The sequence below is a fragment of the Pinus tabuliformis genome, chromosome J, assembly GCF_031772625.1.
Source record: "Pinus tabuliformis cultivar Carrire ecotype Pingquan chromosome J, CPIR1, whole genome shotgun sequence".
Taxonomy (NCBI): Eukaryota; Viridiplantae; Streptophyta; class Pinopsida; order Pinales; family Pinaceae; genus Pinus; species Pinus tabuliformis.
In genome coordinates, this window is record NC_142295.1 from 1,088,356,049 (window position 1) to 1,088,428,137 (window position 72,089).

The 72,089-nt window shown below is 35.8% G+C and overlaps 3 protein-coding genes across 3 annotated transcripts; all 3 read left to right on the forward strand.

Moving 5' to 3' along the window:
• Window positions 1–23,971: 23,971 nt before the first annotated feature.
• Window positions 23,972–24,769, forward strand: LOC149230805 (uncharacterized). The gene has a single exon (XM_089381418.1). It carries the CDS (start codon window positions 23,972–23,974, stop codon window positions 24,767–24,769), a length of 798 nt encoding a protein of 265 aa, XP_089237544.1.
• A 1,660-nt stretch (window positions 24,770–26,429) lies between these two features.
• Window positions 26,430–27,545, forward strand: LOC149230806 (uncharacterized). Its single transcript, XM_089381419.1, has one exon. The coding sequence runs from the start codon at window positions 26,430–26,432 to the stop codon at window positions 27,543–27,545; it is 1,116 nt and encodes a 371-aa protein (XP_089237545.1).
• Window positions 27,546–53,535: 25,990 nt separating this feature from the next.
• LOC149230807 (LOB domain-containing protein 15-like) lies at window positions 53,536–56,794 on the forward strand. The gene is made up of 4 exons (XM_089381420.1): window positions 53,536–53,753; window positions 54,187–54,403; window positions 55,215–55,250; window positions 56,525–56,794. The coding sequence occupies exons 1-4, from the start codon at window positions 53,536–53,538 to the stop codon at window positions 56,792–56,794; spliced, it is 741 nt and encodes a 246-aa protein (XP_089237546.1).
• The last annotated feature ends 15,295 nt before the right edge of the window (window positions 56,795–72,089 follow it).

Below are 72,089 nucleotides of genomic sequence, written 5' to 3' on the forward strand. Positions count from 1 at the left end.
GGGGGCATGCAAACCTTTTGGCATGCAAGCGAAAGAGCGATTATTTATCTGTTTTTTGGATTAGTCGTTTCCAAACTTGCATAAAGAAAGGATGCGGGGCAAAGCTTTGTAAGGTGCAAGATCCATAAAAAATGGCATCTTCAATGAGACATTCTTATCATATGACTGGATTAATCGAGCAGTTTTAGCGCATAGTTCAAGCTCGTTAAAAAATAAACATAAGATCGAGCAAATGTTTCCACCTGCGTTTAAGCTCGTTAAAAAATGAACTATCCTTCGGTAAATAACCACCGTGAATGTAACATTATCAGCCATTAAAGCCTTGGTCGTGTTTGCACCGTCACCTCCAATTTTCCATTGGCCGATCATTCACCTCCATTTGATTGTTTACCCATTTTGAGGAACAGCTGCGAAGAGTGATTTCACTAGCCATCCTTGTGACACTACCGTGCTTGGAAAATTCCAACCCTTACCTGGAATCAGCTGCTACCCGTTTTATCACTCGTTCCTCAAAAGACGAGTCTCCTTTAAGCTCTTTTCATCTGACTCGTAAAATATGAAAAGATTGCCGAGTTTTGGCCTTCCAGCTCGTTAAAGCGACAGGAAGTGCTATCCCTCCTCTAGATTTTAATCTTTTTGGACCTGAGGGATTATTGCACAAAAAGATCGAGCGCTTGTTTTATTCAGCTCGTTAAAACTATCGAAAATTCATCCCTTCTGTATTGTTTTATACTTTTTCGGACTTAAGGGATTAGATGACGAAAAAGGAATTCTGGAGTTATCTTTACGTACCTTTTCAGACTCCCTAAAAAGGAAAAGTACCGAGTTATCTTTGTCGTTAGGCTCTTTAAAAAGATTAATAGCGATAAACTTGTCTTTAGACGAGAACGAGTTTCACTATCGCTAGGCTCGTTAAAACATAGCGATGGGTTTGCCCGAAGGGCAAATTATAGAACAAGCATATGTTATCCTCCTCAAGCTTGACAAAAATAAAGAGGTACTGGTCAGAAATGACTGGGGAAAAATTGGGAAGAAAACTCAAAGAAACTTTATTGGTAGCAAGTCGCTCTTGAACATGACACTTCCACTCCGTGCCAGAGTCGGGTTGGGTTGTTTCATTCACCGGTCACACCACCATGGTCACGCCATACCATCCACATTTGGGGTAAATGCTACCAATCCATCACATAAGTGTCGCCAACATGTTCAAGAGAAGTCATCCAGAGAAGTCACCCGTGTCCCATCCACTACCATACATTATACTTCACTCTTTCATGACCGCCACCCTGAACCGTATGTCACCAGATCGTTTTCACCTCCATCAAAATCATTTGCTCCGTTCCGTGTCATTGATGTGGGATTCCTTAAGGCCCTCCTTTGACGGATCACTTCTTTTCGACATCAGCTCATTATCCAAGAAGTTGATCTAGGAACACCCCTCCAGTACTTTGAAGCTTGCATGCCTCAATGGCAAGTTTCTCACTTCCGGCGACAGGTATACATCAATGACCTTCGACCGAAAGATTTTGCGTGGTGTTCGACGCCAAGTCCTTTATTCACACCACGTGAATTGTACTGCAGTACCTTGAGGGTCATTATCATTATCGGTGATTCCTCTCGCGCTTGTTAACAATTTACATCATTGACTGGTAATCAAGCGATGTCTTTCCATGTTCGACTTCAAAACATTTCTCACATGGATTGACTTGTACTTAGAGTGAAGATCGGACGAGATTGAAGACCCTGGATCTAGTTTCATCCATCCGGGCTGCGATATATATTCAGGAAAAAATAAAGACATTGAAATGTACAACATTGCAGCACAGATAATCATCCTACCAAAAGGATGATGACTTCACCAGAATCATCAGTCTACCATCAGACGATTGTCTGTCCTATGTACATGAAAATGAATTTATAAAGCTGAGCATGGGAATGCCCGCCTCAGCTAGATCATGAAAACAGTATGAAAATAATGTATTGTATTGTATCTCATTACAAGTCTCCTCTCCAGCATTAGAAGAACTTCGGATCCTCCTAATAAAGCATTTCACCCGATAAACGGCCTCATACTTTAGGGGGCAACTGTTATAGACATTTTTGTGCCTTACAGCTATAAGCACGAAATGTCCATAAACCAAGGGATCCTAAGTCCCTAAAGATGTTGTTCCAGCTCCTAAAGAAACAAGGTCAACAAATTACAACTTCTCCCAGAAGTTATCCACCAGAAACTGCTCAAAACTAGTCAAAACAGGATCATTTCAAGTGCTCCACTAGCTACCTGCATTGCAAAGCACCCAAATACACTGGCTAGGTGCGTTGCAACGCACTTGAATGCACTACTAGGGTGCGTTGAGTGGGAAATGACAAGTGGCAGAGTCATTCAACGAGGTGGAGAGACAATGGAAGCTTCCAGAATCTTCTCCAATGACACTTGCCTCACTGAATTCGACCAGTGATGAGTAAGAGGCTCTCAGTCTCCAAGTGGAAGCAAGAACTGATAGAGAGAAGCCACTAATCAACTCATGGGATGACTCATCCCCTTTGCATACATCTATATATGGATCCCTCACCAAGAGATCCAGAGGCTGGAATTTTGTACATTGCAGAGAATTGTTGTTGGTTTTGTGATTGATATTAGAGTATTGGGTGATTTATGCTTTGTTGGAGGTGAAGAAGGGATTCTATGCTGGGAGGCTGATGCTGGATCAGGACTCATCGGTTGTAACTCCTCCTGGATCTTCTTGTTTTATCAATAAAACTACTTGAGTTTCTCCTACATGCTTGTACATCTGATGTGTGTTATATTTGTATGTTTAGCTTAAATCTGATCCTAAGCTTTTTATGAACATAAATCTATGTCTTTGTGTAGTTTCTCTCTTCTGTGAACTTGCAGGAACTTGGTGACGCTGGGCAAGTGAGGGAGCAGATCGGTGGAAGCTGGCAAAGAGAGGATAGATTGGATCAAACAACTAGCACAAGACACAGGTCGGTTCATCTTAATCATCTTCGTTTATAGTTCATAAAGAAGAATACAAGAGTAGTTTTCCTTGTTTGTTTCTGAGGTCACTGTCACAACCATGTGGGATAGGGTCGTTCTGAATAGACACTTTTCCCGAAAACACCTAGTAATGACGCAAGAGATTAGGGGCTTGGAGGGCTGCAAAATTGACTAAGTATTGGCCAAGAGATAGCTTGTGAGTTGAGAGAGTTGAGCGTACTTGTGTGGAATTGTTCTAGTGAGAACAAGATTTGTATCTTCACTCATATTTCTGATATATGAAATACAGATAGTGGGGTTTTGAGCAGTGGCTTTCCCTAGATACATCTTGGGTTATGTGCCATTGATTTATCTTCTTCTTGTTCATATTGGTTTCATCGATCTATTGGATTCCGTTGGTTGAAAGAAGAAGTAGATTCTTGTCCTGTGCTTTAGTACATTGCATGAGCTTGTGAACCTACAGGATTTTCTACACTTCCTTGGATTTAAAGGCGGTCATCCATACATCTGTGGGCTCTATTGGAACCTGGTGATAACCAGACTTCAGATCGATCTTGCTGAAATACTTAGCCCCATTGATCTGGTCCAGCAGGACATCAATCTGTGGGATTGGATACCTGTTCTTGACAATGATTTTGTTTAGTGCCAAATAATCAATGCAGAGCCTCCAAGTTCCATCCCTCTTTTGTACAAGTACAATCAGGCTCCCACAAGGCGAGGAACTTGGTCGGATGTGCCCTTTTTGTAGCAACACCTGGATTTCTTGCTTGATCTCTTCATTTTCCAGAATGGAGTGGTTATATATCAACCCATTGGGTAGAGGTGCTTCGGGAGTCAGATCGATTGAATGCTTGACCTGACAATGCAAGGTACCCTTGTGGGTGAGGAGAAGATGTCCCTGTATTCTTCCATGACTGTATCCACTTGCTTTTGTTGCTTGGAGGAACCCTTCCCGGGGGCCATGGATGTGGCTATGACCTTCCCCTTACTTTGAGAGTGAATCAGAAAGAAAAAAGTTCCGAGTCTGGGAGATGACCTTACTACACTGCCTAGCAGAGATCAAAGAGTTGACGGTAGGTGGGGCTACCTCCGGTATCCTGTATAACCTAGTACCCAAAGAAATAATAACAGAGCGAGGTCACAACATGTCACTTCCATCAATATGGTTGTCCTAATAATACATCACAAACTTCAAGAGGAGAAACATCACTCAATACCTCATCTGTGAAGGGCTTGATGTTGTAGGGAAGGTGACACTGCTGGCTGACGCGAAGATCTCTTCCTTGGTGAAGCCACCTGATGGTGTACGATTGGATGTGATGTAGTTGGTAGGCCCAACTGCTTCAAGACCTCTACTGAAATGAGGTTCTTTTGGCTCCCGCTATCAACAATGAATTACATCGGAGAAACCTTCACCCACATCTATGAGTGGAATAGGCACTCCCCCTCTTCTGGATCTTGGTGGTGGCCATAGTGGCACTGGGATATGCGTCAATGATCTGATTCCCTTTGTCATTCCCCTTGTCAGGTTCGGACTCAGAGTTGAAACTTGCATCAGACTCAGAAGCCTTTAGCTCAGTCACCAGTGACTACTTGGCCCGACACTCACTTGTGTTGTGAGTGGAGCTCTTATGGAACTCACACCACTTTCCCGTGTCCTTCTTTATCTTTGTGGTGTTTTTCTTTGCTTGTGGCTTCGATGGGTTATCCTGGGTCATCTCGCCTTGGATTTTCCCTTTTCTCTATAGTTTGGGGGCACGTTTCCCTTGCTTTAGATTCACAGATCCAAAGTGTTTCTTTTTTAGTTTAAGCTTTTCTCAATCTTGACAGCGTATCGGTATACTGTGCCGAGTGAGGAGATATCCTGGAACTCCATATCATCTTGGATGTACTAGTGTAGGAAGCCGCGGTACTTGAGTACCAAATGTTTCTCAAAATCCTTGATAACCAAGTTCATGCGAAGAGTATGAAAATATGGTAAACTCTGGCACGTCTTGGTCCCTTCCCTATCACAGTGTGGTCCACTTTATGTATTTATCCTCATAGCCCCCGACAGGTAGTACTGCTCCTTGATGGCGTCCTGGAACAAATCCCAAGTGGGTGTAGGTGAAAATAGTGAGGGCATACTTTTATCCTTCTGCTCACAGTAGGTTTTCCACTAGTCCTTGACGTGGGGGGCGACTTTGAGAAGAACAAAAGTAATCTTTTCCCAGCTAGAAAAATCATGAACAGAAAAATATCCTTCTAGCAGATTTAACCATTTATCTACGGCATCGCATCTATCTGACCCTCAAATATGGAAATGTCAAAGTTAACTTGTACCTTAAAGGGTCTGGCGCTTCCAGAGTAGCTGCTGGAAGTAGATGCGTCACTCTTAGGCAGTCGTTGAAGGATCTGGGCAAAGTTGTCCATTGTCGCGTTCCTTTGTTACTCAAGGGATTGTTTGAGCAATATTTTGAAAGGATCTCCTACCCCCTCATCTTTATTTTCTTCCCCCATGGGAGACCGTCAGGATTTGCGAGGCTAGTATTGCAAAGGTTCGACTAGTTCAAGCCCTAACTCCTTATATCCCAACCTCGTTGGGGACACGCAAAGAAAAACAGAGAAAGAGCCAACCACTCTGATACCACTGATCTGAATTTAAACAAGAATGCAAAAAATTACAAATATATTCATAAATACAAAGATGCAGCAGAAATAACACTTCATTTAATTACTATCATATATTGAAATATGCTTACAAACATAATGGAAATAACACTAGCTCGGGTGATGGTAACTTATCTTTGAGAAGAGATGTGGGAGCTACATGTCTCTGAATTGTGTTACAATGAGGCTCAAGGGCTTATTTATTATTGAAAAACATGAGAGAACCCTAAAAAACCAGGACCCTAACCCCAGGAGATGTAACACCAAGAGTTTGTGGGCCCTACTGGGGTTAGTTGGGCAGCGAACATCCCAGGGTCATAACTTGGTCATATTATCTTTGTTTGGCGCATACGATACCTTATTGGAAAGGTCTTTGCGAGTACTACAAGATTTTCCACAGGCCCTTACCTTTGGCTATGGGCCTGAAACATACCTAAAAAAATGCCATTTAGGGGGTCAAAACTGCTCCGGAAGTTCAGGACCCGAAAAACTGCTAAAAATAGTAAATGCTGAAATAAACGAAGAAAAAAATGAAACGGACTGGAGGTCTAGGTGGGATAGGTGGGTGGACACCAATATCCATCTGGATCAAGCCCTTTATGGTCTCAAGAAGGCACCTCGTCCTTGGTACACTCGCATAGATTCCTATCTCAGCTTAGTCTTGTACATAAGTGATTTAATACTTACATGAGATGAGAGGTTGATCTAGTCTCGCAAGGAGGACCTTGTAAGAGAGTTTGAGATGACAGATATGGGCTTGATGAACTACTTCCTTATGTTGGAGGTGTGGCAGGGAGATGAAGAGTTATTTGTTGGACAGGGGAAGTACACCTATGAGATCCTTCAGATATTCCATATGCAGGATTATAAGCCCATGTACACTCCTCTAACTACTAATTGGAGGAAAGATGATGCTTCTACAAGAGAGGCAGTAGATGGAACTATCTACATACATTTGGTGGGGTCCTTGATGTACTTGGTGAACATAAGGCCCAATATTTGTTTTGCAGTTAACCAGCTTAGTCAATTTATGGTGGAGCCTATCAAGCTTCACTAGAAAGCAGCAAAACATGTTCTCAGATACCTCAAAGGCACATTATAATTTGGTTTATGGTACAAGAAGATAGATGGAGTGAAGCTCCAAGGCTTCATAGATGCAGATTGGGCAGGGAGTCCATTAGATAGGAAGAGCACATTGAGAGTTATCTTCAATGTTGGGTTAGCAACAGTTTCTTAGTACAATAGGAAATAAATATTTGTAGCACTCGGGTCAGCAAAGGTTGAGTATATGGTTGATAGTCAAGCAAATGCGAGGCTATTTCGATGAGGAAGATCCTAGTTGGTTTCTTTAGTTAGGGAATGGAGCCTACATTGATCCACTCTAACAACCAAATTTGTATCAAACTCTCTGGAAATCCAGTGTTTCATGATAGGTCCAAGCATATAGACATCATGTATCATCATTGTGTGCATAGGAGGATCATCATGTTACAATTCATTCCTATAGAGGAGCAGGATGCAAACATTTTGACAATGGATTTGTAAAGAGGCAAGTTTGAGTTCCATAGGAGCAAGATTGGAGTGGTAAAGAACCCTTTTCTTGCTAAGAGGGAGTGTCAAATTGTAGCAAGAAAAGGCTTCATTTGACTTGTGCCTTAGTCAAATGGAGAAATTTGAATTTCCACATCAACAAGATGACTTGAGTTGCAGTTAGCAGGATTGACATGGCCAAGTCACTTAGTTAAGTGAGTTAATTCTAGTTTGTGGACAAGAAGTAGAGTTGTGCATGAGTTGATTGCTAAGATCTAGTAATCTAGTGGAGTTATTGTTCATTAAACTCGGTTATTTGAGCTTTAGTCATGAATAGAGTCAGTAGGAGTTCAATTGAGTAGTAGTAATTGTTGTTAACTCACTTATCTCTAAGTTAACTAATCAATTTACTAATAATATCCCTAATCATGCATGCAATTTGAATTGCCTAGTTGATTTGGAGGAAAAGGCACATTGTAATTAACAATTGTATACTAGTTGAGTGTTTAGGTTTTGCATTGGAGCAGGTGATCAATTCCTCTAGGATTTGTGCAAGGAAATAGGGAATTTCCCTATCTTTTAGGAGCTAATTTCCTCAAGGATTCCACAAGAAAATCAGAGGATGGCTGAGGCCTATTTTGGCTAAGAGTTGATCAGAGCAGGAGATCAATATTGCAGTGTAGGTGTAGCTTCAAAGATTGAAGTTTTCATTGTAATAGATCCATATTCTCATATGATTTAATACAAAATAGAGGAGGGGATTTTCCCAGTTGTCTTCCCCAGTAAAAATATTGTGTTCATTGTGGTTGAATGGTTGCATGTTATTGCATGTTTTTCTATTTTATGTTTTCCTTTCTGTAGATTGAGTAGAAGAAATGTGTGTCTATTGTTTTCAGTCTAAATTCGTTAGCAGTTGCAAATTTCGAATTATTTCTCCAATGAGGTGCAAACCCTACATGATTTTGACATCATAAATACACCTACTCATATGGCAACAAATTATCCAAAGAAAAAAATATTAATTACTTATATAGTATTCCACCTATATTTTTTATTTTATTTTTTAACTAGGTATGTGAGTCCTGAGATGATTGGCATGCCCAACCTATTGCTTCAGTAACCATGACCCAAGGACATCTAAGTCGTCAAAATAACCTAGGGATTGCACCTAGCCTTGGCTGCACCAACCCTTAGCATGTTTGAATTTTTTCTCACAAAGTTTCAAATTGATGACCTTTACACCATAGAGTGCTTTAACACAACACCCTATCACTGTCTTCTTTACACCCTATAAACATCCCTATATATATCACAACTATAGTCTATATCCTCTTTTTTCTTGTGGCAATGTGTTTATGTTTTGATAAAACATTTCAAATTTTAATTCATTATTAAATGAATAAATATAATGTATTGTATAATGTATTGAGTACACTGATTAATAAATCTAAATTATTTTAATTAATAAAAAATAATAATAATATAATTTCCCTTTTTTAAATGTTAACTTCAAAATCTAAATATAATTATGCATAAAGAACAAATTAAAATTCAATAATATTTTTTATTTTCTTTATAAAACTGTAATTGGTAATTATTAAAGAACTTCATAAAAACTCCATACCTTATACTTATCTATATGAGTCCTCAACCAAAATCCAATTTAATATGTTCAACAAAGTGCTTACTTTCTTAACCATACATTTAGCGTACTAAATACATATCATAAAATATTAAAAAAATACTAAATACACATCATAAAAAATTTAAAAACCATTCCAATTCTTGATGTTCTTAAAATGATAAGATTTAAAGCCACAGTGAAGAAATCAAATAACATTCAGTGTATATATAATATTGTTTAGATCCCTCCAATACTCAGCTTTACCCCTACGATATAATGCCATCAAATAGGTCATAAGCATATTTAATATTGTCACTAGCACCTTTGTTCTTCTCGTTTGCCACTTCGAGGGAGAATGTATAACCATACTGATCAGGAGCTGAGGACCAAGTGTCGTAAAATGGTAAAAAATGAAAGTGCTCAGAACTAGTTTGAACCTGAACGACCGGATAGATCTCGTCTTCCTGATTCTGGTGCCGTGAACGGTTCGGAAAATGGTCGCCGTATGAGAAAGTTATGCCAAAAAGAAGAATTGCCCAATAACATTGAAATTTTGAATTTTTCAAAAAAATTTAAAATAAAATATTCTCAGAATATTCCAAAGAATATTCTTTTTGGGCAGCGAATGGCAGGCTGCCATGTGGCAGGCCTGGAGGCAGCCACGTGGCCCAAGGTGACATCAGCAGCATGTTGGGTGCATATAAAAATTTTGGGAGGCATGAAGGATCAAACCCGCGACCTCCTTGCCACAAGCCATACGCCTTACCAATGCACTAGCACGACAGAACTTGTTATGGGTTCGGCGGGAACTACATTTGAAGTTTAAAATTACTTTGGGCGGGGCCCGAAGGGGGCCAGCCCCCATACCATATGTCCATCCGCCGAGGCCAGGTGCTACACTCCTAAAACTCCAGCGCGAAATCCGTTAACGGTTGAAACGTGGTCACATTACCACGGGATCCGAGAGTAACAAATAGTTTAATGGACAGTTAGCCGAACGGTTAGCACACTATTCAATGCAAAACCGCCAATAATTAAACCCAGGCACATGCGCCGATGACAAACAGTAACCGTTGCAGTTAAGATGGCGGAAAATTTGGCGGAGCGCCAAATTTGGGTGGTCCCGCCATAATTGGTGGGCCTATCTGGACTTCCACTAACGTTAGCTGGAGTCTTTCTAGGATCAGCTGGTAGTTGGGAGTAAATGGCCATAACTTTGGCTAGGAAAGTCCTTTTTGGACGATTTTTTTTTTTATTTTGGGTCTCTTCGACCTTTTGAAGCCATTGGCATAGGTTTCACAGCCATCTGAGGTCATTTGCAAGTGATTTTCTTCGTGGAAGTTCCAGGAGCCACTAGAGCCAAATCAGTTTGGGAGCTGCATTGGGATGTGTGCAGCCATTGAAAGTGGAACGAAGGTCCATTCTAAAGGTTTTCAGCCTTCTGAATCCATTTCTACAGCTCGTTTTTCCTGTTGAGGCATTCTTCTCACTGTTTAGCTTCAGGGAAGTTTTCAGGGCCATTAGGGCCATTTCAGTGCTTGAGCTGTTTGGAGGCTATGTTCATCCATTTTTGGTGATTCAAAAGCCTATGTCTGCTATTTTCGACCTTTTGAGTCTAATGGTAGAGGTTTTAGAACCAATTGAGGTCATCTTCACCTCGAAATTCTCCATGAAAGTTTAAAGGGCCACTAGGGCCAATTGGGGAAAGTACTGTATAAGGTACAATTTCACTGTTTAGTGTTTGGGAAAGAGCATGTTTAGCTAATTCCTATCTTCTGATTCTGTATTTACAGTCAGATTTGTCTTTCGAGACACTCATATTCTTGTATTAGCCTTTGTAGCATTTTTAATACAAGAGGACAAGCCTAGTTTGAGAGGTTTGGTCCAGCAGATGTAGCCCAGAGGGGGTGAACTGCTTTATCATTTTGATGTCTTTATTTGCTGAAGATGATATGCTAAAAAAAACTGATATAAAGTGTTAAACAACAAATATACATAACTTGCATACACACATAATCACCTATTCAGCTGCAGAAAGTTGTTTGTCTTATTCCGCAAGACATCAAACTTCAAGTATGTGTATGTCAAAGACTTCTAAGTGTTTACTTCATTATTTCTTTAGGCAGAGCCTGTAGAGGGCCAGGTAGCCTCTGGAACTCATCCTCTCTTTAGAGGTGACATGTTCGGTGAATGCCCCTACAGTCTATCTCTGTATAAGAAATAAGAAGTTTTCACATTTTCAGAGGTCACTTCGGAGTGTATAGCTCAGATTTGAAATTATGGGAAATGGATACCTTGCACCCTTAAACAAGTACATTCCATTTTCAGATCAGATGGTATCAGAGCACTAGGTTTTCTTGACTGACATCACTAGCTTGATTGTGTAGCTTGAAAGGTGTCTTAAGCAGTGTTGAAGATTGTCTGCTTTATTATTCTACAAACTACTTGTTGTTTGAGTTTGTTGAAGCTCTTTTGTTCATTTTTATAATGACAACTTCCATAAGTGAGTTCTCAAAATCGTCCTCCTTCACAAATTTTTTGATGAAGGCTTGAAGCAAGAATTTTTCATCATGATGAATATGGTGAGAGAAATGTATGAGGATGAAAGAAAGAGCTCTAGACTTCAAGAGCAGTTGAATTCCATGAGGGGAGAGAAGCAGTTGCTTTCTGACCAATTGCAGGAAATGGAAAGCCAACTTCATATTGAAAACATGAATCTGGAAAGGATGCATGAGTTGGAGACACAACTCCTTGTTGCCAAAGAAGCCTTAGCCAAGTATCAGCGTGAAGAAGTGATAAACAATTCTAGTTTGTCTTCAAATTCTTATAAGAATGTTTATGTTGGTTCTTTTGAGAAACATATGAGAGGCAAAGGGTCTAACTTGATGTCCAAAATGGGATATGAAGGAAAAGGATTGGGAAAACATGCACAGGGTATAGTTGAGCCAATAATGGTTGAGGTAAGGCCTAAGTATTTGGGCCTTGGCTATGGACAATCTTATGGAGAAAGTTCCAAAGCAGCCATGAAGGCAATTGAAATAGTTACTAGAAGGAGTTTCATTTCAGGTTCTCTATCTCAAGGTTGTAAAGGTTGTATCCTTGAGGAATGCAATAGTTTGAAACATACCTTGCAAGAAGAAGGTGTGCATAAGAATGCACTTGAACAAGAGAATTGTGAAAGCTCTAAAACTATTGAAGGGATTGATGGTGTTCCAAAAGGAGCTTCTTCTTCATTTGATTCACCTCCTCATGAAGGTAATGAAGGTGAAAGAGAAAGGTATAAATCCGATTTCAATCATATTTCCTTTGATCATGTAAATCATGGTAAATTTCCACATAAGCATTGGAAAAGAATTGCATGTTCTTTTTGTGGTTTGGTTAACCATAGTGTTTCTAGATGTTGGAAAAGAATGGCAACATACAGGAAACTTTTGAAGGAAAGGAGGCAAGAAGCCAAAGTTCCATTAAACAATGCAAATCATGCTATCAAGAAGATGAACATGTGTTGCACTTATTGCCATAAGCATGGACATACTGCTGAAAGGTGTTGGACTCTGAATCCAACAATGCTTCCACGAAAATTGAAGAAATTGGAGAAAGAGTATGGCAAGAATGGGAAGGAAGTTTCCATCATTGATATGTGTCAGGATGATACACATGTTGATATTGATGTGCAGTTAAAGGAAGCGCCTTTCAAATGGATTGGTAAGAAATGGTTAGAATTCTTATCCAATTAAAGTTGCATGTCTTTTGATTGAATGCATTTCTTTGTTAAGGGAATGCAAGTTGCAGGATGGAAAAGCTGAGTATGAGACTCACTCTATTGCAACAAAAGTTATATTTATTTCAGCTTTGAAAGTAAATGTACATGTGATCGAGGATATTGTACTTAAGAGAAAGTTGAAAGATAAACTGCATGCATGAGAATGAGATGCATGAGCACAGGGATCATGATGATTTCCTTGTATTTTAAACATGTATGTGTGATTAACTTGAAGGGTTGATTACTTTGTTTTTAACCATGCATGTAAGGTAATATTGACTTGGAAAAAGTTAATTTTATCTCCAAGATTGTAAAGAGGAGAAATGATGAAGTGTTTCATCTTTGTAAAAGCCTTATCATTTGGGAGGCAGCTCTTCTTCTGGAGCGGAGGTGCCATGGATGGGCATCATGACAGTTGATAAGGCAGGACATTTTGGCATCAGTATGCTCTTTTGGTTGACTGGAAGAGGATATTTCTATTCCTAAGTGCTGTACAGTTCAGTTTAGAGATTCAGTAAGCTTTTGGGGACCAAAAACCCTCTCATTTGGGAGGTGTGATCAGGAGCTTAGGACCAAGTGTCGTAAAATGGTCAAAAATGAAAGTGCTTAGAACTAGTTTGAACCTGAATGACCGGATAGATCTCGTCTTCCTGATTCTGGCGCTGCGAACGGTTCGAAAAACAGTGGCCATATGAGAAAGTTATGCCAAAAAGAAGAATTGCCCAATAACATTGAAATTTTGAATTTTTTCAAAAAAATTTAAAATAGAATATTCCAGAGAATATTCTTTTTGGGCAGCGAATGGCAGGCTGCCACGTGGCAGGCTCGGAGGCAGCCATGTGGCCCAAGGTGACATCAGCAGCATGTTGGGTGCATATAAAAATTTTGGGAGGCATGGAGGATCGAACTCACGACCTCCTTGCCACAAGCCATATGCCTTACCAATGCACCAGCGCGACAAAACTTGTTATGGGTTCGGCGGGAACTACATTTGAAGTTTAAAATTACTTTGGGCAGGGCCCGAAGGGGGCCAGCCCCCATACCATATGCCCATCCGCCGAGTCTAGGTGCTACACTCCTAAAACGCCAGCGCGAAATTCGTTAACGGTTGAAACGTGGTCACATTACCACGGGATCCGGGAGTAACAAATAGTTTAACGGACAGTTAGCCCGAACGGTTAGCACGCTATTCAATGCAAAACCGCCAACAATTAAACCCAGGCACATGCGCCGATGACAAACAGTAACCGTTGCAGTTAAGATGGCGGAAAATTTGGTGGAGCGCCAAATTTGGGTGGTCCCGCCATAATTGGCGGGCCTATCTGGACTTCCACTAAAGTTAGCTGGAGTCTTTCTAGGACCAGCTGGCAGTTGGGAGTAAATGGCCATAACTTTGGCTAGGAAAGTCCTTTTTGGACGATTTGTTTTTTGATTTTGGGTCTCTTCGACCTTCTGAAGCCATTGGCATGGGTTTTACAACCATCTGATGTCGTTTGCAGGTGATTTTTCTTCGTGGAAGTTCCAGGAGCCACTAGAGCCAAATCAGTTTGGGAGCTGCATTGGGATGTGTGCAGCCATTGAAAGTGGAACGAAGGTCCATTCTAAAGGTTTTCAGCCTTCTGAATCCATTTCTACAACTCGTTTTTCCTGTTGAGGTATTATTCTCACTGTTTAGCTTCAGGGAAGCTTTCAGGGCCATAAGGGCCATTTCAGTGCTTGAGATGTTTGGAGGCTATGTTCATCCATTTTTGGTGATTCAAAAGCCTATGTCTGCTATTTTCGACCTTCTGAGTCTAATGACAGAGGTTTCAGAACCAATTGAGGTCATATTCACCTTGAAATTCTCCATGCAAGTTTAAAGGGCCACTAGGGCCAATTGGGGAAAGTACTGTATAAGGTACAATTTCACTGTTTAGTGTTTGGGAAAGAGCATGTTTAGCTAATTCCTATCTTTTGATTCTGTATTTACAATTAGATCTGTCTTTCGAGACACTCATATTCTTGTATTATCCTTTGTAGAATTTTTAATACAAGAAGACAAGCCTAGTTTGAGAGGTTTGGTCCAGCAGATGTAGCCCAGAGGGGGTGAACTGCTTTATCATTTTGATGTCTTTATTTGCTGAAGATGATATGCTAAACAAAACTGATATAAAGTGTTAAACAACAAATATACATAACTTTCATACACACATAATCACCTATTCAGCTGCAGAAAGTTGTTTGTCTTATTCCGCAAGACATCAAACTTCAAGTATGTGTATGTCAAAGACTTCTAAGTGTTTACTTCATTATTTCTTTAGGCAGAGCCTGTAGAGGGCCAGGTAGCCTCTGGAACTCATCCTCTCTTTAGAGGTGACATGTTCGGTGAATGCCCCTACAGTCTATCTCTGTATAAGAAATAAGAAGTTTTCACATTTTCAGAGGTCACTTGGAGTGTATAGCTCATATTTGAAATTATGGGAAATGGATACCTTGCACCCTTAAACAAGTACATTCCATTTTCAGATCACATACCCACCCCTTCTCTATGTGGTATTAATTCTCACCGAGTTCAAAATTTTTAAAACATTGTTATTATATTTATAATTTTTTTATGAAATGTAATTTCTTATTATTCTTTGCTGCAATAAGGTAATAACGTATTTAAAAAAAGTTTGATTGTGAAATTAAATCTTAAGTGACTAAAAATTGAAATAAATTTTCTAATGTAAATATTAAAAAAAAAATTAATTAATTTTTTTTTATTTTTTTTCTCAATTTTAATTAGATAATTTACCTAAATTCTTATTTTACCATCATTATATGTACTTTGCAACACAATACCTTTCTTGATTGTATGTCGTACTTGCTATCTTTCTTGATTATGTGTAGTCGAAATCATATCGTTTGCAATATTGATTTCATGATTTCACTGCTGCCAGCGGATCGTTTGCACTACTGACTTCACCTCGGGTAACTCTCTCGATTCATTCGTAATTCTTCTGCGTCAGGCCTGTGGATGTTGTGATCATTATTTTATATCAGATTTTAATAAATTAGTTTTTGAGAGTCACAAATTCATTCCAAGATCACTGCCAGTATGGACACAATCCAGATGGTCAGTAATATTTCAATTGAACCACATGCATCTGCGTGTTATCGTCAATTTATATTATCATCTCAAATCAACCCATTGGGTGACTAAATCATTTTTAATTTAAAGAAATCCTATTTAAAATTTGTTATCTAACTATTAAGCATTCATATTTTATTTTTTGAAAAAATCTTAAATAATTCTACGAAATATCCGCGAGCACACAAAACATTTATTGATGTGCGAGACAGTTGGGTAGGTAATGGAAATGTTTCCATTAATCGTAGTTATTAGCTATGTATGATGGATATACAATAAATATATTGACAAATCCACCCAATTGAAACTAGTCATCCATAAAAATGAATTTTAATAATGGTAACTTCCACTATGATAAAGATAACCTTTGCATTTGCAAAATTGTCTCCTTTTACATATTTTCCATATCTATAACTCTACATCTGCGTTGTACAGTGATGTGTGGTTTGACGGTAAGTCTACTTGGGCGAAGCCTGGGAGACCGTAGTTCAAATCTCATTGAGTACACTGGCCTACTGTGGTGGATGCTCGAGAAGCAGATTTCCCACCCCTGCCTTGGCGGCATGAGAGTCTCGCTTTGCTAAAACCATAAGATCTTAGTATAGGTAGTTGGATGTACTCTTGGTGTTATAGTGGCAACTAAGAGGATTGATCCTAGGTCTCTCATAGATTAAGACACCCTCGCCTTGGCAACACGAGAGTCTCGCTTTGCTAAAACCATAAGATCTTAGTATAGGTAGTTGGATGTACTCTTGGTGTTATAGTGGTAGCTACGAGGATTGATCCTAGGTCTCTCATAGATTAAGACACCTTAAGGCACCCCCTCCTTGGCGGCACGAGAGTTTCGCTTTGCTAAAAGCATAAGATCTTAGTATAGGTATTTGGATGTACTCTTGGTGTTATAGTGGCAGCTACAAGGATTGATCCTAGGTCTCTCATAGATTAAGACTAGATGCTTTGCTAAAACCATAAGATCTTAGTATATCGACTTGCAGGTAGTTGGATGTACTCTTGGTGTTATAGTGGTAGCTACGAGGATTGATCCTAGGTCTCTCATAGATTAAGACTGGTAGTTACCGATTCACCATGTAGTTAAAAAAAAAAACTCTACATCTGCGTTAGTCTTTAAAAAAAAAAATAGATCTTTGTAATTGACTTCTTACAGACAATGATGATGAAATAAAAGTTTAGAGATCCACAAAAGGGCTGAAAATCTCTAGATACTCGCACGTTCATTCAAGGATTACTGCCCAATCTGAATACATATTGGTAAAAGAGTGATTAAAAACAAAAGTGAAATTGAAAAGTTTTTAAAGTTATTTTTAATAGCATAGCTTTTTCTCATATATATTTTTCATAATAAGAGTTGAAGCGCTGGTGCTATGCAGTACTCCGTTGTGCTAGCTTGCCTAACATAAATTTATATTAAATTTAAATTTATTTTATATTTAAAAATTAAATTTAGTTATAAATAATATTATTTTTTATTTAATAAATATTTTATTTTTATTTTAAAAATAGATATTTCAAAACTTGTATAGATCCTTGATCCGTAAAATGTTTGTATAGACATTTAACAGTAAGGCTTATACTTTGCCCATTATAAAGATTACATCTCTTTCGATTATCCTCAATGATAGTATCTACAATGTAGCCTTTGTTCAAATGTGGCAATTGGTTTATACTTTTCACAATTCAATAATTAAACTAAGCGTTCAGAGTTCAATAATTAAACTAAGTGGCAGGAAACGCTAGCTATGCGGCCTTGTTTATCATTTTATGTGTACTAAACAAGGCCATATAGCTAGCGTTTCCTACCACTTAGTTTAAATAAAATATTTTGATTGCATGATGTGTTGTAGAAAATGCTCTTAACAATAATAAATTGTAAAATGAATTATATGAATATTTGTTTAGTCTTATTTCTTTATTGATATTTTTAATGTAATTAAATATTTCATAGTAAGCCAGAGTTACACACACACACACATATATATGCCACTAAAAACATAACATCATGCCCAAACCTACACATGATAATCAACGAGGAATCTCTGCCATGGAGTTAGTTTTGAAAATAATTTTTTGTTTCCTTTTCACAACACAACTAAAATTTCGTACGAGTGGAAATTATTGCCGAAGACTTCTTATTTCAACTTAAGGTGGATGAGGATCTATTGATTTTTTTTAATTGACGACCTAGATTGATTCTCAAGGGAATATGCTCAGCATATGCTTCGTCTCAATGCTTCTCAACTACTGTATTGTGCCACAGAGTTTGTTAGGTTGGATTAACTTTTAATAAATTAAAAAAATTAGATTTGTGCTAAGTGGGCTCCTCGCTAGGGATTTTGAAAGCATACCTAATTTTAGAAAATTTGTCTTATATCTTGGTTGTAAAGGATAGAAACTATTCAACACTTATATACGTGGGATTCTTAAGGGTTAAGTAAAATCGAGGTTAATAATAATATTTTTGTTGCAATAGTTTTTTTTGTTATATATTTATCAATGGTAGATATAAATGAAGCCTTAGCCACATTAATATTTTTAATCTGGTTGTACTAGTTTTATTTTCTTTTAAAAATACCTTAATTGTGTATCAGTGAAAATTAGATGAAATTTATTTTTATGATCAAAGTAGAATTATTTTTTTTATTGATGTGATTTAATATTTAATATTTTAATAAATAGACTTTTAACTTAATTTTATTATACTAAAATGCAATAAATGTCAAATTAAAATTATTTTGAATTATTAATATATTTTAATTTCACAATCAATAAGTTTGTTATTATAACTCTTATATATAAGAGTATTTTGTTGAATTAATTGTTAGTAAATTTTCAAATCAACGACCTTATGTTGTGTGGGTGGTTAGTATTATGGTTTGGTAATTATTTTATGATTACAAGGTCTTGATTAATTGATAGGATTCATTATTGAGTGAAAGTTTTAAAAAACTTTATATCTTGTTGACTTTTTCCATTACACCATAGTTCTTAGACCTTATTAAAGATCTAAAGCAGTAACTTTACATTAAGTAAACTATTAGTCATATGTTCAATGGCAAGTTAATCCACAATAGTTTATTTTTAAAAGTGCAGCGATTAATCCAACTTGATTGATTTTTCATAGTGCAACAAATTCCAGATTCAATAATTCCAATTCGTATGCATTCTATTAGGTATTTATTGATGTGTTGTGAGTTACATAAAATGGGGTTATAAACACCCTTGCTAGAAGAAAAACAAGAAGAGATAAAACATAGTGAATAGATAGTGTTGAATTTAAAGGCATCTAAAGTCCAACAACCTCCTTACAATGGCAGTGACATTTATTATTTAATATAGATAATATTGAATTTAAAATCATTTTAAATCCAACTACCTCCATTTAATAGATATATAATAATTATGGAATTTACTATTCTGTAGCAAGATGACCAAAGCTCATCCATACATTCACTATATATGTCTCGCGTATACACTAATAGCAAAGCAAAGCCATAAATAACGAATATGCTTGAATATCACACTTGGATTTGAAGTTAAATGAATTGGATTTGAAGTTAATTGAACTTTTACCATTATATATTTAACGTCATTAATAACTTATATGCTTGGAGTATATACAGTGAGAATTGAATCTAGTTTAGATCTGCCTATTACATGTACCTGAATATTCATTAATATATGTGCATCTAAAATAACTTGAATTGTGACAAGAACATCATTATAGAATTCATGTGGTGGATCTCAATTTCTCTAATTGAGATTTCAATATTGCTTATTGTAATGGTGAGATTTGAACCATACTTATTATAATAGATGGATTTATCTACATTTTCATGCTTTATACATCCCTCTAATAATGCTAAAAATTGTTCTATGTCATAAAAATAATTGAACTTATATAATGGAGATGAAGCACGATGGCATTGACTATCTTTTTGCAATATCCCCCACACACATTTTAGTAAAAAAATGTGAAACCTTGAAATCATGAACACTGTTTGGGCTGACGTGGGCTCTTGTAGTGCGTGAATAGTGTGATATCATTAAATGCAGGGATCCAAAGCAGAAAAATTTATGATGACAATAGTTTTCAGTGTCCTTCATTTTACGTTGACATATATTCATGAAATATCATTTAATACTTTTAAAATATCATGGAAAGACTAGAAAAATGAAGGACAAAGGCCATGCCCTCAAGTTAAATCAATGTGTTAACTCTATAAATTGTATGTAGTATAAATGATGCCTACAAATTCATTTAAGCAACATAAAAAGAAGGGAAAACAACTTTACATTTTATAACAATTAAAAATGGACTATAATACATCACAATATTGATGGGTACTCTTAATTTTTAAATATCAAAATGACATTATTGATGGGTACTCTTAATTTTTAAATATCAAAATGACAATTGCAATATTCTCATTCCTGTAAAAAATGACCTTTCAATTTTTTTTTTAATTCCATTCAAATACGCTAAAAAATCCAAAAAAACATTCTTTGTAACATCATTTCAGGATTGAGTGGAATTATTAATGCCTACGTACATGGTCGAGGAAGGGAGATCATACGACCGCATCTTGCAACGTGAACCCATTGAAATCATGGCACGTCATTTCATCTCTAGCTCACTTGTTGGCAATTGTGAACAATGAAATAATCCAAGCAAGCTTTATAGTCGAGACTTTAGCTCCAAAATTTCTTATAAGTGATTTTTTTGTAATTAACAGGATTAGGAGGGTTGATTAATGAAGAGGCAAGTTTTATCACTGCATCCGGAGAAGGGAATTAAAACGTTGGAATCGAGGTACGCGACACTGAGGAATTCAGTATAGAAAGTAATTTCATGAAAACCCGTTTTTGAACAATATAGAATGTACGATCCATTGTCAGCAAATAATCAACCAGTACGATAAACTAACCTCCATTGAATGCACTGACAACCATATTGCCAAGTACATTGATGACACAATAAGACTCTATGGTTCTTAACCAATAGAAATGCAAATAAATAGATCGAATTGTCAATAAACAAAAATAAAACCAAATACTTTAATGTTAACTTTAGTAAAATCTAATTTAATTTTTGGTCAATTGTCCAACTAATTGAAAGTCAACACAAATCAAATAAGTTATTACTTGCCTTGCGTTAGGGATAATAATATTTAGTGAATATCATAAAAGATGTTTAGCTGTGAAAAATAAAGATAATGCTAATGTAACTTTTAAACAAGTGTAATATGGAGTGTTGCGACTTAGTATTGTATTTTATGAAAAAAGTAATTAGTTAATATATTTGATTTTTTTTCAAATTTGGAAAAGTTTGTTGAAAAAAAAAAAAAAACTCAAAATGTAAAATATTTAAATTGAACCATAATCCAATAAGTTTTAAATAACCAAAAATCTAAATTTGACCAAAAATTGTATGATTAGATGTTAGAAAAAAGATAAGCTCAAAATGTATCATAGTTAGGTTGAGTCATATCCTAATTATTAAGGCATTGAATGATTAACATTAAAAAATATTATTTTAACCATTTTATAACCTATTTGTAACTATTTTTACAATAAAAACTATTATAATACTTTTCGATTTCAAAGTAAACAAGATATTTGGATTTGAAAGAGTGTTTTGGAATAACCCATATAATGATGTCAATATGCGTTATGTCAACTATATACCCTTTAAAATGGACTTTCAAAAACTTATAGATTTAAACAATGCAATATTTTTTTATAATAATTTTTTTAAACAACTAATTATTTTATTATTACTAATATTTAATTTTATAATATTCTCTTCCTCTCTCAAATGATTGTCTTGTGACTTTTATGTTATAAATTTTCTCAGTAAAACTTCTTTCTTATATTTTAGCTTTATATTATGTTATTTTTATTTTATAAATTTCTTCACTAAACTTTTATTTTTATTTTTTAACTTTATATATTATTTATGATGAGTGAAATATCCAATTAAAATATCTTATATTTCAAAATTCTCTATATAATTTAATATTTTAGAAATTGAATAATTAAGCATTTAAATTAAAAAAAATAGACTAATTAAATATAAAATTAATTTTTATTTGATGTTTAAAGTAAATTAGAGTAATTTTTTGGAGATTTGAAATTTTTCCTCGGGAGACCATGACCTAGCATCCGCTACGCTAGACCCAGCCTCGGCCCTGTTGGCTGCCTCGGTGGCTCCCTGCGCGGACTCACTCGTGCGCGGTGTTCATTTCTAGATATCCCTCCTAGATCTATACCCCTTCGCGCGATGTTTTCTCTGGGCTGGATCGAGGACTATGAGAGTTGAAGCCAGGGCAAGCTCGCCCCACCCGAGCTAAGTCGTCGGCGATATGGATCCGTCAACGCCTCACTGTTCTGCTGCAGAGACGTTCATAAAACTGCTGGAATCTCTCCCAAAGAAGAAAGCAGTTGAAGCCGCGAAGTTTGTTAAGCGTCTAGATGATATTCCTGAGATCAAGCTCCCTCCTAAGGGGCCGATACAGGTTGCACTCTCACTGTCAGAGAGAGCTTTGGTCGGGCAGTTCACTGGACTCTGGCCCTCCCCCAAAACCACGGAGAGTTGGGTAGCAAGGAATTGGGCACCACTGATCAATCACAGAGTCACCTCATACTTCCTAGGGAAGGGCTTCTTCCTCTTCGAATTTGCTGAAAAGGAGGATAAGGAACTGATATTCCGTAATGGACCCTATTTCATGGGCCCTCAAGGGCTATATCTCAACAAGTGGATGCCTGACTTTGACCCATCAGTCGACGTTCCCACAGTCGTTCCAGTGTGGGTAGACTGCCCAATCTGCCTATGCACTACTGGAACTGGGAGTCTCTTAAACACATTGGGAATACATTGGGCAAGTTCATAGACTGAGCCAACAACAAAGATCAATTCGATTGCGCTCATATCTATGTTGAAGTGGATCTTGAGGTGGGCTTGCCTGAGGCAATAAAACTAAAGGTTGGAAATTGGGTGCACCTCCAGAAGTTGGATTACAAGCAGCTACCGTTTAAGTGCAGAAAGTGCCATGTCTATGGCCACTTTGCCCGTAACTGCCCAAAGAATAGTGAAGGGGAAAAAAACAAGGAGGAAGGATGGACATAGGTCAAAAGGACCAAAAATGCTCATAAAAACCCTAGATCAGGAAATAAAAATGACAAGGTCCCCCAGTCAGGGCCTGCAACTCAAGCTTCCCCCATGGAAGATCAAGGTAACAAATTTACGCTGTTAAGCTCAGTGTCAGAAGACCCTAAAGGAATAGAGAGCCAGAAGGAAGCATCGCCCCACATGGAGGTCCCTTCGGGGTCAAAGCAAGCTGAACCTAGTTCAGACAAACAGAATGACATACCCACAGCAGATGCCAAGGAAGAGCAAGGATCGGAGGACTCAGAAGAGGAAGGTGAAATAGGGGATTCACACTCCTCGCCTAGAAGATCATTGAGAGGCCGCAAATCAGCTCGCGAGAAAAGAGACCAGGAGACTTATAAAGACAAACTCCAAGGAAGACAACCAACCCTCGAGAAACTCATGGCAAAAACTCCGAAGATGACTAGAAATCAGCATCAGAGCTCTAAAGGAGCGCCCCACTCAAAAATCAAGTGATGAAGATCGTCTCCTGGAACTGTAGGGGTATGGGGAGCAGAACAAAAGAAGAAGCCGTCAGAAGCCTGATTAGAACTGAATCTCCTGATATACTCCTCATCCAGGAGACTAAAATGGAGGATAAGTCCTTCCTCCACTCAGTCAGTAAACTGTGGAAAAGAAGTGAAGGGCAAGCTGTTTCAGCCCGAGGTGCGTCAGGAGGACTAGGCACCCTTTGGAACGCAAATAAAGTCTCAAAAATCAAAGAAGTCGCCAACACCCATTGGCTGTTCACCAAGCTACAACACATGGAATTAAATGAGTCCTTCTGCCTCTTCAATGTGTATGTTCCAATCAGCGCAGGTGAGAAAAAGAGCTGTTGGGATTCCATCAGAAATATGGTAGATTCGGAAGATTTAAAGAATGTCATCATCGCAGGGGACCTTAATCTAACCCTCTATCTAGCTAAAAAGCGTGGAGGAAGCATTGTAAGGGACCCAGCGCGAGAATGGGTTGAGGATCTGCTTCAGGACTAGGACCTGATCGACATAAAACCTTCGTCGGGAAAATACACCTGGTCCCACAAAAGACTCGGTCCGGGGCACATCGCTGCAAGGTTAGATCGTTTTTTTGTACAAAGTTCTTTTCTTCTCCTTGGATTAGATTCTAGAATGCATATTCTTCCATGTAGTGTTTCTGACCACAGACCCATCAAGCTCGATTTGCTGGCACATATGAATCAAGGCCCCATTCCTTTTAAATTCAGCCCCCTCTGGGTTAAAGAACATACCTTCATGCAACTGGTAAAAGATACTTGGAAGCAACCAGTCAATGGTTCTGCCTTCTATGTTTGGGAGGAAAAGCTCAGGAGAGTGAAAGCTGCTTTGAAATCCTGGGCCAAATCCCTTCCCAACCCAGCAGTGGAAAGGAAAAATATCCAGGAATGCCTTGAGATCCACCATATGAAGTCGGAAAATGAAGAAATCACAAAAGAAATCCTAGATAAGGAAGCCGAGCTACAAGGGAAATTTCTCAAGGCAAGTCTGGATGAGGAAGAGTACTGGAGGGTCAAATCCCGTAGGCTTTGGCTTAAGGCTGGAGACAGAAACTCCTCCTTCTTCCACAAGCAAGCCCAAGCCCGGAAAAGTTTCAATTCCATCTCAGAAATCAAGGAAGAGAATATATGTCATAAAGACATGCAAAGTATAAAAAAGGCTGCATACCTCCACTTCAAAAAGCTGTATAATGAAGAAGAGGGACAAGGGCTGGTTTTAAATCCTGTGGACAAGGTACCCTCGCTGATCACTACCATTAAGAAGCAGTACTTAGAAGCAGAAGTCACCAGTAATGAAATTAAATCAGCGCTCTTCGCAATGGAGCCAGATAAGGCCCCGGGGCCGGACGGCTTCACAGCTAGATTCTTGCAGAGCTGTTGGCAGATAGTGGAAAAAGACTTGTGCAGATGGTGAGGAAATCTCAAGCATGCCAGAAAATAGGGGGAAGCACCAACTCAGCCTTTTTGGCCCTTATACCTAAGGAAAAAGGTGCCAGCTCCTTTTCCAGATTTCGCCCTATTTCCATCTGCAATATAGGCTACAAGTTGATAACAAAAGTAATTGCAAACAGATTAAAAACCATCCTTCCTGACATCATCCTCGAGAATCAGGGAGGCTTTATCCAGGGAAGGCAGATTGTTGATAATTTTATTATGGTCCAAGAGGCGATTCATTCAAGTCTGGTTCGGAAAGAGAAAGGAATGGTCATTAAACTAGACCTTGAAAGTGCCTTTGACAGGGTAAGACACAGATTCTTGTTTGAGGTCCTCCATAAATTTGGCTTTGGACTCAAATTCATCAATTGGATCAAAGCTTGTATCAGCGAGCCCTGGATTGCCCCTTTGGTAAATGGGAGGGCAACTGACTTTTTTAAAACCACTAGAGGGCTGAGACAAGGATGCCCTCTTTCCCCCTTGCTCTTTGTCCTCTAAGATTTTGTCCTAAGTTTCCTTCTAATAAAAAAGCAGAATGACCAAGAAATAATGGGACTAAGCATTGCAAGAGGTGTAAAAAACATAAACCATGCCCTATTCGCGGATGACTCTCTCCTGCTGGGCGCAGCCTCCTTATCCACGGCTAATCATTTCAAAGATGTGCTGGATGCTTACTGTGAAGGTTCAGGAAGCAGAATTAACAAAGGCAAATGTCACATTTACTACTGGAACTCTTCCCCCAGATTCCTCCAAGCTATCTCCAACTGCTTTGGATTTGCAGCCTCCTCTCCCTGGACCTCTTTTAAATATTTGGGGCTCCCTGTTTTCCAAAAAGGGCCCTCAACAAAGATTGGATGCCGTTATTGGAAAAATTTAAGCTTAAAATTCACACCTGGGGATTCAACTGGCTCAACATGGCTGGAAAGAAAGTGTTGGTCAAAGCAGTCTTGAACATCCTTCCTACTTACCAAGCTGCAGTCATGATGGCACCTACAGGTATTATGAGAAAAATGGAGGATTATATCAAGAATTTCTTCTGGAAAGGTGGAAAAGATAACGAGAAAAAAATTCCCCTTATTAACTGGGACACAGTCTCCCTGCCCAGAATGGAAGGAGGTCTCAATTTCAAGAATCTCAGCAAGCAAAACATTGCCTTGGGTGCAAAGCTTCTATGGAGGATAATAGCTCCAAAGCCGGGTTGGGCTCAGGTTGCGATGTGGAGGAAATATTTCAGTGGACAGAGAACCCGCTGCCTTGACAAGCCCAAACCAAAAACTGGAACGCTGATTCATAAACTGTGCACCAAAGCGGCCCCCTTGATTAATCTTCACGCGCATTGGATTCCTGGAAATGGTAAGCGCATCAGCATTTCGGATGACCGAATCATGGATAGTGAGCCCCTCTCTGAAGACCGCTCCCTACTGATGCTGAGAGAATGGATGGACAGAGCGGGCCTAAAAACGCTATGGGATATCTCTCAATGGGAAAACGACAAATGGAAGAACTAGCTTGACATCGAGGTACCTCACCACCTCTCCAGAGATCTCATCTCTCTCCGATCCCTCTTAGCAGGCAAAGCTCCTTTAAATGCCATGAAACTCAACATCAGGGGATGGGGGCCTTCATCTGGTCATTACTCAATGGCGCTCAGATATAAACTCCTCTCCCTGCGACCTTACGTTCCCCCTGATCCGAAGCCATGGCAAGGGATATGGTCGCGGACCTCAATTCCTAAAATTGATGTTTTCAGCTGGCTCTTATGCCATCAAAAGATTTTGACAGATGACAGGGTGCGCAGAAGAGGATACAGCAGGCCATCCCGCTGCTCGTTATGCGAGACTGATGAGGAAAATTCCCCCCACCTTATGCTCCGTTGCAAATTCTCTGCTGATCTCTGGACCAAGGCCTTAAAACCATGGAATGTTGGCTTCGCCTTGCCAAATCGCTGCGCAGACCTATTTGCTAATTGGAAGTCTAGGTATCCAGGAGGCTCCCTTCAAAATGTCCACATAAAAGACGCCTGGCTCGTCCTCCCTAAACTCATTTGCTGGCATATATGGCTAGAAAGAAACCAGCGAATATTCAGAGACAAAAAAAGTGACCTCAAGATCATATGGGAAAAAATCAAATGCCATTTAAGAGACTGTTTGGGCGATCAGCTTGACAGAGCAGATTTAAGTGACCAAGATGCTGTATGGGGTGCTCACCTTCATCTCAATTTCACTGACATTATCAGATCCTCTCCTCTCCATAAAAATTGGCAAATTCGACTTGATGCTGGAGATTTTTCTGAGTTTTGCAGCAAGAAGGAAAGATACATTCTCTTTTTTGACGGGGTAGCAAAAGGCAACCCTGACAGATCCGGTGCAGGTGGAGTAATCAAAAATGCTGAGAACAGAACTGAACTAAGATTTGCCTGGGGCACGGGCTTCAACACAAGCATCCAAGCCGAAGCTCTGGCTCTCTTTCAGGGCCTCAAACAGCTCATATCCCTGCGTATCAAAAATGCAACTGTTTTTGGGGACTCCCAATCCATCATAAAGACCATTGTAGACAGCTCCCTTCCAACTGATCTAAGGCTCTCAAGATTGATGAGCAGAATTAGAACTCTTATAAATTCCTTTCATAACCTGGAATTCTTCCATGTAAAGAGAGACAACAATAAAGAAGCCGACGCTGAAGCCAACAAAGCGGCTCCCCTCTCACCAGGAGTCCTGCTAAGAAATGAAGACGAAGGTTGGGATCCCATCCCTTGACTAATAGTTTAAAATGTTTTACTGTCTTTTATTGGAGCAGTTTGTCTGCTTATGTAAATCAGGAAAGATAGAGAAGACCAATCGTATGATAGTCCAAAGAATTCGCAGACTCACTAGGGGGGAAACCATCTGGTTCCTATCCGAAGAGAAATCTGAATTCTGTCTATTTATTGTAATCTGCAATGAGGCATTTTTTGCCGAGAATTAATACATCATCTAACCGTTCCTGTCAAAAAAAAATAAAAAATTAGAGTAGTTTTATGGATTTTGTATAGATTTTTGTTTTTAAATAAATATTGTTAAAATAGAAAATTTGTTCATTAAAATTGTATATTAAAAATGTTAATATTATATATTATAAATATTTTTATTATTTTTGACATTTTTATATGATATTTTTTTTTTGTTGGTCAAAATAATTTCATTAGATTTCCATAAAAACAATGATTACAAAAGATGTCTCAACGACCCCTTTTTCCTCATTCCTACCAGACTTGTTGGAATTGGGCGTTGGAGGATGCCACAAATAAGTCTTTACATACTTTATTTCCGCCAGGCTTAGTAGCCATACAATGCTTAAGGAAGACAAAAATATTACAAAAACTAACAACAACATATTGAGGAGGGGGATGGGGATGGAGAACTGGGGGAGCTTCAAAATATCTAGCATGTTCCTGCATATGAAAATCAATATGTTCCACCCGAGATTCCAAGTTGCGAAGGTGGTCATTCGTTCTACGATGGCTTCAACGAAGGCTATGCAACTATTCCAATATCTCATTTTGACTGAATTGTGTATCATTCATATATGCAACTAATTCATTGCTTCTTCATACCTTTGGTCACAAAGAATATCCATATTAACCTGGATATCTCATAGTTGCTCTGCTATGGAATCCATGGTTGTTGGAGCCACGATATAGCTTAGAGAGAGGGCTGGAGAGTGCACCACTTTGCCCTCACATTCCAGTCTGGCTGAGTTCCCTGAATATGAGTTGTGGCTAAAATCTCAACAACCTATGTTGATGTTATGACACCCCCCCCCCCCACAGGGAGGCCTCCCTCTTTGGTGTGGCATTGTTTTCACTACAAAAGGGCTGGCTGACGAGGTCTTGGAGTACCCTTCAAAGCTCATGCTAGAGAAAAGATGAGAACAAACCCTATAAATAAAATACGAACTGTCAGTCTTGAATATGATAGAAACCCCACTAGGGAAGGATCGGGGATAGGCTAAGAGGGACTCCCTGGGATCCCAACGACCTACCAAAAAAGACATTTTCCCCCCAGCCCATTAACCCTCTGATGTAGACAACTACCACCCGAACGAGCTGAGAGCAAACCCACAAAACACCTGCCTCAGAGTAATACTAATTCAAACAGCTAATGGCACGTAAGGGAGAAACGAATGGACCTATGGTCGAGCAGCAAATAGAGGAGGCCTCTAAAGGCGAACCAGAAACTGGCCACCTGCAAAAGCCAAATTGATGAAACCCATGACTATAGCTAATAACAAGGACACAATTTGACACTTTGGAGACTTTCATATGTAATAGCCATAATTCATAGTATTCCCCTTCCTAAGACCCCCAATGATGGCTCAGGTGGCAAAAGATAGACCACCTAGCTAGGAAGAAATAAGACAAAGTTACCTGCTCAACATCAACAGAGAAGACCATCGAGAGCCAACAAATCGAAATTGAGCGTGGGTATCGAAACTTCTAGCTAGAGGCTAGGCCAAGCTCCAATTCTTCGCACTGAGGTGTTTCGGGATCCTAGATACTTGTTTGAGAGACGAATTCATACCAAACTAATGTGGACCTATTTGCCACTGCGTTGCTCATCCAAAGCCAAAATCTTGACGAACATCCATGGTCCCTGTCGCACGCTCTGCAATGCTACCTCCTTCCCAAATTCATTGCCTGAACTTCCAACCGCGAGCTAACTGCTCCCTTTCCTATTAACATAATCACAACACCGTCTTGAGAGTTCTTCCTGCGAGCATACTAAATTATTAATATGCTCATTAATATGAGCATGACTGCCACATGGTGGAGGGGGAGAGCCTCGAGAACCGTCGTTGTAACATGTGGTCACCCCTATTAGGGGGAGGGGAGTCGTCTTCAAGGAGGCTATGAAGGGCCTGAAATTCCTTAGGGTCCAAGTCAACTACACTCAAGACGTCATGCAATGGAGTGGCGAAATCCTTATGCTGATCCATCGAGCACCGATTGGCCAACTAGTTTTTCACTTTATTAGTAGCTCGCAAGACGTGGCCGGTGGTATAATAAGCAAATATTTCCAGGAGTATTTTTATTCTTTCCACCTGGGACTCTAAACGCCAACTTCTTGCTATTTTGGATGGGGGAGATTCATCAATGATCTTCTGGCTCATCTAACCTACCAGTTTAGAATCCCCCACAATGTGAATATTCGAGCAACCTTGGTTAATATCTAGAGTGAGACCTTTCTCCAGAATGATCAATTCGACAACATTATTAATTGTGCTACCACAATAACCTGCATAAAGACCAACTGGGGAGCACAGTGAATTTGGAAGCACACCACCATAGCCTGCCGACTTGATGTTACCTTTGTAGGCTCCATCAAAACTAATTTGAATAAAGGTTGTTGTAGGTCACTGGAAAACAAAGGGGGAGGATATTGGAACTATCGGACAGAATGTTGACTGAAGAGGAATCATATCCTGGGATAAATTAATATATAGAAGGATCGTTGCTTTTGAAAGATCGGCCTTCAACTCATTAGGATCCCATTTCTCCGACACAACAGTCTCCTGTGTATTCTCTTTAACTGTACTCCATGTAGGCACTGGAAGGGGGATGGTCTTGGAATATAGCACGGTTCCTTTACTTCCAGATATTCCTAAAAATAAATCCAAGAACCAAGCACTAGGCTCTGTTGGCAATCGGGTTCTTATAGCAATTTCTTTTACAATTTTCAGTTGTTGCTTATATATGCTCTCGATTGTGATCAATGGGACCAAATAGGGTGACAACTGTATTCCGCACTTTTTCTATGATTTGACATGAATTTGGTAGATGAGGCATCGTTTTCTCCTTGTGTTTGCATAGGGGACATTGAGAAGGACCCATAAAACCTTTCTTAAGTAATTGATCCCAAGTTAGGATTATTTTGTGTCCAACTAACCATAAGAAATGGGTGACTTTTGGCCAAAGTTTCCCATTCCATATTCTGCGTCATATGCTATGTTGGAGACTGTTATTAGCGTTTACCTTAATGAGGTAGGCTTCCCTGATGGAAAACCAACTTGTAGTCGAGTAACCCCATTTGAGTTTATCGCGCTCTTGAGAAATAGGGATTCTCCACTATTGCAGTTGTTGAGATACAACCTGCCAACATTCTTGAGGTGCCTCCATATGCCAATCACGAGTAGATTTCCAAGCTCACCATTCCTGTTGGGTGGTGTTCTCTATCCAATAGTCAACGACTCGACCAATGCTTTACTGATTTAATTGATTCTTAAGGTCCATAAGGGAGACATCCCTATCTAGGTGAGGAATTTTTTGCCACAATTCTTCCCAAATAAGGCAGACATGCCATTCTTAATTTCCCAGAAAAAGTGATCATGGATGAGATAGTTATTCTGGTTGGCTAAATTCCATATGGTAGAACTAGTAGGAAAAGAGGGATCCCACAGGAGCATGCACTGAGACCTTCTTTGACCATACTTCTGAGTCCATCTTTGTTTCAACTGCTCTGTACCTCCCTCGATCCAATGCCACCACAGTTTGGCCCCTAATATCGTGTTCAAATTTTCTGGGTCCCATAGCCTTAGACCCCCTTAAGCTTAGGGAAGGCATAGTTTATCCCAGGAAACTAAAGGCCATTTGTTTTTAAGGGTGGCTCCATTCCACAAGAATTTTTTGAAGATGGAGATCAGATCTCGATAAATACTCTTAGGGGCGGGGAGAACCAAGAGTTAATAGATCGGGATTGCTTATAGGACTGCTTTGAGGAGGGTTGCACGCCTTGCCAGGATGAGGACCCGGAATGTCCAGTTGGACAGTTTTTTCATGAGTTTGGTGCATATGTCTTTCCAACAAGCAATACGAAAAATATTTGCAAGTAAAGGGACTCCCAGGTATTTCGATGGAAGGGAGTAAATTAAGAAGCCTAATAAACGAGGCAAGAAGAGTTGCACAGGACAAGGAGTATGAAAGAAATAAATATTAGATTTTTCCTTATTGAGGGGCATACCTGAGGCTGCTTGGAATCCAGATAGGATCCCATCGATCATTAAAGCTTCCCAGATCGTGGGCTATCCGTGCAAAATATTGTCATCAATGAACTGTTGGTGAGTCATGAATATATCTATGCCTGAGAGGTGAAGCCCTTTCAACTCATTGTTGGGCTTTGTTGCCATGATTAATCGACTTAATACCTCTGTGGCTATGATGAACATGAAAGGGGATATCACGTCTCCTTGCCGAATGCCCCTTGAAGAATGGAAGGTGGTTGAGGGGGCATCGTTCAACAAAATTGAATAGAAAGGAGTTGAGATCATAGAACGAGTCTAGTTAATCCAGTCTTCTGCAAATACGAAAGCCTTCAGAACTGAAAGGAGGTATACCAGCTGAGATGGTCATAGGCTTTGGACAGATCCATCTTAAGAAGCATCCCTAGTTTCTTATGACTCTTGAGTGAATGAATAACTTCATGGGCAGAGACTATTCCGTCCAAGGTCTGATGCCCTTCTACGAACCCCGATTATTATGGGCTAATGATTTGATGGAGAATGGGATCCAACCAGCGAACGAGGATAGAGGAGAGAATTTTATAGATCACATTGCATAAGGCGATGGGTCGAAAGCCGCCTAGAGTGCTGGCCTCCTTAGATTTCGGAATGAGGATGAGGAAGGTTGTATTTAGACCTGACCAAATTTGCCTTTGTGATCTTCCAAATTTTCTCAACTCATTTCCAGGAGAAAACAGATTTCTTGTAAAGTACCCTTTCTTCACCTTATTCTTAGGTTTTTAATGTTGTTTCTTGTTTTTGTTTGTTTGTTTACAAATCATGCTATTGTTGGCTTCTTATTTTGTAGATATTTTTGATGCCGTTTCCTCTTTAATGGCTGGGCTTTCTAAGTTCTCCATAGAGACAATGTCCTTTTCTAGGTTTTTACATAGTCTATTCTTTTCATCTATTTCACTTCTAGCTGAAAAAAATCTCGACTTCTAATCTTTCACATTATTCTTCTTTCTCCTTCAGTCGATTGCTAATCACCTCTTCTAATTTCCTTGCTTCTTCAAACTGTGTCTTTAGGTTCATAATTTCCTCCTTGAACTCATATTCTCTTTTGTCACATATTTGCAATAACTTCTTTTGATCTCTGCTCTCATTTGCAAGTTTATCTATTTTAGCCAAGGATGAGTCATGCTTGGCTTGATGTTCATTTTTATTTTCTTCATGAGAATTAGGTATAATTATATCAACAGAACATATCTCATTTAATTGAGCACTTTCTTTTTCAGAAGCATTTTTTCTTCTTCTTCTTCTTCTCTTTTTTTGCACTGCTACTACTAGTACCTCCTTCACGCATGAGCTACAATCTATCCCATATTTATTTTTCAGAATTTAAATCTATTAATGTATCAAGGTCCTTATTATCAAGATTGTTATACATTGCACATTTTTCCTTAGCATTGCACCATTGTTCTTAACTAGACAGAGAATCACCTTTACTGTATCCATCACATACAAGCTTCCATACACCAGGTCCATAAGCTATCAATTATGATTTTACCTTATCTCTCCATTCATGAAAGTTTGTTGTATTAAGCACATGTACACTTTGATAGTCCATGAATCAATCAAATCTACCTTCCAGCTACTATGCTTACACATAAGGAACCTACTCTGATACCAATTGATGGAAATTTGAATAAACTAAGGGGGAGGGGTGAATCACTTTAGTACATTCATGGACATAAAATTATTTTCTTTTAACTGATTAACTTAACTATTAAATGAGAAGCTTAACACATTATGAAAAACAAATTTAATATGTGAACAACAAGTAATATGTAAACCAAAACATCACATCAACACATAACAACAACACATATGGACAACATATATAAGTGGAAACCCATAAAGGGAGAAAACGATGAATTTTTTTATCGTTGTGATGCAAAGGTAAGCTCCTATTACCTTATTAAATCCTATTTTATATAGGCTTCAACCTACAAGAGGCTTCTACCTCAATTTCTTCTGCAAGCTTCTACTTGCAAGGAAACTCCAACTCCCGTCAATTTTCTGTAGGCTACAACCCACAAGATGCTCCTACCTCAACAAGGTCCAACCCGTTATTTATCAAGCTACAACCTGAAAGGAGACTACAATACCTTGATACATACATGAAACAACATGATCGTTTACCTGGTTTATAACTCTGTATACCTCCATCCCTATCTCTGCTTCTTCTTCTCCTCAAATCTACTTTACATCAACTTTATATATGTGCCAGGTAACTAATAGACAACACCTCAATCAACTCTCATATTCTCTAACTCTCTAACCTTTGTCCTTTCCAAAAGCACATATTTTTATAAACAAACTTTGATGGAATTTGGTATCCCAAACATGAACATGAATTGAAAATACTTTTCTCTTTGAATTCCACTCATTCATTTCACACCTTTTGAGATTTTGAATATTCAAATAAAATAAATGCTTCACCAAGTATTATTTTCAGCCCCATGTAATGATTAAATAAACAAGAATGACAAACATAGCCTTTGCCTTGCATCATGTCTTTTCCTTGCATCACAATAATCTCTACAACATTCTATCATCAACAATCAACAAGCATATGTAATCAACAAGGATGTGTAACGTAAGAACTCCAAGACAACCATCCCATCAATGACACCCTTTGGTATTCTAATTTGTTGTTCCTTTTCCATAACAATATATATAACACCATCAACGCACAATCATCTCAACATACAATGTCAACATATGAAAGCAAGCTCTAACAAGTTGTTCTCCTTCACCTCCAAAGCATAGCAATACTTGCATCAACATAAGCATGTCATGAACAATACATGTTCAACTGTGCATACATTAACTATGCATACATTATACTTTGTTGATCCTTTACCCTTCCGTCAACAAATAACATATCTCTTTCCTCTGCAACATGCCAACTCAACAACATAGTCCTCTGCAACATATCTTGCAACATTTCTCACAGAACCATTCAACAACTACAATGCATCAAGCCATAACTATCATCAACATCATCACAACAACGATCAAGAATATGAAAACATCAAAATATGTGAATATGCAAGTAGTTCAACATATGTATATGTAAGCAATCTTAACTTCTTTGTAATCTTATCAACCTTTGCACCATAATCAACAACCTTTGCACCATAATCAACAACATAACAATATATGCAACCTCTGCAAATAACAACAAGAAGAAAACAAGTTGCTTCATACATCAACTGACATCACAACACCACAATCATAATAAGCCTAGCATCACAATATCACAACATCTCCATAACAAATCAATCAACAATATATGAAACAACATAGTGCATCAACATAAGTATACCTCAATGCATCAATATCTCCATAAGTTATTCTCTGACAAGTTACATGCTTAGCTGCACTTCCTCACACACATATGGTGATCACACTTCTTGCTACTCCTTCGTTGTTCATTTTTCATCAATGGAAACAATGCCAACACTGTTATCATATCTTTGCAAATTGATGGATGTAATAATAATTCATTGAGTCCAAAGCGCAACTAGTAACTCCAATCAAAGGTTATGTGGTTAGAATTTACAATTTCCCTCCTTTTTGTTTGAAAAACATTATGTTTATTTCTAGATTGGTAAATGTTCAACTCCTAAGGGGTATGAAGCCATTGGGTCAATATACAGGAGTTTTGTCTCAATTGCAAATATGACCATTTAGATAGGCAAAGGGATTACTATCGATGGCATATCTAGGAGGAATTCATACTCACGATAATCATTAGGCATTTGATTTGGGGAAATGTATAATCTCACTTAAAAAACACACTAGTGTCAAATTATAGCATCAAGTTTATACGTAAATGAGCAAGTTTTTTTATCCATTTTGGATCCAACTTGCTACAAGTCACAATTTTTTACTTGCTCACCTAGGTTAGGATTATTTAATTTGTAGTAGTGTTGGTGATTTCATTAGGATAGAGGAATATTGGTGTGCATTTGGTCATATTATTCTAGTTCTGAAAAGGAAAATAGTGATGGAAAAATCTTCTAAACTTGAAATCCAATAAATTATGGAGCAAATTAACCAATTATAGGAAGAAATCCTTATAATGCAATTAAAATTCAATCAAATATCCTCCAATAGAATGAAAGTCATGGATTTTCTTGTGTAACAAAGGACCTTAATGTAGAAATTACGGTATAGATTTGCAATTGCTCATGAAATTTTAATCAAAATCACAAGACACAAACCTACTTTACTGCTCTGCGAAAAGTAATTCACAATCTAGAACAAAATTTTTAGACATCCAATAAGAAATAACACACATGTAAATATTATTTTTCCCGAGGAAAGCAAACTGCTAAAAACCCTAATGCCTACTTGCATTCATATGATGAATTGAGATGTATTGCAATTGTTTTGCTCAACTAAGCACACCATGCAAGTGAATAACCTATCTCTCTGCCCACTGAGAAGTTTTGACCCAAAATTAGTAAATTTATGCCTCTTCTTGAGCCCTATTTCCTTGCGCAATTCCTTGAGAAATTAGGCCCCTATTATTTAGGAATTTCTCCAAAATGGATTGTGTAATTCCCAAGGTTGATCACTTAACTACATGCAACACCTGTACACTCAAGACTAATCTATAACTGATGTTACACTGCCTTGGAATCTCCACCACAGCTGGGGAACTCGAATTCACTACATGCACTAGCTATTTTGGGTTGATTGATTAGTTAATTGGATGATCACTGAGTTTTACTGAAGTCCCACTGCACAATTGACCTTCCACTAGTTCCTCCTACAGTTGGAACTAGTTTAACTGAAAACAACTTGAGATAACTGAATTTGATTGCTACAAATTAGCAATCACCCATACTTAACTGAACTCTAACTCCAACTCAAATTTATTGAGTAAACTAGGTGACACAAGCCATGTCACACAAGTTAACTGCATCCAAGTTGTTTACTGATGTGGAAATTTATTTTTTCTCAATTTAATCAAGGCAAAACCAAATTGAGAATTTATTGTTGCATTTTTCAACACTTAATTCAGAGAAATGAAGATGAGATAATCGTTATGTGTTAACAAATAGAAGTTTTACAAACTGCAATGGACAAAAAAACATCTGATCCCTCCCTTTCAAATATAGAAATGCCAAAACAGCTCAAGTAGTCCTAGAGATGAACTAGACAACCACTCCTTAACAAAAAAGCCAGGAACAAAAGGGAAACTACACAGGTTAGATCAGTAAATGATAAATTACAAATGTTGTCTTTTTTTACATTTTTTGGGCATGTTTACACATATAAAAACAACAATATAAATATAAAGGATGTGAAAATTTTGAATTTTGAAAAGGTCATTAGGAGTAAAAAGCAAATAAAATCAAATTGAATTGGCCTTTGTGAATAATGGAAAGGTTGTAACAACTGCACTTACACACTGTCAAATTTTAAAATATGAAAACCTATTCTATTTTTTGTTAAAAAAGATTATAGATGTTTAAGTTTATTAGGATTTAAAATCTACACCTTGAAATTTTTATTCAAAACAACAATATCACTAGATTTATGACATGTTTAAAGGATTATGTCGACTAGAATAAATAGAAAGTGCCTTATGATTTAATTAATTAAATAAAATGTACATTGTATTGTACAATTTTGATGCAATTATTACTAGCATTTAATATATATACATTAATTGATGTTTTTAATTACACAGTAAGGCATTCCCTCTGGGAATAACTCCCCTAGTTACCACACTGTACTCCTCTGCATCGTTAGATCCAATGTTAGACGATTGAAAGTTCTTCCACCCTTAGATCCCACTCCTTTAATAGTCAACTGAATCTTGATTTGTGCAACCGTTCAACTTGTTAATCTTTATTATAACCCACGAACATATTGCAAACAAGCAAAAAAATAAATAGACAAGCAATAACTCCACCAAAGAACTGAAATACCAAGGAATTACATAATTTCCTGTCCACGTTCCTAGCCCTCGGATGCCATCCCCCCCGGACAAGAGGACAACCGTGTTGGAGCAAGTTGTCATACCGAATAACTAAATAAGCGTAATGAGAGTTTTCAGGTTCTTCTCGGTCCAAGGCAAAAGTCATTTCCCGCTGACGAGTTTCTCCTAGGGTTTATCCAAATTTCAAAGTCATATTTATATAGGGAGGGTTTTTCATTATAGCTATATTTCTATTTTCTTGAATGTACTTGTGGTTGGCCGAGTCTTGAACACTTGCTTTGGCAAAGTCTTATATAATGACATATTTACTGTGTATTTAAATCCTTTTTGTTATTTAAAGAAACAATAATGACATATTTACTACGTATTTAGGAAATCCTTTTTGTTAGTTAAAGAAAGAATCTGATTTGCTATTATATTTCTATTATTTTCTGTATGTATTAGAGTTTTTATTTTTATCAAGACTATAAATTTTATGGTAGAGTTTGCATTGTTGTAAGCGTATTTTTTTTCAAAAATTTCTCCCCTAGTTGAGAAAACGACTACAGGACCATGTTTACAATTTTACTTGTTCTTTCATAGACTCTTGTTTGGTATATGTTGACTACAAAATTTGTCTTTAGTTAAAGCACATTTCTCTTAACTGTGACTTCTCTCTGTAAATTGAAAGTTCAATTCTGGAATAAGAGAAAACATAAGCAAAGAATCTAGATGAATTTAAATGGAATTCGTGGTCAGATGTTCCAAAGGGAAGGAGAGTTTGATACGCTGCACACATCATGCTACACAGTTGTCAAAGCACAATAAAATGGACTGTCACATACTCGTCCAAGAAACCAAAGTATTCGGCGCATTAAAAGTTAAGGTTTTGAATGCTCAGAATATGAATTTAACCTTTTAATGAGTGATCCCCGTATTATGTTTTTTATTTCTTTCTTCAATTATGTTGGGCCAACTATTGCTTTAGTGCTAACCGCCACTTACAAAAACAAACTACGGAATTGAAAAAAAAAACTAGTTTTTTTTTTAAGAGAGTAGGTAGTTAAAAAAAATTATAACATTTTTGAAGATTCTTCGGCGAAAATCACATAGAGAAACTTTTGTCGACGCGTTTCGAACCAACCAGTGTGGTTCATCGTCAGGACAAGTTGAATGAGTAGATCTCGCTATGCACTTTAAATAGATAGGGTAGAATATCCAATGACTCAAATTTCTTGATAAGGTAACAGCTAAAAAGATAACGGCTAGTTTGACTATGATAAGGGGTATTATATATATATTTTATAAAAGAAAAATCGGTTATTAACATATAATAGAATAAATAAATTAATAAATATATAATAGAATAAGTAAATTAATATATTATAATAAGTAAATCATAAAATAAATTAATTTCAAATATATTAATAAATCTAAGTTAATGTAAAATTGTTAGAATAAGTATAAAATAAATTAATTTTAAATTGTTAGATAAAAATATTAGTTAGTTATAAAAAACAAAATTAGAGTAATAGTTAATTATATTTATTAAAATATAAGATTAATAAATATTCGTCAAAAAATTAGAGAATTCAAGTGTTGGAAATATAAAAATTAATTCATGGTCTATTTTAAGGGTAAAAAATAGTATATTAGTTTCAAATTAATTAATTTAAAATAGATTAATTTTAAATTAACTTAATGTAAATTAAGTTTAAATTAATACACATATATAAATATTTAAAAAAAAAATAAATAAAATAAAATAAAATTTTAACATATTAAAAATTAATTAATAGTTTAAATTAATTAATTAAAATAGATTTAAATTAATTTTTGTAGATAAATTAAGTTTGAATTAATAGTCAAAGAGTTTTCACATATATAAATATTTAAAATAATAATAATAATAATAATAATTACCATATTAAAAATTAATTAATTGATAATATAAGGGAGGGGAAGAAAGAAAATGACTAGGAGGAGAGGGCTGGGACCCAGCAACTACTAATCTTCCAGCCATCCTCTCTATTGAGATTGTTCGGTCTTTTTTCAGTCTCCAGGGCTTCCCTAAATTTTCTGTGATGGAATTGCGACACTCTAGCAATCACACTAGCCTCCTCGATGCAAACATGATGATTGGTTTTCTCCACATGCTCTGCTAAAGCGGAAGACTTAGTTCTCATATGCTTGAGGTCAGCTGCGTGCTCACTAATCCTTTGATTAATGGAGCGACCAGTCTCACCAATATAGGGGGTCCCACATGAACAAGGAATAATATAAAACCCTTTCATGTCCAAGGGGTCGATGGGATCCTTCACAGATCTGAGGGATTTACGAATGGTGTTAAGAGGTCTAAAAGTTGCGGGGATATTATGCTTCTTAAGAATCCTCGCAATCTTATCCGTGGTCCCTTGAACAAACGGAAGATGGACACCAGGAATCTGCTCTTTAGACCCTCTTCTGGAGAAAACCAATCATCATGTCTGCATCGAGGAGGCTAGTGTGATTGCTAGAGTGTCGCAATTCCATCACCGGAAATTTAGGGAAGCCCTGGAGATTGAAAAAAGACCGAACAATCTCAATAGAGAGGATGGCTGGAAGATCATTAGTTGCTGGGTCCCAGCCCTCTCCTCCTAGTCGTTTTCTTTCTTCCCCTCCCTTATATTATCGATTAATTAATTTTTAATATGGTAATTAATTTTATTATTATTATTATTATAAATATTTATATATGTGAAAACTCTTTGACTATTAATTCAAACTTAGTTAATTAATTTTTAATATGGTAAAATTTTATTTTATTTATTTTTTAAATATTTATATATGTGTATTAATTTAAACTTAATTTACATTAAGTTAATTTAAAATTAATCTATTTTATAATTAATTAATTTGAAACTAATATACTATTTTTTACCCTTAAATAGACCATGAATTAATTTTTATATTTCCAACACTTGAATTCTCTAAGTTTTTGACGAATATTTATTAATCTTATATTTTAATAAATATAATTAACTATTACTCTAATTTTGGTTTTTATAACTAACTAATATTTTTATCTAACAATTTAAAATTAATTTATTTTATTATTTAACTTATTATAATATAATTAATTTTAATTATTATATTATTATTATAATTATTAATTTATTTATTCTATTATATATTAATAACTGAATTTTCATATATATATATATATATATATATATATATATATATATATACCCTTTATCATAGTCAAACTAGCCGTTATCTTTTTAGCTACTACTTTATCGAGAAATTTGAGTCATTGGATATTCTGCCCTATCTATTTAAAGTGCATAGCGAGATCTGCTCATTCAACTTGTCCTGACGATGAACCACACTAGTTGGTTCGAAACGCGTCGACAAAAGTTTCTCTATGTGATTTTCGCCGAAGAATCTTCAAAAATTTGATATGGATCACAGAAGTCTCAATTCAATAAAAAATTATAACAATTAATTAAATTATAATTTTATTTTAAATTATTATTATTAATGATTTAAAAAATAACATATAAATTAAAGATATATAGGTTTTAAAAAAAGGCTATAGAAATTTTTTAATTATGGAGATTCTTCTCTACTTTTAACATTGAAATTTCTAATTTGTAAATATGCGTTGTTACAATACCAAATTTCCAAAAATTTAGAACTCGTTTCATATGAAATTTTGTTAATTAATCAATTTAATTAAAAGGTAAAAAGAACATAACAACTTTATAGAAATCAAAGGATATTATCAAGAATATTCTAGAATATTATGTGGAGGTTAAGTACTTATCATCTACCTAATAATTATTATTGATAATTAATTGAAAATTTTGAAAACTCTATTCCAAAATAGAGACGCCTATAGACTCAATTTTTTCTTTTATTGATAATTTAATTAATGAAAATGCCGACATGAAATATTATGTTTAAAGGATCTCATATATATTTAAAACTAAGAAAAAGTTTAAAATTTGATAAAAATGTTTTAGTTGAAATCAAATTTGTTTTATTTAAAAAAATTTAGGGATTTCATCTCTTTAGACCCTTAATATATATATATATATATATATATATATATATATATATATATATATATATATATATATATATCTTTTATTGTATAAACTGCATTTTTGAATGCATGAATAGATTCAACCCCTTGAAAATTCCCTTAGAAACTTGGATTTTGTTGCGTACACAAGTTAACCTTGCAATTAAAATAAATCTTACTAAATTGTAGAGAAAATTAATATAAAAAATACACTGCAAATCAATGAGGCCATTTTAAACATAATAATTTGCTTTTTCAATTTATATCTATATAGTTGACATTGCAATATTCTACTTAATATGAACATCAAAATATTTTATTTATGATCCAAGTTGTTTCTTTTATATTATTAATAAAAAATTTAAATGTTACATATTAATTTTAAACTAAGAATTAAATGAATTGCAAATCTCTTTCTTATTATTTCTTGTTAGGAAGTATTTGATTTTTTTTACTTACAATAATTTATTCTCTTTCCACAATTAAATATTTTATTATGGTAAACAATATATATATATATATATAGTTAACATGAATATTAAAATAATTTATTGAAATATTTTTAAAAGTATAGGAATTATACATTTTCCTCGCATACAAAAGTGAAAATATAATATTTTATTTTATTTTTACTTACTTTTGGCTTAAGGTTAATATACAATTATTTGTATTCATATGTACATCAAAATATTTTATTTATGGTTGAGTGTGGGAGTGAAATATTTTTATCACATCTAGGGGTACTCTATGGTCCCAAGGAAGACAAAGTGTTTAGGTACTCATGAGGTCTTGGTCATATGAAAAAATACAAGTGAAAATATATATATATATATATATATATATATATATATATATATATATATATATATATATATATATTAGATTACTTACTTTTGTCTTAAGGTTAATATACAATTATTTTTATTCATATTTACATCAAAATATTTTATTTATGGTTGAGTGTGGGAGTGAAATATTTTTGTCACATCTAGGGTACTCTATGGTCTCAAGCAAGACAAAGTGTTTAGGTACCTATGAGGTCTTGGTCATATGAAAAATAATCAAGCACAAGTATATGGACTCTACTAGGGGCTTTTGTTATCCAAAGAACACCAGGTGGACACACTTACAGTATTGTGTGAGATTCTTTCTTAATCCTACATCATCTAGTTAGAGGTTCCCTCCCAAATGAGAAATTATGTAAAACATCATGAAAAGAGTGAGGAAATTGTAGAATATGTCCCATCCAAAGCATATTTCCTTGTCCTAAGAGTTTTCAATAGAGAAACAAACAAGTATGTTAATGAGGGGTGTAAATGAAAGATAGTTGAATTAAATTTTAATGGCCAAATCAAGCCTACTATAATTACCTAATGGTGGATGAAGTCTATTAAAAAAATTCCTTAGTAGTATTATGTGTTGTACACTATGTTTTGTTGAGGCACTTTTGTAAGGAATTCACCTACAAAACCCCTTTTTTTTGTTGCTTACATATATTCTTCTAAGGATTATTGGAATTTTATAATGCTTTTATTTAAAACTAACCAAATATATACAATCATTATGTCTTTTTATTATAGCCTACACTATAAAGGGAACATGCTAGTGCAAGTTTTAGCATGAAAGGAATTACACGTATTTCATATTGAGTTGTAAAATGTACTTTGTGTAATAAATATGTCATTTCAAATGATATTGATATTATTAAAATATCATTATATCCTTCCCTCAAGTTACATGGATAAATTGAACATTTAACAATTCCTGGCACTTCAACACATCTAAGGCAATAATTTTTCATCTTTACCATATTGAGAAGGTTGCACATGAAGAAAACTTTTTACCATAAATACTTAATTATATCCAAATTAGATATTACTTTTATAATATTTTTTCAGCCTTCTAAATCATTAAAACTATGATAATTTTATAGTAAAAAATAAAATAATAAAATTAAAAAAAAAATCTAAATAATTACATCGTAAGGCGTTCCCTCTGAAATTATCTCCCCTCTTATCACACCTATCTTTCTATAATCCGTCTGATTGAGATGTTAGACGATTCAAATAATTTCCATCGTTGGATTAAACATATAGTTATAACTGAAACCATACTAATCATCCTGGTTGAAACCATATGAATAGAAAGTGAATGCCACTCCTGGGAAACCCAAATCAGCGAATGATGCCCCTCCTTAGAGACCCAACGCAGCCAATGCTCGATGCCCCTCCTCAAAAACCTAGTGCAAACGATGCTCGACGCCCCTCCTCCCCTCCTCGGAACTCAACTCTTTCCCTGCTAAAGGAAACATTCTTGCTCAATGCCCCTCCTTGGAAACCCAAATCAGCAGAGTCCCAACCCTCGTTTCAAGAGTCCTCACAACAGGAAGAAAAAGTCTCAGGAAGAGGATATTAACAATGGGCTCAATTCTCCTTTTGCTGCCATTGTTGGAGAGAACCGTGATTGTAATTTTAGTGTGAAAACATCTAATGGGCCTGTGAAAAGCTCTGGTGGGTCTCTGAAATCCAATATTTCAGAAACACCTTCGTTGGCTAATGCCTTTGGGATTCATTCATGTAAATCTAGGAGATGTGCTACTAATTACCCAGATTGGGGTTCAGTCAATTTCAAGGCTCAACCCCGCAACTTCCTTGTTGCAAAGAGGTATGATCAGCCCAAGAAGGAACCCATTGAATGCAAATGTAGTGAAAGGAAAGCAGATGGAGATATATCTAGAAAATGTGTTTGTGTTGCTTCCAAGGAATTGAGGGTTTCCCAGGAGGAGTTTTGCAAGGAGAATCTGTAGTTAACACCTTCAGATTATGCGGAAGAAGAAGAATATACAGGAAGAGGTAAGGACTGCAAAACCCATGGCTCTAATGTGAATCTTCAGATTGCAAATGATGATAAACGTCATGAATTTGAATTCAATGTAGATGGAAGATATGGGTTTGCTGAGAAATCTTTCCCTGCTGAAGGAAACCTTCTTGCTCAATGCCCCTCCTTGGAAACCCAAATCAATAGAGTCCCAACCCTCATTTCAAGAGTCCTCACAATAGGAAGAAAAAGTCAGGAAGAGGATATTAACAATGGGCTCAATTCTCCTTTTGCTGCGATTGCTGGAGAGAACCGTGATCCTAATTTTAGTGCGAAAACATCTAATGGGCCTGTGAAATGCCTCTGGGATTCATTCATGTAAATCTAGGAGATGTGCTACTACCTAGATTGGGGTTCAGTCAATTTCAAGGCTCAACCTCGCAAATTCCTTGTTTCAAAGAGGCATGATCAGCCCGAGAAGGAACTCGCTGAATGAAAATGCAGTGAAAGGAAAGAAGATGGAGATATATCTAGAAAATGTGCTTATGTTTCTTCCAGGGAATTTAGGGCTTCTCAGGAGGAGTTTTGCAAGGAGCACGCAAGGAGAATCTACAATTAACACCTTTGGATTGTGCGGAAGAAGAAGAACATACGAGAAGAGGTAAGGACTGCAAAACCCAAGGCTCTAATGTGAATCTTGAGATTGCAAACGATGATAAATGTCATGAATTTGAATGCAATGTAGATGGAAGGTATGGGTTTGCTGAAAAATCTTTCCATGTTGAAGGAAACATTCTTTCTCAATGCCCCTCCTCGGAAACCCAAATCAGCGGAGTCCCAAGCCTCATTTCAAGAGTCCTCGCAATAGGAAGAAAAAGTCTCAGGAAGAGGATATTAACAATGGGCTCAATTCTCTTTCTACTGCCATTGCTGGAGAGAACCGTGATCCTAATTTTAGTATGAAAACATCTAATGGGCCCGTGAAAATCTCTGGTGGGTCCTCTGGGATTCATTCATGAAAATCTAGGAGATGTGCTGCTAACTACCCAGATTGGGGTGCGGTCAATTTCAAGGCGCGCCTTGGGTCAATCCCTATCAGTTGTGTTGCTACAATGTTCCTAGAAAATTTGAAATTAAATTTGTTTCATGTTTAATGGACTAAACTATATCACCCTCGTTGCAGTGGCAGGAGACCTGATCCAGCCTATAATTCAAGCGTGAGCATGTTTGATTGTCCAGAGAAAGGTATATGGAAATAAAAATCATCAATATATGTTTAACATGTTATAGCTTTTATCTAAGGGGTTGAGGATGGGAGTTATTTTGGGGAAATTAAACTATTTTAAAGAGTATCCAAGTTACATCGTTTAAGTTGATCTAGCTTTGCTCAGTCCAGGTGATACTATATACTGATCGAATTTATCATTTAATCTAAGATTTCAATAATGGTCTCAATGCTTTTGGGTTTTTAATTTATCTTTTAATCTGAGATTTCAACAATGGTCTCAGTGCTTTGGGTTTTGAATATATTGTGATTTGAATAGAAACGATTTAAATATCCTTACTTATTGTCTGAATTTGTTGGTTCAGGGAAAATTTTGAGAGATTTTCTAGGAGAGAGAGTTTTAAGCAATTAGTAGATGCAGATCGCATGGGGCGAAGGAAAATCCTTGGGCTACCGGGGACTCTAAACACCATCACTCCATGCGCGGCCTGCAAGCTCCTGAGGAGGCGTTGTGCTCAGGAGTGCCCATTCTCGCCATATTTTCCCCCTCACGACCCTCAAAAATTTGCATCTGTTTACAAGGTTTTTGGTGCAAGCAACGTGTCCAAGATGCTCCTGGTAAGGGTTTGGTTTATTTTTGTTGCACCAAGAGACCCATCTAAACCTAGTTCTAATATACCTCTAATCTCTTAAGGCTCTAAAGCTTAAGGACACACGTCCAAGACGCTCTTGGTAAGGGTGTGGTTTCCATTTTATTGCACCAAGATATCAATCTAAACCTAACTCTAATATGGTGAATTTATATTTCCAGAAGGATTGGTCCTTTTCTATTTATGCTCTCTTGTGGTAGTAAATTTCAATGAAGGGAAAGAGGAAGAAGTGATATTTGTCAACATTTAGTCAGATCAAAAGAGAGTATGTGTTGGTCAAGCCTTCCATAATCAAGTTTATCTTCCAACCCTCAAACCATGACCAATGCATGAACAAAGGAGTATGCACAAGATTTTCCTTGTGACTATCGACTCCTTCCAAATTTGGTCACCAAAGAGCCTTAAATAATATTATTTAAAATTAGTTGAGCCCTCCATTATTATTTTTGTTAAAAAAAATATGTTTTACTTATGATATTGAACATTATTTTCTTTGTAAATACACTTTGTGATCCCTCCATTTCAAACACAACCTTATTGTTCTGTGACATTCACTATGTGCTTGTAGTTTTTTAAAGCTAAATTAGAATTTAACCACCCTACTAGTTTTTTATGATGATTTACCACACTTGATACCTTATTTTATATAAATACTGTTAAAAATAAAATAAAATAAAATTTAATATCTATAAAAGGTTATCCAATAGACATTATAGAATCTACGTTTTGGACAAAACATTTTTCTACCTTATTTTTATATAAATACTATTAAAAAAATAAAAATAAAAAAAATTAACATCTATAGAAGGTTATCCAATAGACATCATAGAATCTACGTTTTGGACAAAAGATTTTACTGGCTTTGAATTTGAATTTTAAAATGCTGGAATGACAACCATTTAGGAGAGGCTCATCTTGGTTAACAATAGTTACCAGGAGAGGCTCATCTTGGTTAACAACAGTTACCAGTTATTGTTTTATCCTGTCATGGATGAATGGTTATGCTTCTAAGTTGTCCTGCTCCACTGGTTGAAGACAACTATTTTGATTCTCTTGGGTTTAGAGTGATCGATCAAATATAGATAGGTGATATGATGCTTGATTGTTTCACTGTCTTTTATTTTCTCAAAGTCCTTGCATTCAATTCACTAAGCATATAGAATGCTACCTTGTCATTGTGAAAGTTACAACATGATTCTATTAAGGATGGTTAATTTAAATAAACTAAAGTAAACCTTGATCTGTTTACTTTCATATGCTTCTGATTCATTAAGAATCCACATATTGAAGTTACATTTTCCTCCTCTTAAACAATTAGACAACTCTATAAAAAGGTTTTACTCATTTTCTGGTTCAGAATTCTTCAACTTCAAGTTTATCTGAAGCTGTCGCCAATGCTCTTCAAATGTCTCAGGGTACTTTTTATGTTTGCATTGAGAGACAAGGCACCTCAACACGATTTCCTCAACCCTGAGTATGAGCAAAGTAGGCAGAAGCTTTCTGTAATGGAAGATGAGATACCTATGGACATAGTCGAGCTAATGGAAAAAAGTCAACATGAACGAGGTGTATCAAACCTCAAACATTCTCACGAAAGCCATAAGCTCGAGAAAGAGAGAAGAGGATTGCAAATGAAAAAAGCAGCTACGAGTTAGGTCAATCAACATGTAGGGGGAGGAACAGGCCTCAAGAAGAACACTGCAAAGATTAAGACACAACCCAAACAAACTGGCAAAGTAAATATGCTGCCCTAATCAAGAAATCAGTGCCAAAGTAATTTTCTAGTAGACTATGGAAAAATAGACGTTTCCTAGAGTGTAAGAGATAACTCAACCTTTTTAGACAAGGAAGGGATAACATACTGCTCATGTGAAGGTGATCTGGCTCAATCCAGGTGATAGTATTTATTGATCGAATTTATCATTTAATCTAAGATTTCAACAATGGTCTCAATGCTTTTGGGTTTTTAATTTATCATTTAATCTAAGATTCCAACAATGGTCTCAGTGCTTTGGGTTTTGAAGATCATGTGATTTGAATAGAAACAATTTAAATTTCCTTACTTATTGTCTGAATATGTTGGTTCAGGGAAAACTTTGAGAGCTTTTCCAGGAGAGCAAGTTTTAAGCAATTAGCAGATGCAAATCGCATGGGGCACAGGAAAATCCTTGGCCCCCCAGGGACTTTAAACACCATCACTCCATGCGCAGCCTGCAAGCTCTTGAGGAGGCATTGTGCTCAGGAGTGCCCATTCTCGCCATATTTTTCCCCTCATGAGCCTCAAAAATTCACGTCTGTTCACAAGGTTTTCGGTGCAAGCAACGTGTCCAAGATGCTCCTGGTAAGGGTTTGGTTTAATTTTATTGCACCAAGAGACCCATATGAACCTAGTTCTAATATACCTCTAATATCTTAAGGCTCCAAAGCTTAAGGACACACGTCCAAGACGCTCTTGGTAAGGGTTTGGTTTCAATTTTATTGCACCAAGATATCAATCTAAACCTAACTCGATATCAATCTAAACCTAACTCTAATATGGTGAATTTATATTTCCAGAATGTTAGTTGTTGTTTGAACCATTTTCTAATAATCAGATTCTAGAATATCTCTAAAATTTACAATTTACAGAATATCTCCAAAATTTGTAATCTACATAAAAATACCCACATATACATCTGATCTCTTGAGAACTCCAATCTAAACCTAGCCTAATATGCCTCTACCTACTAAATGTTCTAAATCTTAAGGATATATTAGGCCATACAACTAATAAGAGGATGGGTAACTATTAGTAGAATGGTTTTTGGTGTTGTGTTTTAGTTGCAGTCATTGTAATGATGATTGAAGTTTAATTTTTGATTGGTAAGTGTTAGTAGTTGGTGTAACAATGATCTAGATTTAAATTTTGGCAGATTAGCTCTGGTGTTGTGTTTTAGTTGCAGTCATTGTAATGAAGATTGAAGTTTAATTTTTGATTGGTAAGTGTTAGTAGTTGGTGTAACAATGATCTAAATTTAAATTTTGGCAGATTAGCTTTACACATTAAAACTTGTTCTTGGCTATTCTCTCCATATTTTTCCCCTCATGAGCCTCAAAAATTCGCGTCTGTTCACAAGGTTTTCGGTGCAAGAAACGTGTCCAAGATGCTCCTGGGAAGGGTTTGGTTTAATTTTATTGCACCAAGGGACCCATATAAACCTAGTTCTAATATACCTCTAATATCTTAAGGCTCCAAAGCCTAAGGACACACATCCAAGATGCTCCTGGTAAGGGTTTGGTTTCAGTTTTATTGCACCAAGATATCAATCTAAACCTAACTTGATATCAATCTAAACCTAACTCTAATATGGTGGATTTATATTTCCAAATTGTTAGTTGTTGTTTGAACCATTTTCTAATAATTAGATTCCAGAATATCTCTAAAATTTACAATTTATAGAATATCTCAAAAATTTGTAATCTACATAAAAATACCCACATATACATCTGATCTCCCAAGAACTCCAATCTAAACCTAGCATAATATGCCTCTACCTCCTAAATGTTCTAAATCTTAAGGATATATTAGGCTATACAACTAGTAAGAGGATGGGTAACTATTAGTAGAATGGTTTTTGGTGTTGTGTTTTAGTTGCAGTCATTGTAATGATGATTGAAGTTTAATTTTTGATTGGTAAGTGTTAGTAGTTGGTGTAACAATGATCTAAATTTAAATTTTGACAGATTATCTTTACACATTAAAACTTGTTCTTGGCTTTTAGTGTAGAGGTGGAGGAGGGGCATTCTGCTTCTTCACTAAGCTCCTATCAAGGATGTTGGCATATAACTGTAACTTCTCTTTACTTCGTAATAACGTAGTGGCATTTTTTAATGAATTTATTTTATGCTGATAATTAATAATTTATTATCAAGATGATGGTTTAGTCACTGAGTTAGTTATGAGAATTTTATTTATTTATTTTAAATGGGTTAAGAGATTGTTAAAGGTTCATATCTTAGTGAATTGGGGAATTGGGTTATTTAGGTTGGTTGGGCAGAATGATTGTTATTTGGTTACCCAGGTTTAGATTCAGTTCTTTGTTAGTGGGAGGCCACTAGAATATTATTGGAAGAGTGACATGATGATAAAAAATATTGTTATAATGAATATGTGCAATTTTCATAGGTTCAGTTAGTTCCTTGCTAGTGGGAGGCTGCTAGAGTATTAGTGAAAGAGTGACATGATGATAAAAAATATTGTTATAATGAATATGTGCAATTTTCATTTTTTTTGTTGGTTTTGATTCCTTCTTGTGGGGTTGGGCTTGAATAGGAAGTCCCTGAGAGTCAGCGAGCAGATGCAGCGAACAACCTAGTTTATGAAGCCAACGTTCGCCTGAGGGATCTAGTGTATGGGTGTATGGGAGACATATCCTCACTGCAACAACAAGCACAACCCCTACAGTCAAAGCTCAACTCAGTGAGAGCAGAGATCAGGAGATACAAATTTCGCTCAGAGGCAGCAACCATGCACCACTAGCCACCCGGCCAATCCTCTCATCAAGCTTCAATGACGTCATCTTCCTTTGCTGTTTATTCCCAAGGCAATGCATCTATCGACTATACTACCATGAACGACCATTCCAATTACTATGGCTGACACCACAACTATTAATAATCAATAGCAAGGTCCCTAGTCATCATTATGAGAAAACCATCTCTAACAATTGGGCTCCAAAGCTTAAAGACACATTTCCAAGATGCTCCTGGTAAGGGTTTGGTTTCAGTTTTATTGCACCAAGATATCAATCTAAACATAACTCTAATATGGTGAATTTATATTTCCAGAATGTTAGTTGTTGTTTGAACCATTTTCTAATAATCAAATTGCAGAATATCTCTAAAATTTACAATTTACAGAATATCTCCAAAATTTGTAATCTACATAAAAATACCCACATATACATCTGATCTCCTGAGAACTCCAATCTAAACCTAACCTAATATTCCTCTAACTCCTAAATGTTCTAAAGCTTAAGGATATATTAGGCCATAGAGCTAGTAAGAGGATGGGTAACTATTAGTGGAATGGTTTTTGGTGTTGTGTTTTAGTTGCAGTCATTGTAATGATGATTGAAGTTTAATTTTTGATTGATAAGTGTTAGTAGTTGGTGTAACAATGATCTAAATTTAAATTTTGGCAGATTAGCTTTACACATTAAAACTTGTCTAAATTTAAATTTGGGCAGATTAGATTTACACATTAAAACTTGTGTAGAGTTTTGTAGAATTTTTCTACAAATCAGCTAGCTTTGATACCATGTAGAACTTTTTCTACAAATCAGCTAGCTCTAATACCATGTAGAAATTTCCCACCTGTAGATCAACCTGGTAATGAAATGTACTAAAGCAAAACACTTGATCTACTTCTACAAACAATTTAGCGGAAGCTTAATCAACCATGAGCAACATCAATAAGAACACATATAACTGATAAGAAGGAATCAATCACACATAACACAGAAGAATTTACCCGGGGAAAGCACCTGCCTAAAACCCCATCTCTGTATTATCATACAAGTGGAAATATAGTCCGGATTACACAAAGCCTTAGCTCAGAAGCTATCCAGCTCTTAGTACAATCCCTCTGTTGCTCATAGACAGTCAAAGGCTTCTCACAAACCTTCTCCTTTGCCCTCCAAGCCTCCTATTTCCTTGTGCAGTTTCCTTGGGGTCCAGTGCTGCCACCTGTGTGAATTGGCCTCTTCACACACTCACTAACCTCTGATCTAACTGCACAAACTTGAAGGAGATAAATCCTCATCATGGATGAGCTTCCTTTATAGGAAAAATATTCATCCAACTGATAGTACATTGTCCCTTCTCTGATCTCAACTGGGTCTTTGTTTGAACTGACATGCATGAGTTATTTAAGCTATAATATTCAGTTATCTGAAAATACCAGTTGTTACATGCATGCAAGCATTAAAAAACTAAATCTCATTAATTTAACAACTTGTTAAATTAATCTAACTGGGCTTGACTCAGTTAACTGAGCCAACTAATTACAACTCATCCTTATCTCTTTAACTGATGGATAAATTCATCAATTAATAGATAAACTATTGCATGTCATCACATAGACTTCAAGTTTGTTTTTCCTCAACTAATTAACTCATGGAGATTAATTAATTAACATTTTAAACCGTTGTTAAGACCAAATTTGTTTTTACTTCCTATAGTTAGACCAGGGACTGCTAAAAATAGGAAGGGACCCAAAAATGCTATTTTTAGAAGATTCTATTTTTAGTAGTTTCACCTCTCACCCAAGGTGGCCAAAATGCTCATTGGCCAAACTGCTATTTTTAGAAGTGCTATTTTTTAGCAATTCTATTTTTAGCACTTTCTAAAATTAGCATTTCTTGTTGCACACTTTCCAACAACTTGTTCTTGGCTTTTATTAAAACTTGTCCAAATTTAACTTTGGGTTGATTAGCTTTACACATTAAAACTTGTTCTTGGCTTTTAGTGTAGAGGTGGAGGAGGGGCATTCTCCTTCTTCGCTAAGCTCCTATCAAGGATGTTGGCATATAACTATAACTTCTCTTCACTTCATAATAACGTAGTGGCATTTTTTAATGAATTTTTTTATGCTGATAATTAATAATTTATTATCAAGATGATGGTTTAGTCATTGAGTTAGTTATGAGAATTTTCTTTTTTTCTATTATTTTATTTTATTTTAAATGGGTTAAGAGATTGTTAAAGGCTTGTCGTTGTGAAAGTTACAACAGGATTCTATTGAGGATGGTTATTTTAAATAAACTAAAGTAAACCTTGATCTATTTACTTTCATATGCTTCTGATTCATTAAGAATGTACAGATTGAAGTTACATTTTCCTCCTCTTCAACAATTAGACAACTCTGTAACAAGGTTTTACTCATTTTTTGGTTCGGAATTCTTCAACTTCAAGTTTATCTAAAGTCGTCCCCAATGCTTTTCAATTGTCTCAGGGCACTTTACCGTTTATGTCAGCATCGAGAGACAAGGCACCTCAACACGATTTCCTCAACCCTGAGCATGAGCAAAGTAGGCAGAAGCTTTCTGTAATGGAAGATGAGATACCTATGGACATAGTCGAGCTAATGGAAAAAAATCAACATGAAAGAGGTCTATCAAACCTCAAACATTCTCACGAAAGCCATAAGCTCGAGAAAGAGAGAAGAGCATTGCAGCTACGAGTCAGGTCAATCAACATGTAGGGGGAGGAACAGGCCTCAAGCAGAACACTGCAAAGATTAAGACACAACCCAAACAAACTGGCAAAGTAAATATGCTGCCCTAATCAAGAAATCAGTGCCAAAGTAATTTTCTAGTAGACTATGGAAAAATAGTTGTTTCCATGAGTGTAAGAGATAACTCAACCTTTTCAGACAAGGAAGGGATAACATACGACTCATGTGAAGGTGATTTGGCTCAGTCCAGGTGACAGTATTTACTGATCGAATTTAGCATTTAATTTGAGATTTCAACAATGGTCTCAATGCTTTTGGGTTTTTAATTTATCATTTAATTTGAGATTCCAACAATGGTCTCAGTGCTTTGGGTTTTGAAGATCATGTGATTTGAATAGAAACAATTTAAATTTCCTTACTTATTGTCTAAATTTGTTGGTTCAGGGAAAACTTTGAGAGCTTTTCCAGGATAACGAGTTTTAAGCAATTAGCAGATGCAGATCGCATGGGGTACAGGAAAATCCTTGAACCCCCCGGGACTTTAAACACCATCACTCCATTCGCGGCCTGCAAGCTCCTAAGGAGGCAGTGTGCTCAGGAGTGCCCATTCTCGCCATATTTTTCCCCTCACGAGCCTAAAAAATTTGTGTCTGTTCACAAGGTTTTAAGTGCAAGCAACATGTCAAAGATGCTCCTGCTACGGGTTTGGTTAAATTTTATTGCACCAAGAGACCCATCTAAACCTAGTTTTAATATACCTCTAATATCTTAAGGCTCCAAAGCTTAAGGACACACGTCTAAGACGCTCCTGGTAGGGGTTTGGTCTCAGTTTTATTGCACCAAGATATCAATCTAAACCTAACTCGATATCAATCTAAACCTAACTCCAATATGGTGAATTTGTATTTCCAGAATGTTAGTTATTGTTTGAACCATTTTCTAATAATCAGATTCCAGAATATCTCTAAAATTTACAATTTACAAAATATCTCAAAAAATTGTAATCTACATAAAAATACCCACATATACTTCTGATCTCTTGAGAAATCCAATCTAAACCTAGCCTAATATGCCTCTACCCCCTAAATGTTCTAAATCTTAAGGATATATTAGGCCATACAGCTAGTAAGAGGATGGGTAACTATTAGTAGAATGGTTTTTGGTGTTGTGTTTTAGTTACAGTCATTGTAATGACGATTGAAGTTTAATTTTTGATTGGTAAGTGTTAGTAGTTGGTGTAACAATGATCTAAATTTAAATTTTGGCAGATTAGCTTTGGTGTTGTGTTTTAGTTGCAGTCATTGTAATGATGATTCAAGTTCAATTTTTGATTGGTAAGTGTTAGTAGTTGGTGTAACAATGATCTAAATTTAAATTTTGGCATATTAGCTTTACACATTAAAACTTTTTCTTGGCTATTCTCGCCATATTTTTCCCCTCACAAGCCTAAAAAATTCATGTCTATTCACAAGGTTTTCAGTGCAAGCAACGTGTCCAAGATGCTCCTGGTAAGGGTTTGGTTTAGTTCTATTGCACCAAGAGACCCATCTAAACCTAGTCCTAATATACCTCTAATATCTTAAGGCTCCAAAGCTTAAGGACACACGTCCAAGACGCTCCTTGTAAGGGTTTGGTTTCAGTTTTATTGCACCAAGATATGAATCTAAAACTAACTCGATATCAATCTAGACCTAACTCTAATATGGTGAATTTATATTTCCATAATGTTAGTTGTTGTTTGAACCATTTTCTAATAATCAGATTCCAAAATATCTCTAAAATTTACAATTTACAAAATATCTCCAAAATTTGTAATCTACATAAAAATACCCACATATACATCTGATCTCCTGAGAACTCCAATCTAAACCTAGCCTAATATGCCTCTACCTCCTAAATGTTCTAAATCTTAAGGATATATTAGGCCATACAACTAGTAAGAGGATGGGTAACTATTAATAGAATGGTTTTTGGTGTTGTGTTTTAGTTGCAGTCATTGTAATGATGATTGAAGTTTAATTTTTGATTAGTAAGTGTTGGTAGTTGGTGTAACAATGATCTAAATTTAAATTTTGGTAGATTAGCTTTGGTGTTGTGTTTTAGTTGCAGTCATTGTAATGATGATTGAAGTTTAATTTTTGATTGGTAAGTGTTAGTAGTTGGTGTAACAATGATCTAAATTTAAATTTTGGCAGATTGGCTTTACACATTAAAACTTGTTCTTGGATTTTAGTGTAGAGGTGGAGGAGGGGCATTCTTCTTCTTCACTAAGCTCTTATCAAGGATGTTGGCATATAACTGTAACTTCTCTTTACTTCGTAATAACATAGTGGATTTTTTTAATGAATTTTTTTATGTTGATAATTAATAATTTATTATCAAGATGATAGTTTAGTCATTGAGTTAGTTATGAGAATTTTATTTTATTTTAAATGGGTTAAGAGATTGTTAAAGGTTCATATCTTAGTGAATTGGGGAATTGGGTTATTTAGTTTGGTTGGGCAGAATGATTTTTATTTGGTTACCCATTTTTAGATTCAGTTCTTCGTTAGTGGGAGGCCACTAGAGTATTAGTGGAAGAGTGACACGATGATAAAAAAAAAATATTGTTATAATGAATATGTGCAATTTTCATAGGTTCAGTTAGTTCCTTGCTAGTGGGAGGCTGCTAGAGTATTAGTGGAAGAGTAACATGATGATAAAAATATTGCTATAATGAATATGTGCAATTTTCATTTTTATTTGGTGTTTGATTCTTTCTTGTGGGGTTATGCTTGAACAGGAAGTCCCCGAGAGTCAGCGAGTAGATGCAGCGAATAGCCTGGTTTATGAAGCCAACGTTCGACTGAGAGATCCAGTGTATGGGTGTATGGGAGCCATATCCTCACTACAACATCAAGCACAGTCCCTACAGTCAAAGCTCAACTCAGTGAGAGCAGAGATCATGAGATACAAATTTCGGTCAGAGGTAGCAGCCATGCACCACCAACCACCTGGCGAATCCTCTCATCAAGCTTCAATGATGCCATCTTCCTCTACTGTTTATTCCTAAGGCAATGCATCTACCGACTATACTGCCATGAATGACCATTCCAATTACTATGGCTGACACCAAAACTATTAATAATCAATAGCAAGGTCCCTAGTCATCGTTCCGAGAAAACCATCTCTAACAATTGGGCTCCAAAGCTTAAAGACACACGTCTAAGACGCTCCTGGTAAAGGTTTGGTTTCAGCCTTATTGCACCAAGATATCAATCTAAACGTAACTCTAATATGGTGAATTTATATTTCCAGAATGTTAGTTGTTGTTTGAACCATTATCTAATAATCAAATTCCAGAATATCTCTAAAATTTACAATTTACAGAATATCTCCAAAATTTGTAATCTACATAAAAATACCCACATATACATCTGATCTCCTGAGAACTCCAATCTAAACCTAACCTAATATGACTCTACCTCCTAAATGTTCTAAAGCTTAAGGATATATTAGGCCATAGAGCTAATAAGAGGATGGGTAACCATTAGGAGAATGGTTTTTGGTGTTATGTTTTAGTTGTAGTCATTGTAATGATGATTGAAGTTTAATTTTTGATTGGCAAGTGTTAGTAGTTGGTGTAACAATGATCTAATTTAAATTTTGGCAAATTAGCTTTACACATCAAAACTTGTCTAAATTTAAATTTGGGCAGATTAGCTTTACACATTAAAACTTGTTCTTGGCTTTTAGTGTAGAGGTGGAGGAGGGGCATTCTGCTTCTTTGCTAAGCTCCTATCAAGGATGTTGGCATATAACTGTAACTTCTCTTCACTTCGTAATAATGTAGTGGGATTTTTTAATGAATTTTTTTATGCTAATAATTAATAATTTATTATCAAGATGATGGTTTAGTCATTGAGTTAGTTATGGGAATTTTCTTTTTTTATTTTATTTTAAACGGGTTAAGAGATTGTTAAAGGTTCATATCTTAGTGAATTGGGGAATTGGGTTATTTAGGTTGGTTGGGCAGAATGATTGTTATTTGGTTACCCAGGTTTAGGTTCAGTTTTTTGTTAGTGGGAGGCCACTAGAGTATTAGTGGAAGAGTGATATGATGATAAAAAATATTGTTATAATGAATATGTGCAATTTTCATAGGTTCAGTTCCTTGCTAGTGGGAGGTTGCTAGAGTATTATTGGAAGAGTGACATGATGATAAAAAATATTGTTATAATGAATATGTGAAATTTTCATTTTTATTTGGTGTTTGATTCCTTCTTGTGGGGTTGGGCTTGAACAAGAAGTCCCTGAGAGCCAGCAAGCAGATGCAGCGAACAACCTGGTTTATGAAGCCAACGTTCGCTTGAGAGATCCAGTGTATGGATGTATGGGAGCCATATCCTCACTGCAATAGCAAGCATTGTCCCTACAGTCAGAGCTCAACTCAGTGAGAGCAGAGATCATGAGATACAAATTTCGCTCAGAGGCAAAAGCCATGCACCACCAGCCACCCGGCCAATCCTCTCATCAAGATTCAATGATGCCATCTTCCTCTGTTGTTTATTCCCAAGGCAGTGCATCTACCGACTATACTGCCATGGATGACCATTCCAATTACTATGGATGACACCACAACTATTAATAATCAATAGCATGGTCTCTAGTCATCATTCTGAGAAAACCATCTCCAACAATTGGATGAGAATTCTTTATTTTGATATATGCAGGCATGCAGGTTATCACCATTATCATATCGCCAACGTTTTAATATTTGTGAAGAGTGAGTGAAAAAGCTCACAATATTAATTCATATTGGATAATAAAATCTTTAATAAAATCTCCTTAGAGGATTTTAAACCTGAATTGCATTTCCATATAAAAAGGTATGGAGAGCCCTTGCAATGCCGATATTGTTCTTCTAAGGTATTAATTAGGCTATAGTTGTGAGTCTGGCTTTTAAATTTTAGTACCACTATTTACTCTTTGGAGGCCTTTTAGAGATTAAAAAGATTGAATACAAGGGTTTATAACTAACAATTGCTCCAGATGTTGCAAAGAAAACGCCGTAAGTCAATAGCATATGGAGAAAGAGTGTAAATGAAGACATATGTGATATGTTACAATTTGAGTGAGAGAAATATTAATATTATTCAATAAGGTCTTCAAATATAATGTTAAAAAACAAATAATTGTTGCAATGTAAATGCTATGATACTTGAACATGTTAGTAAGTCAATAGCATATGGAGAAAGAGTGTAAATGAGTACATATGTGATATGTTACAATTTGAGTGAGAGAAATATTAATATTATTCAATAAGGTCTTCAAATCTAATGTTAAAAAACAAATAATTGTTGTAATGTAAATGCTATGATACCTGAACATGTCAGTAAGTCAATAGCATATGGAGAAAGAACGTAAGTGAAGACATATGTGATATGTTACAATTTGAGTGAGAGAAATATTAATATTATTCAATAAGGTCTTCAAATCTAATGTTAAAAAACAAATACTTTTTGCAATGTAAATGCTATGATACATGAACATGTCAGAATAAGAATTTGCTGAGTTGGATTATCTGTTAACAACCATGGATATTGCAATGGTTATCTCACTGAATAGATCTTAAAATTCATACTACTACAATCAAGATATGCTCTACTTAGTGAGTGTAAGCAGAATGAAAAAAAACAACATAGAGCCCATGAAATGAGTATGGAACAATAATAGAAAAGCCCATGAAAGGAAACATGCGGTATGTTACAATTTAAGTGAGAGAAATATTAATATTATTCAATAAAGTCTTCAAATCTAATGTTAAAAAACAAATAATTGTTGCAATGTAAATGCTATGATACCTGAACATGTCAGAATAAGAATTTGTTGAGTTGGATTATCTGTTAACAACCATGGATATTGCAATGGTTATCTCACCGAATAGATCTTAAAATTCGTACTACTACAATCAAGATATGCTCTACTTAGTGAGTGTAAGCAAAATGAAAAAAACAACATAGATCCCATGAAATGAGTATGGAACAATAATAGAAAAGCCCATGAAAGGAAAAATCGTTCTGCATGGGTAAATAGGAGTGTAACTTACTGAACTACCTACTTTAACATGAAATTCCGAATCTTAAATTAATTGACATAGAAATGACTAGGGTCTTATCTCTTGGATAAATCACTGTGTTAATAGATGTGACATTGATCACTATTGAGGTTTTATTTTAAAACAAAGAATCATGCAGTGCAATAAGAGAAATTGGGAATTGGGAGACATGATTAACTTCGCTAATTTTGCTGCAATACTACTGACAGGATACTTATCTCATTATTAAGTACATACCATATAAGAGATTTTTTTCAGTAGGCATTCGATAAAGTTTTACTGTATGAATTCCCAAGCCTCATCGTTGTCTTTATTTCTGCAATGCTATTGATAGAATAGCCATCTCATAGTTCAGTTCTACCATATAAGAGATTTTCCAGTAGGCCTTGGACAATTTTCTATTTATGGTTTAGACAATATAAAATATAAAAACGATTGATTTAGAATTATAATCTTCTTATTATAAATGGAAGAATTTCTCATGGGTGTATTTGGGTTTATGGTTTAGACAATATAAAATATAAAAATGATTGATTTAGAACCAAAGCCCTGCCTCAAAAAGTAATTTAAAATAAAATAAAATCTAAGAATAATATCATGTCTACCTTGAACATCGTTCCACTGTAAGGGAAGGTAAAAGCATGACCAGAATCCCACTTATATGAATATGAATAGGAACCGTGTAGAAGCATCAACATTAGTTCACCAAATGGAATCCAAATAAAACTTTTTGCCATTTGATCTTCCAAAATGTGCAGATAGTTTTATTGGTTGGAACATTGCTATAAGTTATAATAACATAGAATTTTATGAGATTTATATGTAATATTAATTCAATAATTAATAAAAAAAATATAGTCTTAGGCACCCTAAATCAACTTTATACAGCTTTAGAATTTCATTTCTGCTACATTTCTGCATCTTATTTAGATTTGCCCATTCCCATGTCGCAATTGTTCTTCAATTTATGCCTTATGGCGTTTCCTTTGCAACATGTTGATTTATTTCAATGTATAAAAATATTATTATTTGAAAGTCGTTATAATCTTATATTTAATGTTGAAAATTTTGTTAAAAGCAACTTGAGTGGGCCTAATGGTTAAGATCACGTGTTTCCTCCTAAGAGGTCACATGTTCAAAACAAGAGGGGGTAGAGTATGTATGCCTTCGTAGACTTATCCATGACCTTAAAATTGGATAATAATGATAATAATAATAATAATTTAATTAAAAATTAATAATTTCAAAAATATTTTGAAATTAAAATATATATTAAACAATTTAAAGAATTATATATAATATAACTTACTAAACATTAAAATATAAAATAAAATTTATTATAAATTTTCTTTACCGAATATAACATTTACATACTATTTTTTACACCACATCAATGAAAATTATAAATGTCAAACTATCAAATACAACTTGAAAATGTTGACAACATATCCAAAAGAAATATAAAAATCAATTTTATAAGCTATTAGAATTAAAATTGAGTTGTCACACTGTAATAAGCTAAAATATCCAATTTATAATTAAATAAATTATTATTATTATTATTATTATTATTATAGCATATGATGGTTGATAGTGCGTTGAACATGTGAATATAACCTGTGTAGTGGTTACATGATATTTGGTTTTTGGGTATTTGGTAGTTAATGGATAAAACTATTTTGCCAAGTTTTTGTAACTTTAACCAAAGATTTACTATTTTTCTTAAATTGAAAAATATTTTTTCTAAGTTTTGGAAATCTTATTTCTTATTTTCCATTGGTTGAGTGAGTCTTGATGTGACATAATTCCCTTCGTGGAGGGTGACTTATTTTTGGTATTTGTCAATTCCTAACAAAGATTAATTTAAAGAAAAAAAACTAATTTTAAAAGTTGTCATTCTGTTGGTGAGTGCTCTAACACTAACACATTATGCTTGGCATTGCGACTACTTTTCCCAATGATTCCAGAACTGATGGGGTCCAGGTCCCTTATGTAAGAGAGAGGGTGGGGGTTGGGGAGGCTAGGGGGAGGTGGCTAAACAAATATCCATAATATTGATACATTGTGCGAAGTGCGGAGGAATAAACGAGGTGGTGGGTGGGGGCTAAACAAATCTCCACAACGTTGATACATTATGCAGTGTGTGGAGGTGCGAAGGAAGCTTTCTTCCTCCACACCTCCGCACTCCGCACAATCTATGAACATTTCCTGTCAGTAGCGACAATTATTTTTAGTCAGTATTCAATTATGAACATGGCTTCTTGTTAAATTTATATCTTAATCAAGTCTATATTGAGAAATTAGGTGTCTTCATTATGATTATGCTTGAAATTTATTTACATTCATTATAACTTTTCCAGTGGACATGATTAGTCCTATGCATATAAACATTTTCAATGCACTTAAATACAAGGATTCTCACTATAATTGGGAGCCAAATTATTCAATACTCAATACATAATTTCACAATGCTTAATATCAAGAGTTGCAGTCAAATATAGTAAGTATAAGTGAATTATAATATTAGGTTTTGAGTGTTCCCAACTCATCCTTTGATCCACTGCAACAAGAGGAGGACAATGATAATGATGTGTGGTGAGCCCTCTAAAGCCCAACTAATTGTTCTACATAGGTAGGCCTGACATGGTGATGATATATCAACTCCTTCTCATTAAAACCTAGAGGCTGGTAACTTTGTTTTATGATATCAATGAAATAAAAAAGAATACCCAAAGTTGTAAGAGGGACAAGGAAGAGATCACAACTAAACTGCAAATTTACTTTTTTCATTAATAGATCAAGAAAGCTATGCCTAGTAGCCAACACCACAGAGCAAGACATGTTCGCCAATTCAACAACTGCTACCAAATCTCTCTCGGTGTTGGAGTTATTTTCTCAATAGCCTTGTTTTTACTGCTCTTGAAAAAAGCTATACCCAATAGCCAACACCAGGAAGAAAGACATGTTTGCCAATTCCACAACTGCTACCAAATCTCTCTCAGTGCTGGAGTTCTTTTCGCAATATCCTTGTTTTTACTCTTCTTGAAGTGATGAAAGCCACTGGTCCATATATTTTTTACTGTCTGCACAAAGAACAAAAGAAACCAACTTCATATCAGCTACTGAAAAAACAAGAACATGGCAGACACCAATGATATTAGTGGTAAAGAACAATGTGATCTTTTGAATAGTTTCAAGGATCATGAAGGAAATAATACAGTGGTGACTCAACAGTCAGAAGAGAAAGACATGCAATTTTCTCAAGAAGAGGTGCAGTTGATGCTATTCTTGGGTTCAATTTCCATATTGAAGATATGTGCAATTTTATTCAAGGGTAGATCTTAATTCACATAAAATTCAAAATTTATTTACAAAATTGTTATAATCCTTTGTAGACACATGTTTCAAAGTATACACAAAATTATTTTTACTGATTAAGGTTGTCTATAGCAGGAGGAAGTGATCAAGAAGAAATATGGAGGAATTGTACCAAAACAACCTCTGATTTCGAAGGTAGAAAATCATGATCTATTTATTTATTTACAAGGCATTCATGTTGGCATAATCAGACAAGGTATTTAACTTCAACATAGTCCTCATGATTTGTAAGGCTCAAGGAAGCAGTATTGCAGTAAGATTTCATTGTAGCATGGTCGATGGATGTCATAAAATAATTTGGACTTGCCAATGACTAAATTCTCATGGGACCACAAAGGTTACTATGTACAATTTCCACATGCATGTTTTTTCTTCATCCAATTTTTTTTGTCAAATTTATCCCTATGTTTCTTGTCTAAAATGCAAAATTCACAATAACTCTTTCATGTTTTTACTAGTCAGATAGATGAGTAGGTTATATAAATTTTGCGGCCATTATTTTAAAACCAAGGTGAGGTGTGGTATTTTGATGTAAAAAAGAAGTATTTTCATTGTGGTGCTTATGGACCACACTTGCTTGATTTTCAAGATAAAATGGTTTAAATTTTGTTGAATGATCTCTACATTATTTTCAACTACATGACATGGGTTAGATTTACTTAAGCAAAATCTGTTGGATTAAAACAAGAACATGACAAACTCTAAGGAGATTAGTGGTAAAGAGAAATGTGATCTTTTGAATAGTTTCAAGGATCATAAAGGAAACAATACAAAGGTGAGTCAACATTCAAAAGAGAAACACATGCAATTTTCTCAAGAAGAGGTGTAGTTGATGTTATTCTTGGGTTTAATTTCTAGATTGGAGATATGTCCATTTTTATTCAAGGGTAGATCTTAATTCACATAGAAATTCAAATTTTATTTACAAAATTGTTATAGTCCTTTGTAGATACTGATTAAGGTTGTCTATAGCAGGAGAAAGTGATCAAGAAGAAATATGGAGGAATTGTACCAAAATGATCTCTAATTTTGAAGGTATCAAATCACAATCCATTTCTTTATTTACGATGCATTCATGTTGGCATAATTAGACAAGGTCTTTAAATTCAACATAGGCCTCATGATTTGTAAGTCTCAAGGAAACAATATTGTAGTAAGATTTCATTGTAGCATGGTCCTTGCCTTTTCTTGATATTTTTTTCTTTCAACAGTTGTCAAATAAACATTAATTATTTCTATATGCTATTTTCTTACGATGTTTCCTTTGTAACATCTGGTGTAATTGCTAATTTACTTATTTTGGGTTTGTAGTTACAGATTCCAATAAAAAATAATTCATTGAATAGAATCTTCCAAACACAATATTCCACAACAATGGTTGTTAAACACATATATGGATTGAATAACCCTTTTATTTCATACCTTTCTTTGGATACTCAACTGATTTATGTGTATATCAACCTTTATTAATTTGCTTTGTCGAAACATGGTCGAAACATACTAAGATAGAATTACTATATCATTATTGCAATTTAACTTCACATTATTAACCTAGAACAAGTACCAACTAACATTGGTATTGGAGTCTAGTTTTAGTTCTTCTATATATGATTCAACTTTTAAACTAAGGTTAAATATCCTTAAATGTGATTGTAGTAGTAAATTTTCACTTGTTTACGGTATGATTGGAATTCAGATTGTTATTCAGTTTGAAAATTTCAATGATGAAAATAAACTTCTCAAGTCCCTTATGGTTTACAGTTAATTCTTTCAAATTACTACAGTAAAGTGGAGAGGAGATCTATATTAGTCACCTTTTGCTAGATAAACACATTTTCCTACAGTAAAGTGGAGAGGAGATCTATATTAGTCACCCTTTGCTAGATAAACACATTTGTCAAAAGTTCTCTGGAGCATTATTTTCTAATGTATTTTCTTTATTTTTTTGTTTATATATTATATATTTAGAAAGATAGTGCCCCATAGTTATCTAGCTTCCACAATTACCCAGTATAACATAACCAAGGTTTCTTATCATTATTATGGAATGAGGGTTTCAAATTAACCATTGTTGACAAGTCTCTACTCAACTCATAATAAATAGAGGCAATAGTAATTACAATTATGAATCTTGTCTAACACTATATGGCTAGCTTATAATGGCAATGCTAAGATCTTCATGTACAGTGTACATGTTTAGCCATTAAAGACAAGGCAAAGCTATGAGTAAGTATTATTAAATATAAAGATCAATACAATTGTTTGCATTAATGTTTCCAACTTATGGTGACATGCTAGTTATATGTATTGACAAAATTACTAGTTTAATTAATCTTTTGATTATAGATTATAAGTTGAATTTGATTATTTTGGGTGGGAGGTTAATCAAATTTATGTTGTTTAATATGGGCATCTAAATATTTTATTATGATTAAGAGTGAAAATGAAATATTTTTACATTTCTTTTATAATGGGTTTCAATAGCAACAACTAACCAAACACAATGAAAGTAAGATTATTGATGTTTTATAATCTTTTTACTTAAAATAACCAAATATGTATACTTATTTTCATTTTTATTTCATATTATAAGGAATATTTTATGTTTATTTAGAGAAAAACTAATTTTAATTTAAAAGGGGCACTTGTCAATTCAGAGTTGAGCATGGAGGGAATTACATTGGAGGAGGGAGGAGATGCGCTTGGGTATGCCCTTCAAATTTAACCGAATCTGGCTCGAGGATGCCGATTTTAATAATCTGATTAAATCTTTCGGGACACAACACAGGGCAACATATATTTCACCCATGCAAGCTATATATGGGAAACTACATGCATTAAAATCGGAGGTCCGAAAGTGGGAGCGAAATAAGAAAAGATCCATGATAATGGATTTAGTTGGTATCAAGAGGGAATTGGAAAGACTAGGCAAGATCCTAAATATTGGAAACCCTTCCCCAGATCTCATCAACAGTGTAAAGGAGTTGGAGGAAAAAAGAGGAAGATCTTACATATTCAAGAGGTCACCTGGTGCTTGAAAAGTAGAGCACTGTGGCTTAAAGAGGGGGACAAAAACACCAAATTTTTTCACATGCATGCAAATTACAGGAGGAACATCAATACAATTTGGAAAGTTAAAGATTCAAATAACAACGTGGTCCATTCCACTTTAGATATCCAGAAAGAAGTTGTTTCTTTCTTTGAATCCTTCTACAAGGCGTGAGGGGGCACATAGATTGAAGACCAAATTGGGGGTTCAAACTCCTATCCCACCATGTTCGATCCGCCTAAAAATCTGGAGTTATACAAGCCTATTGATTGGAGGAAATACATAAGGTACTAAAATCCTTCGCAAAAGATAAATGCCCTGGACCAGATGGCTAGACGGTCGAGTTCTTCATTCATTTTTTTGATATGGTTAGGCCAGATTTACTGCAAATGGTGGAGAGTCCAGGATTGGAGGACACATCACAAATGCAATCAACTCCACGTTCATTTCTCCCATTCCAAAGCAAAAGGAGTTGGAATCCTTTAAGGACTACAGACCCATATCTCTATGCAATATGTTATACAAGCTTATTTCTAAGATCATAGCAATTTAATAAAGTTGACTCTCTCTTCATACATCTCTCAGGGACAATATGGGTTTTTACATGACAGGTTGATTCATGATGTTGTTTCCACACCCAAGAATGCCTACATTCCATCCACACGAGGAAAATGGAAGCATTTGTCATGAAGGTGGATTTACAAAAAGCGTTCGATTGTGTATATTGGGCTTTCCTCCGCATCATTCTCTTAAAGATTGGTTTGGATATGAAAAATATTGAATAGATTATGGCCTGAGTATCCTTTGTACAATATGCTGTAATTATAAATGGATATCCCACTAAATTCTTTGGCGCTGGAAGAGGACTACATTAGGGCTGATCTTTATAGCCACTGCTATTTATACTTGTCATGGATGGACTCAGCCATTAAATCAAAGCAGCCAGTATGGAGCAACAATTCCCTAGACTCACTTTGGGTCATGGTATAAAGGTTACACATAGCTTCTTTATTGATGACATTTTGATATTTTGAATGATTTCCAGGTTGCAATGGTCTGCACTTCACTACATCTTTTGCAGGTTCGGTAATGCTTCAGGGCTTATTATTAAAAAGGAAAATCAATGTTACTATATGTTGAAGGTCAATAGGAGGAGATAGATCACATTGCCAATCTATTTGCGTGGCCACACGACTGATTGGTTCAGGATTAAAATATATGGGTTTCAACATCAAACCTAATAATTATAGAATAAATGACTTGTTATGGTTCACTGATAAATTCCACATGACAATATCTGGATGGGAGCACCGGTGTTTGACTCTCATGGGCAGAGTCGCACTCACACAATCTGTTTTACAACAACTCGCGGTGTACTAGGCACACCTATAGTGTCTCTCATCCACTATCATCCAAAAACTTTGTCGAATTATGGAAAACTTCATCTGAGTTGGCTCTGGAAAATGCTTCACATTCAATTTAATCAAATTGAAAAAACTCATGATTCCAAAAGCAATTTGGGGGTTGGGTGATCCTGAACTTGAAAACATTTGGATGGGATCTATTAACTAAATCACTATGGCGTGGCTTATTTGGCAAATTTTTGTGGGGAGACATCATTCAAACAAAATACGTAGGTGGCATTAACGCAAAAATGTGGATGAGAGATGGCCTGATCAGGAAATCTACTGGATCCACCATATGGGTAAGCTTTAACAAAATCAACATATGGCTACTAAAGTGCTCTTGTTAGTCTTTTGGCTCGGGGAATAACATTATTATAGGCAAAGATCGAATCCTGGGTATGGATCAGGATCCTTTTTGTTAAGATGATTTAATTGCCAGATTAAATTCCAGGGGAATAATTTACCTTGCCCATGCGATTAATACATGGAACAAAAGTTTCCAATTCTAGGATAGAGCATAGGAAATTGGTTTGATAGGTGAAGCTACTGGGAAATGGGATAGATTTACTGTAGCGTTACATAGACCGGGCATTTGCAAAAACGATGATGACGATGAGATTGCATGGGACGACCTATTTCACTAGGGATCCATATCAGTTGCTAATACATACTTGTTCATTGTTCATTTGTGGTATCTCATACAATCAACAAACTATAAGCCGGTTCAATAGATTTTGGAGAACACAGGTCCCATACAAGATTATATTATATACATGGCTCGCTTGGAAGACCTAAACACTAACTTGGGAAAACTTAATGAAAAGGGGTATGCATGGACACAGTCAATGTGCACTGTGCAGGATGACACCGTAAAATAATTATCATCTCCTATTGGATTGTTCGATTGTTACGCATGTATGGTCTAGGCTCTCAAACTTATTTACTTTTACTCATATGGTTCATGATTCAATTGACACTTATTTGATATGGTGGTGTGGGAGAACCAAATAACATATGACCATTCCCCTTGTAGTTTTTTGGGAAATTTGGAAGGCCAGAAATTCCATCATATTTGATGACTTACCTCTTAATATAGATCATATTGTCAACAATATTGTATTCTGGATGAAGCCCTTGATGCAGAAGAAAACTGTGGTTAAAGCAATTGGTTCTAGGAAATCTGCTCCACACATCTCCTACCATGTTGGTTATTTTGATGATGCTGCATAAGGTGGATCATGTGGATGTGGCACGTGGCTTCACATAAATCCAGAACAATAGTATAAAATTTTCTGGTTTGGGGGAAATGACACAAACATGAGGGTTGAATCCATCGGTCTATGGGGTTTATTATGGTTTTCCAGGTTTTTGGACAAGCAAAGCATCCAAATCTTTGGGGACTCACAAGCTCTAATAAACCACATGTTGAGTATCTCTTCTATCTCTCATCCACATCTATAGGGTTGGTTCCACCATATAGAATATCTTAAGAGGCGTTTCCAACATATTTCCTTCCAACACATCCATCGGGAACATAATTGCAATGTCAAAAACTGGTTTTTCAGCGGCAATGGGCTAGTTACATTTCACTCTACTAGTAGACAACATCATCATGGCTGAGGATGCCCTCTCCCTTCCAGGCTGCTAATTCTTATGCTTTGTTTGTCTCTAGATAGAACATAGTTCATGGTGCTCATTATTTCAAGCCGGCATGACAACCTCTTTTTGTTTTGCACACTGTGATTATACTTTCTTGTTGTTGCTGATCTTTGGACATATGCTTTTGTTAACTGTTTTTCTTTGATGGTGGTTACTATGATTATGCATTTGAGTTTTGAGATACAACACATTGGTCTGTTGTTTTTGACATTGTATCGCTTTCTAATTCTGCACTATTCTCCTGGAAATTTTGGGACTTGATGTATTGGTATTTATAATAAAAACCAACGTTTTTTTTTCCTTCTGAAAAAATGCTAGGAATTACAGATCTTCCTCAAAATTGGCTGTAGAATTTGCTAATTACAGGTCTTCCTCAAAATGCAAAACGAACTGTAGAATGTGCATCTTGGCGTAACCAATTTTCACTGTCCCGACATAAAAATATTCTTCCACCACATTTATCAATTTTAAGTTTATTTTAATTTTTCTTTATCTTTGCTTTATTTTTGAAAAAAATGTTTAGTAATTTAATTAAAAAATATAGTTATTAATTAATTGTTAAAATAATAGATTTAACTTATTAAATCTATATAAATTCATTGTCTTGAAATGTCTTATGACTTCAAATCTATTAAAAAAAAACACTTCACTAATATAAATAATAATTATTTCCAAAAATTTAATATAAATTTATCTTTATATTAAAAATAATTTTAACAATATGTCTCTACCAAAAAAAACTTAATTATATATATATAAAATAGCAACGTATATGAACTATAACATCACAAAACTACGTTTTTATTATACACTATGAAATCACCCGACTCTGTTACCAATTTTACGCAGGGGCTTCAACGAAGCTTGCAACAGCAACACAACTGCTAGGTCTTGTTGAGTCTCTTCTTTGCTTTTGCCACTTATTCTGATTTACATGAACCCATACACGAACCTACTAGCACATTTCTCACTCTGTCGACCTCTTCAATGGCATCCTCGCCTTACACGGTTTGGCGTCCCTTCTATGCGTTGGCGAACCTCAATATAGAATAAGTTAAGTAGATACTACCTCAGCAACTCATTTATAATGCACAAGTACTCAAATGCGAAATAAATAACACTCTCTTATATTAATTCAGCAAATGGATTATAGAAGATTGAAATTTGTTCATTCCTGAGATAGACTATGTTCGCATTTACTAGACTTTTGCTACTCAACTAGGAGATAGCTTACTAGAGGTTACCTAGAAAAATCACAGACTCAATCTTTGAACACTGAAAACAAACACTCTCATAGACAGACTCCCTAAAGATCTGGCCACTTTAGGTTCTCACCTGTGCCAAACACACAGATGCGCATGCTTCTCAGATCACCTAAGACTTTTGAGATCTCTTCGTGATGCAAGCATATCAGGCAATAGTCCGCAGTTGCAGAGCAAGAAAATCTCTCGACTCTTAAACACAAAAAACTCTCCGAAATACCCAACTCCAAATATTCTGAATGAGCCTTTCCCCTTGCTTATATAGGAAAAGGAGGGGATAAACATCCGACACTCGGGCATACAAATTTAGTACTAATTATTCTGTCAATCCATGAGATGTGGCTCAAAGCGCACCAAAAGTCAGAGAAGTGCTCCAAGTCTCGTGACTGAAGAATCTTTGTACTATATTACATAGTGGAGATTACCGAGAATCCCACAGAAAGCTTAAATCTTTACTAAGTGGATACCTTTCTAAACAATGAAGCCCACGAGAACACTGGTCACATTCAGTCCATGACTGGACATCATAATTACATTGTGGATGCTTTATGGGAAAAGCCCACAAGAACCAATTATGTAATGGGAATACCAAGAGGGGTAATCCCTGGAAAGCGGATTCTAGAATATATCATCCCATCCCATGCTTTAGTATAGATTCATCTGACGATCATGGGTTTATTGAGTACATATTGTTGTTTTATTTTAGTCATAACTAGCCATTCATCATGTCTAGCCATGAATTGTTGTAAAGTTGCATAGTCAAGATATTGAAATAAATCTATGACCTTTTTACATGGTTTATGGAAACATTCTACTATATTTCTTTCTCGACATTTGTCACACTGCATTTGGAAGTAACTTTAGTAGAAAACTGGATCAATTGCAGTTATATTTACTCCATAATCTTTCCACCAGTGTCTTAGCCATTCTGCTTGTTGATTTCTTTGCATGATTCCCGTGGATCCAAATTTAAGCTTTGTGAAATGAATTTCATCTTTTCCATCAACATTTAAAATATCCCACCATAATTTCTTGTAACTGGAAAAATTATAATGGTATATGGAAAAATGAGATTTGGATCATTTTTTGGCCAAGTGCAGCATTATTTCTCATGATTGGCCAATTTGTATTTCTGGTTCTATTAATCGAGAAAAATCGATGAAAGATTTTTCTTTTGTCTCCTCCTTCTAACCATACCATTGCAATGTCATGGAAGGCATACTGTAATGCTTCTTCGGCCTGGTGGACTGCGGCCATACTGCTGTTGTACACCATATCATGTATCCACCGATTTCCTTTCGGAAATACTCTTCTTTCAGGAACAAGGTGTAGGATGTCAGTATGAGGCTGCAAGTCTACATCTAAGACCTTTGTATTTCTGAGTTGCCATGTAGGTTTCCAATTATTTTTGTATTCATCCCAACTTTGATCTTCATTGATTGTTCTCAATACTTCTTGTTGTTGAGATGGGTCCCACTCTGTCACAATGATCATTA

Bases quoted from the DNA above. Each gene is read 5' to 3' on its own strand.
- LOC149230805 (XM_089381418.1), top strand. From the start codon at position 23,972: ATGCATATTCTTCCATGTAGTGTTTCTGACCACAGACCCATCAAGCTC.
- LOC149230806 (XM_089381419.1), top strand. From the start codon at position 26,430: ATGGCGCTCAGATATAAACTCCTCTCCCTGCGACCTTACGTTCCCCCT.
- LOC149230807 (XM_089381420.1), top strand. From the start codon at position 53,536: ATGTCAGCATCGAGAGACAAGGCACCTCAACACGATTTCCTCAACCCT. The intron at 53,754-54,186 runs GTCAATCAACAT...TTGTTGGTTCAG, and splicing joins GCATTGCAGCTACGAGTCAG to GGAAAACTTTGAGAGCTTTT. The intron at 54,404-55,214 runs GTTTTAAGTGCA...TCTATTCACAAG, and splicing joins AATTTGTGTCTGTTCACAAG to GTTTTCAGTGCAAGCAACGT.